At 38.9% G+C, this 71,437-nt stretch overlaps 6 protein-coding genes across 15 annotated transcripts in view; 4 read left to right on the top strand and 2 right to left on the bottom strand.

Annotated features, from left to right (window-relative positions):
* The first annotated feature begins 19,421 nt into the window (after positions 1-19,421).
* LOC129730938 (mitochondrial import inner membrane translocase subunit Tim29) lies at positions 19,422-20,271 on the top strand. Its single transcript, XM_055690604.1, has one exon. It carries the CDS (start codon positions 19,569-19,571, stop codon positions 20,187-20,189), a length of 621 nt encoding a protein of 206 aa, XP_055546579.1. The 5' UTR covers positions 19,422-19,568; the 3' UTR covers positions 20,190-20,271.
* On the bottom strand, positions 20,258-33,490 carry LOC129730915 (mucin-17-like). 5 transcript variants are annotated; one of them, XM_055690525.1, is made up of 9 exons: positions 33,381-33,490; positions 30,987-31,229; positions 30,852-30,928; positions 30,607-30,783; positions 30,182-30,556; positions 25,284-30,119; positions 23,485-23,598; positions 23,010-23,408; positions 20,258-21,366 (listed from the first exon to the last, which is right to left on the bottom strand). In XM_055690525.1, exons 2-9 carry the CDS (start codon positions 31,151-31,153, stop codon positions 21,332-21,334), a joined length of 6,180 nt encoding a protein of 2,059 aa, XP_055546500.1. In that variant the 5' UTR covers positions 31,154-31,229; positions 33,381-33,490; the 3' UTR covers positions 20,258-21,331. The 5 variants fall into 5 exon arrangements, with proteins under 5 accessions (XP_055546500.1, XP_055546497.1, XP_055546499.1 ...); XM_055690522.1 differs by having other exon boundaries at positions 21,228-21,366; positions 22,131-23,408; XM_055690524.1 differs by having other exon boundaries at positions 21,228-21,366; positions 22,131-23,408; positions 30,182-30,547.
* Positions 33,491-33,567: 77 nt separating this feature from the next.
* Positions 33,568-38,145, top strand: LOC129730916 (Fanconi anemia group D2 protein). 2 transcript variants are annotated; one of them, XM_055690527.1, is made up of 2 exons: positions 33,568-33,691; positions 33,749-38,145. In XM_055690527.1, exon 2 carries the CDS (start codon positions 33,752-33,754, stop codon positions 38,027-38,029), a length of 4,278 nt encoding a protein of 1,425 aa, XP_055546502.1. In that variant the 5' UTR covers positions 33,568-33,691; positions 33,749-33,751; the 3' UTR covers positions 38,030-38,145. The 2 variants fall into 2 exon arrangements, with proteins under 2 accessions (XP_055546502.1, XP_055546503.1); XM_055690528.1 differs by having other exon boundaries at positions 33,643-33,695.
* A 5,639-nt stretch (positions 38,146-43,784) lies between these two features.
* On the top strand, positions 43,785-45,231 carry LOC129730932 (NAD-dependent protein deacetylase Sirt6). Its single transcript, XM_055690585.1, has 3 exons — positions 43,785-44,056; positions 44,113-44,781; positions 44,835-45,231. Exons 1-3 carry the CDS (start codon positions 43,991-43,993, stop codon positions 45,180-45,182), a joined length of 1,083 nt encoding a protein of 360 aa, XP_055546560.1. The 5' UTR covers positions 43,785-43,990; the 3' UTR covers positions 45,183-45,231.
* A 359-nt stretch (positions 45,232-45,590) lies between these two features.
* LOC129730921 (RNA polymerase-associated protein CTR9 homolog) lies at positions 45,591-49,774 on the top strand. 2 transcript variants are annotated; one of them, XM_055690565.1, is made up of 6 exons: positions 45,591-45,644; positions 45,709-45,801; positions 45,956-46,054; positions 46,130-46,638; positions 46,698-47,121; positions 47,181-49,774. In XM_055690565.1, exons 2-6 carry the CDS (start codon positions 45,760-45,762, stop codon positions 49,518-49,520), a joined length of 3,414 nt encoding a protein of 1,137 aa, XP_055546540.1. In that variant the 5' UTR covers positions 45,591-45,644; positions 45,709-45,759; the 3' UTR covers positions 49,521-49,774. The 2 variants fall into 2 exon arrangements, with proteins under 2 accessions (XP_055546540.1, XP_055546539.1); XM_055690564.1 differs by having other exon boundaries at positions 45,606-45,801.
* Positions 49,775-61,348: 11,574 nt separating this feature from the next.
* LOC129730925 (gonadotropin-releasing hormone receptor) overlaps positions 61,349-71,437 on the bottom strand; it is a 283,718-nt gene continuing 273,629 nt past the window's right edge. For all 4 annotated transcript variants that reach the window (XM_055690571.1, XM_055690572.1, XM_055690573.1 and 1 more), the window contains one exon: positions 61,349-62,404. In XM_055690571.1, the coding sequence (XP_055546546.1) occupies positions 62,077-62,404 (328 nt within the window). In that variant the 3' untranslated portion in view covers positions 61,349-62,076. The remainder of the gene's footprint in view (positions 62,405-71,437) is intronic.

The raw sequence follows: 71,437 nt of genomic DNA, 5'->3' as shown, positions 1-71,437 counted from the left end.
CTAGTTCATCTTAGTGAGCGGAACCGCTCTGATCCGCTCAACCATTTTTCCCTCCTCTACCTCAAGCACAAAACCAGCAACTAGACGGCGCACAATACCTCCAGAACCCGAAGATTACAAGCCCCTGTCCCAGCTCATGACATCGTGGCTCAGCAGAACATACCATACATACTGTATATACATGGCCATTCGAAGATCATCAGGCGCCTATTTAGGGACCATTCATTATTGATGTCACGCGTTTAGGGGGGAGGAGGGGGTTTCAATTATTGTGACATATGTAGGAGGGGGGGTTAGCTTGAGTGTGACATCACATTTCAACTCAAAAAAAACACATACCTAACCACAGAGATCAACTCAGAACTATTTATGATATTTGCATCATTCATTTATAGTTGTACGATCCCTTTTTTTGCTTAAGATTTGCTTTAGATGAATGACAATTAAATGAATTAAATAAATGACAACTTTTTTCTCGCAAAAAAAGCATTATGTTCGTTAATTCTGTTTTGCCGTGCATGAATGACAGCGCAATTTCATTAATTTTTAGTGTCTCTCAATCCAATCAATACAAAAAATGCGACAAAACGTAAATAAAAATGCTTGGCTATTGTAACATGTGGAGAAGATTTGGATTCCGAATTAATTGAAGAAGAGGAACTAAATATTGATGGTCTTTCAATAATCAGCAATGATACTGCAGTTACTGTCTCGGCTTTCTATGTCGTCGATATACGACTCTATCAGCAGCATCTTTGAACTAAGAACTAAACGCCTTTTTTATTTATCTTCTATAATCTTCTTTTCCTTTTAGTTTCAGTTTTTCTTTCAGTAAAATCGTTCTTATTAAGAAAAATGCATTCCTAACAAATTTCTCGATTTTCAATCAATTATTACCAAAGAAGGGGGAGGGGATATAAAAACGTGGCTAATCAAGGAAGTTGTGACAGCTTGTGACAAGGGGGAGGGGGGAGTTAATTTTTCCAAATTTTGCGTGACATCATTAATGGATCGTCCCTTAGTTTAAAGTTGAACTTAATTTCAGCTCGTAGTCGGCAGCGAGGATTAAAAATTTGCTTTTAGTTTTTAAGTCATCAGATATAATTGGTGCCGTTAAATACTAAATTGTATTTGGGCTGTGTCAATGATGTGTGAAAAAAAGGAATTCGAAACTTTGTTTAAAGAATAAACTTATGATTTACAAACAAATTTTTAGACCAGCAATGCTTCATGCTTTACTGATCTAGGAAGAAAACGCTTCAAAGGATTCAGAATAAAATGCTGAGAATGATTTTCAAACGTACTCCTTGGTTTGGTACACTCAATATACATAGACTTACTGGTGTTAAAACATTAGAAGCTATGTCAAAAAAAATTATTAACAATTTTCGACAAAAATCGTTGCAATCATCAACTGCTACGATAAGCTCTCTTTATAGCCAATAAGTTAGGAATTGAGTTACTTGTATGTTTAATTGTTTGTTTATTTGCGTCAATCATAGTAGACTACATCTTAGAAACTATTGCTAACATCACAAATATAGTTATGTAATTCTAGAGTTGCCTTTCTCCTAGAAAGGTATAGCAATCACTGCAAAAACTAAAGGTATAAAAGTGCTCAAAAGGGTCGAATGTAACATCAGGACCTTCGTAGTCTCGACTTAGGTTGCGAACACCAGTTTTTGCTTCTGGCAACCCTGGTCTAGTCAAAATGATATAAAAAATGTAAACAATATTCTTTGGCATTCCCTCCAAAACCGTTGAACAGACAGGATCGCGAAATAAAGCTGGATTGTGATATTTGACCGGGATAAAGAAGCCATTTTGTTTAATTTGAAAATTTGGATATTTATGAAGTGTTTGAACTAATATTCTGAATTCCGATAATATCGTATAAATTGATTAACTCGTAGTGTCTAACTCCATAAATTTGTTTCTTTCTTATATAACCTATTGTAGTACATAAGTCATAGAGGAAAACAATCGTATATAAGGTAAGAGGTGTTAATATTTAATGATAGTTGATGAAGCAGATGAAATAGGCAACGACCCCATTCCGTGGGGGACGGTGACCAATTCGAAGGAAAAAAGAAAAATTAACTTAAATATGAACGAAAGCGAATCGGACGACGACACCAATATGTCAAAACGAACTAAACGAGAGAAAAAAACACAAAGGACGGAACAGGACCATGACTCGAAACCTGATCAATCGACCCAGCACGATAATAATTCCAAACAAAAATCCACAAACAAAAAATCAGATAAAGAAAAGCAATCTACCGACAATGACTGGATCAAAAACACAACCTTTACCACGTTTGTTACTTTTTTTTTCTCGCTTGTTTACCGTCGGTCTAGTTCCGCCGCTGTTGTGGCCAATCACCGACGCCCAGGGAGGCGACTCCATACCCAGGACCCTAACTTACGACCCGTTTATTAACGGACCGGCGCCAACGGCTTTACTTCCTCATGCGATGGAAGGCGTGATCCCAGAGATTTTTCGCCTCAGAATATCTCCCGGTGTCGGCTAGGATTGAATCTAGACCAGTTGGGTTGGTTGTGAGTGGAAAGCTGTTGACTGCTAATAATCACGTTTATTATTGAAAAACAAAAACCACCAACAGACACACAAAATACACCAGGCCATGAAAAGATTAAATATCCACACCCAATGGAAGTTGCAAAAATGCTACTCAACATAGGGGTCAAGAATTACGGGGAATTAAAATCAGTGGGCAGAGGTCGTTTCCAAATCACATTTGTTAAGCCACGAGATGCGGAGCAATTGATTAATTCAAAACTTTTAAAAAATAATTTCGGATTTACAGTATACGTTCCTACTCGTTTTAAAGAAAGCATTGGTGTAGTACGCAACGTGCCGCCATCGTTTTCAGAGGAGGAAATACTAAACAACATAACCTGTGAAAACATAACCATAAACAAAATAGAAAGAATCCATAGAAGAACTACTGAAAACGCCTTCCAACCAACCTACTCCATAAAAATTTTTGTTAAAGGGCAACACTTGCCTCAATCTGTTAAAATATACGGTATTAATTCATTTTGTGAGCCATATATATTTCCACTAAAGATTTGTTATGACTGTTGGCGTTATGGCCATAGAGAGAAGTTCTGTAAAGCTAAAGAACCTCGATGCTGTAAGTGTGGTCTCAATCATTTAGAAAAAGACTGCAAATCGAACAATGATTCTTGTGTTAATTGTCAGGGGACACACAAAGCCTCTAATAAGGACTGTCCAGAAAAACATAGGCAAGAGTGCATCAGAGTAGACATCCCAACAAACAATTTTGTTGGATAACGGCTTGTTAAGCAATAGTTCAGCCGTAATCCACTGATTAATGGCTTATTAAGCTGTAAATCAACAAAATTGCTTGCTGGGATGGCAACAAATAAAACCTCATTCTTTGAAGCTTCGATTAAATTCCCATAAAATAAGACCAATAATATTCAAAACAGACTCAAATCTATCACCGAATATCCACCGCTCCCAACAAACCGTAACAATGAATCAACGGCCAGTTCTATTCAACGTCGCATTCAAAAAACAGTACCTCCCAGACAAACCATTTTCCCACAACCGGAACAAATTGCGAACCCACCACACCAATTCGAACCAAATCCTTACAAAACAACAGAAATAGAAAGAATAGCAAACTTAATAAAAGAAGACCTAATTCGACAATTCAATTTGAACAACATAATGAATAAAATCAAATCCATTCAAAATACAATATTAGAAAACCTTAATAAAACTGATTCAATTGATCAGGATATATTATTAATAAACATCAGTAATCAACTACAAGAGATTGTAGAGCCAGAAGTCCAGAAGTATCTGCCGATAATAACTTACAGTCACATTCTAACACTTTTTCTTTGATCATAACAAAAACCAAATTAAATCTTACTTACATCCAATATGCCAGTAAAACCACACAGTAATTTGAAAATCGTACAAAATAATGTAACAAGCATTAGACCAACAGATACTCGGGAATTAATTATAGAATACTTGAAAAGGGAAAAGGTAGACATTGCCATACTGAGTGAAATTTGGCGAAAACCTAAAGAAACATTTAAATTTCCGGGATACAAATTTATTACCGAAGTACGGCCTGCAGGGTACGGAGGAGTAGGCCTAATCATCAATAACTCAATAGACCACAAATTATTTAAACTGCCAAAGATTCATCCCATAGAAGCAATAGCAATAGAAACACTCAACAAACAACCCCAACTACTAATCATATCTATTTATATACCTCCCGCACCGGTACATAACAATGAAATCAGAGCACCGTTTTCAAAGATATTAGACATAATTGATAAATACAGTGGAGAAACCATTCTCGCAGGCGACTTCAATGCTCACAACCTACTATGGAACCCTTTACATCCAAATTGCCCAAGAGGGGAATTGATTGAGCAATTAATAGAAAATAGAGATTTAATTTTACTTAACGATGGAACCAACACCCTGATTAAACCACCAAACACCCTACCCTCAGCCATAGACTTAACATTCTACACTCCAAGATTAGCATCAAAAACTAACTGGTCGGTAATCAATGAGGACTTCAACAGTAACCATAGAATCATACAAATAGAAATACTTAATTCAGCGCCATTGCGCAACCAACCAACTAAACATTTGAACAAAAACCAAGTAATAGAAAAACTCAACAAACTCCAACCGCAAATGTTTCACACACCAGAAGACATTCCCCTAATCCTAGAAGAACAAATAGCATCATCTAAATACTTTCTGAAAAGAATCAACAAAACTATAACACCAAAAAAATGGTGGACATCTGAAATACAACAGCTACTAACAATTAAAAACGAAAAACTAAAAGACTTCTACAGAAATCAAACTATCGAAAATCTAAACAGCTTTAAAAAATTCCGAGCAAAGTTGAAAAGAGAAATAAGAACCCAAAAACGTAAATGCTGGAAAGAATTAATAGACTCGATTAATCCAAACATGGGACAGAAAGATCTTTGGAACACAGTCAGAATGATCAACGGCGGCAGACCTGCAAAAAACAATCAAACACTTCTCAATAATCGCACATTAGCAATAGAGTTTATGAATCAAAACTTCCCAACCATTAGCGAAGAAATAGAATACAACCCAAAGCCAGCAACTCATGTAATAAACATAAATTATCAGGAAACACTTAAAACAATTCATTCAAAAGCTGATCACACTACTCCAGGGGTAGATGGATTCTCATTTTACATTCTCAAAAGATTAAAAACTAACTTGCAAATAAGAATAATCGAATTATTGAATACCGTTCTAAACAGTTGTCAAATTCCAGATCAATGGCGAGAAACACGAATAGTACCGCTATTGAAACCAGGAAAAGACCAAACAGAACATAGTTCCTATAGACCGTTAGCAATGATGAACATATTGCTTAAAATAATCAATAGTGCAGTCAAAACCAAACTAACAAACCACCTCTCATTGGAAAACATTATCCCATTGAATTCATACGGTTTTAAAAAGAATACTTCGGCTGTCACATGCATCAATTCATTGATTTCTAAAATCCATCAATCAAAAAGAGAAAATCTAGTAGGAATTGCAACATTCCTTGGTTAAGCAAAGCTTTCGATAACGTGAACATAGATACACTACTACAAACCTTAGAAAAAGAAAAAATCCAGCCGGAAATAATTAACTGGATACACGCATATTTAAAAAATAGAAAAGTCATACTCACCTCTCTCTTTGATGGCGAACAGAGTAGTTCGTGTTATTTTGTGGTGATATTTAATCGTTATTTTTACGTGTGAAATAGTGAAGTGATTCACGGTAGATATATTCTAACGTGTTTCGATAGTGAATCTACACAAGGCTAAGTACAAGAACAGTTGCTTAAGCAGCTTGTTCGCATTAAAGTTTGTTTAAATAAAATCCCCCCAGCGCATTAGCTGCGGTGGTGATCATTTTTTTTTGCCTATCTCTTGTTTCCCTGCATGTCTGTTGGTATAGCGTCCCGTGTTAACGTGTGTTGTGTGCGATGATTTGTTCTGGCTGTGGAACGGCAATTGTCCTATCGGATTTGCCGTTGAAATGTGTGGGCTTCAACTGTGCACGTTTGTTTCACTACATGTGCACTGGACTCACCAAGGCAACGGCAAAGATTATAACAGATAACGATAATCTTTGCTTCAAGTGTGATGAATGTTTATCAAACCAGTGTTGTGGTGGGCAGCATTTGGTTTCGGACGTCAAGCGTATCGAAGAAGAGATGAAGAAATTATCTTCTCTCACTGATTCGGTCATTGCAATGCGAGACCAAATATCGGCCCAGATAAACAACGCGTTGAGTGCCGATGTTGAACAGTTGAGATTAAATGTTAATGAGTCTTTTGAAAAATTATTTTGTGAGCAATTTGAAAAATTGAATAACTCGGTTTTGGAATTAAATACGCGTCAGAATATAGCTGCGATGAACGATGCTCGCGCGCGGAATGGGCCGGTTCCTTCTGAATCGGACCAAATCCAAAATGATGAATCCAAATGACCAAAATGATGTTTTTGATTACGACGCAACATTTGCGGAAGTCGTTAAAAGACACAGTAAAAGTAAAAAACGAGTACAAGTCAAATGATTAGTAATAGTAATAATAATAATGGTTTTAAACCGGCCAAACCTAAGACTCGTCCGGTTATTGTGATTAAACCTAAAGAGTCCAAACAAGCTTGCGAGGAAACTCGGAAGTTTTTGAAAACTAACTTAGATCCAAAAACACACAAAGTTAGTAGTTTTAGGAACGGTAAAAATGGTTCCATTATTGTTGAATGCGCTATTGGCGAAAATGTTGAAAATGTGAAAAATGGCATTGAAAATAATCTGGGTGAAAATTACAGCGCTGTTGTACCCACATCGGTGCCAAGATTGAAAATAGTGGGCATGAGCGAGAATCTTTCTCCTGGTGTTTTCATTGACTATTTAAAGAGTCAAAATGAAGGCATCACAATAAATAATATAAAAGTAGTAAATACCTTTGAAAATCCACGCTTCACGCAAGTAAATGTAGAGTTTGATCGATGCTTAGTACTTCCCGCGATAAACGTGTTGAGATGCTTCAAATGTGGAGAATTTGGACACAAGAGCATGGATTGCAAAAATTGTGATATATGCTCTAGGTGTAGCCAAAAGCACAAGACATCTGAGTGCACGTCTACTGTATTGAAATGCGTTAACTGTTTATAAATGAATAGAGAGCGTAAAATGAACTTGGACGTCAACCATGCCGCATTCAGTTCAGAGTGCGTGATTTATAAAAGACTTTTTAATCAAAAGAAAAGCAGCTTGCGTTTCAATAAATAGCAAACAAGTTCCAAGAAGAGTGTGAATCACATTGATTTTCTGTATTTTAATATTGCAGGGTTGACAACAAACTACGTTGCATTACGTCAGGTTGTTGAAGATAAACTTTTAGTGTTCTTATCAGAGACACATATTGTCGAAATTGAAGCATTTGATCAATATAGTATTCCGGGATATAACGTTGCTGCTTGCTTATCACACTCTAGACAAACTGGCGGTGTTGCTATTTATGTCAGAGAATCGGTTCAGTTCGAGCTTTGCCGGAACGAAGCTAAGGATGTGACTGGTTCTTGGGCATTAGAGTAATTCGTGGCATGAAGTTGGGTAATTTTGGTGTTTTATATCATTCTCCTAATACCAGTGACCAGCGTTTCCTTGAAATATTGGAAAACTGGCTTGAGGAATTTCTTGATTTTAGTAAATTGAACATATTGGCTGGTGATTTCAATATTAACTGGCGAGATGATGCAAATTCGAATCATTTGAAGCGCTTAGTTGAATCTTTCAATTTAAAACAAAGTGTTAACGAATATACGCGCATTTCCCAGCGAAGTAGAACTTTTATTGATTATGTTTATTCCAATTTTGATTCTATTCGTTCAGTTACGAATTCCGATATGAAAATAACCGATCATGAGACATTGATGATTAATGTATTAGATATAATGAATGATTACAATGATTTAATAAAATTGAAATGCTGGAGAAAATATTCGAAACAGACTGTTTCGAATCTTGTTGAAAGAAGCTTGGATTTTCCAATCGCGGGCCGTAATTTAGATGATTCGGCAGCTGTTCTTACAAACATCTTGAAAACGTGTACGAATCAATTAGTTGAACACAAATTAGTTTCTCTGAAAAACTCGAACAGCTGGTACAATTTTGATCTTTTGCGCCTTAATCATTGGAAGGAGTACACGATCGCGCGTAATAAGTATTCACAAACGTTAAAAAAGACGCGTTGTGAATATATACAGAGAAAGATAATTCAGCATCAATACAACAGCAAAGAGTTATGGAAAATTTTGAAATCTTCATTAAAACCTAGTAATAATAAACCGCGGTCCATAACTTTTGATGGCACATTAGAACAAACAGAACAAGTAATTGCTAGTAAGTTCAATGATGAAATAAAACAGCCGACTAACGTTAATAGTAGATTTGATGGTTTTCACCCAATCACAATGGATGACCTTAAAAATATTTGTTTTTCATTAGGTAAAACCGGCTGGAGTAGACAATGTAAATGCTAGGGTCATTCAAGATTGCTTCAATGTTATTGGTCACACTCTGCTGAACCTTATTAATGAATCATTGCTAACTGGGCACGTGCCTAAAGTGTGGAAAGAATCGTTGGTTGTTCCGATTCAAAAGGTTGCTGGAACGATTAAAGCCGAAGAGTTTCGTCCCATCAACATGTTACACACGTTAGAAAAGATATTAGAACTTGTTGTTAAAGGTCAGCTGTTAGAATATTTAAATAGTAACTCGTTATTAATTCCGGAACAATCTGGCTACCGGGAAGGCCATTCGTGTGAAACCGTGTTGAACTTAGTACTAGCAAAATGGAGAGACAACTTAGAGAATAGAGACACAATATTTGCTGTTTTTTTTTGGATCTAAAACGCGCTTTTGAGACAATTTCTAGGCCCTTATTGTTGAACACAATCAAGCGCTTTGGAATTTCGAGTACTGCATTCAGATGGTTTGAGAGCTATTTGTCTGACAGAACTCAACGGACTGTTTTCAATGATTCGGTATCTAGTCCCGTGGAGAATGATCTTGGAGTTCCACAGAGAAGTGTATTAGGACCCCTTTTATTCATTATGTATATAAATGACATGCGACGAGTTTTACGTTTTTGTGATATCAATCTTTTTGCCGACGACACCGTATTATTCATTGCAGCTAAGAATGTAGAAGAAGCCGTTTCACACTCGAACGAAGATTTACGTTCTCTAAACAGATGGTTGAAGTATAAGCAATTGAAATTAAATATAGATAGAACTAAATATATGATTTTCTCGCGCCCCGTTGTAAATGACGATGTCTCTGTTTTGATTGATGATGAGGCAATTGGTCGCGTTCGGGAGATTGAATATCTTGGCGTGATTATTGATGACAACCTAAATTTCAACGCTCACATTGACAATGTCATCAAGAAAATTGCCAAAAAGTATGGAATTCTATGCCGTTTGAAAAACGAATCAACGATTAGTAGTAAAATACAGCTATACAAGTCAATCATCTCTCCACATTTGGATTTTTGCCCTACCCTTTTTGTTTTTGGCCAATAACACACAATTATTGAGGTTACAGCGTTTGCAGAATAGAATAATGCGTTTGATTTTAAATTGTGATAGATTAACTTCCTCTACCTTTATGTTGGACGCTTTGTAATGGTTATCCGTGAAGCAACGAATTGTTCATTTGTCTATGGTGTTCATTTTAAAAAATAATTAATGGTTTGCTACCTCAATATTTGTGTGATCGAATTGAAAGAGGGAGAGATTTTCATAGATATAACGCTAGAAACGCGGATGAAATAAGAACGCCTTTCTTTCTAACAAGAGCTTCACAAAATTCATTGTTTTATAAAGGTATAATTTTTTTCAATTCGATGCCAAGACATGTTAAACGTGCACCAACGCTTGCGGAGCTCAAGAGACAATGTATTTCACACGTGAAAGTTTCTGTTGTACAGAACGAAAATTAAAACTTTTATAAAATGACGAGAGTTTATCTGACGAAGTTTAAACAACGGATTTATTTTGGATGAACTATTTATTTGTGGAACCTATCTATTTATTTATCGTTTTATTGAAGCATGTAACCGACGAAGTTTTTACGAACGGATCTGATTGCGTTGTAAAATTTTATTCTTATTTTATATTAGATCTTTTTTAATATGTAATGTAATAACAAAAACTACTGTGTTCGTCACGGTGGTGATGATGGATTTTTTCCTTTATGTTGTTGTAGCTTTAAAAATAATAGAAAGTGACTACATAAATTTGAGCCTCGCGCGATCAGATCAGATCAGATCAGATATAAATGGATTCTTTAACAATGCTTAGAGAAAAATCATGAAGTAGTTGTGGTCAGTCTGGCTGAAGGTCATGAAAACCCTGTGCTAGGTTTGTGTAGCTCTATAGCTCTTCGCGTTTTTACCGATGTGAATCAAGTAAACAGTTTTTGAAGAAGTTTATATCAGGAGGTAAAATCAGTTCGTTTTTTTTGTATAACTGATTTAAATGTGACTACATTAATCATCTATAGATAAATCGTCCAGCTCAAACCTTTGTAGGGGTATGTGGCGGGACCATCATCATCATCATCATCATAAATGACAGAACAGAAATAAAACACGAAACTCACAAAGGTCTCCCTCAAGGATGCCCTCTCTCTCCGATCCTCTTCAATATATACACAAAAATCCTTCATACAGTTCCCAAAAACGGAGAGGAATTGATACAATTCGCGGACGACTTCACGGCACTCACAGTAGGAGTTAATATAACCTCAGCTGCTAGTAAAATGAATAATTTTCTCAATCGCCTAACAAACACGTTCGAGCAACTAGGTATGCAACTAAATCCCAATAAATCAGCATCCATAGCCAAGATTACCTAAACATTGAAACTGTCCAATCATAGAGAAATTAGGAAAAAAATTCTAGGTAATCTTTTGTAATTTTTACGAAAAATAGTTAGATTTTTGAAAATGAGCTTTTTAGATAATAATTCTTATTTTTTTCAATTTATTTTAAAAAATATATTATTTTTCAGAAGACAAAATTATTATCTACAACGTTGTTGAAAACGTCACACTGATCCAACAAACTGTTTTGGCACTCGAAATATTAGTAATAATCAATACCTCCCAATAACAGCATTTTTAAATAGCTTCTACAAAATAAGTCGTGTTCCTAAAAAAAAATACCAATAGCACAAAGTGGCATCTTTGGCCCATAGAAACGTCTATGCAAAGTTTCAGCCAAATCAAAAATGACAATAAAAATATTAAAACTGGGACTTTTTTTGTGGAACTACTTTGTGCAGCTGAAGGAGCATTTTTTAAATAATCGAGGTGATTTCACTACTGTGCATGATGGATTAGAGAACGTCTAATAATTAGGTAACACAAATAATGCAATTTTTTTCAGGACTTTGAAATTTTTTTGTATGGGTGGTAAGACTTTCCAAACCGTTCACCTTTCGTTCGTGCGTTACGTAATAATTAGATGTACCCTTACATGTTTGTTTGCAAATTTCAAATTACGGAAATCAATTTTGAGTTATAAAAAATATAAAAAAACCTTGCTTCGATTTTACGTACAATTCGATTTTACGCACATTTCAAAAACGAGCATGTGCGTAAAATCGAGGTATGCCTGTAACACCAATAGCAACATTACAGAGCTTTTGAACGACATAGCTGAATCAGATATTGACACCATTGCTATCCAATGGATTCCAGGACACATCAATATACTTGAAAATGATAGAGCCGATTATGCTGCAAAATTAGGGACAACAAAAAACACTACAGAAGACACTAACTACTCGTTGGGAGATTTACACAACATAATTAAAAATGAAATAGCACAAACTTGGCAAGACACTTACACACATTTATCACAAGAAAAAGGACGTTACCATTACGAACACTGTAGAACAATTTCCTTCAAACCCTGGTTCAAAGACTTAAAAGAAACACTAACGGCACACGTCATAATAACACTTACTCGAATCAGGACAGGACATACAGCAACAAAAGAAAGATTAGCAAAATGGAATTTAGTGCAAAACGACCTATGCGAATTCTGCGGAACAACAGAAGACCTAAACCACCTATTATACGATTGTCAAAACAATGATTCAATCAGGAACACTAGAAACTGTGTTATAAAGAGATACGCAAAGAGAAAAGCAGTAAATATGGCAACACTTTGCTAATATTTTATTTTAAACAATTCTGGCAACCACATTTATTTTCGCATGACTTTTCACACGCACTAGAAAGTGTAATGAAATTTCGAAACTTTGTAAGGATATATTACTGAGTTTCAGTGCTTGTTCATACAATTATAATAATTTCCAATGCATCACTCATAACATGAGCATGACGAACACATTTTTCGTTGAAACCATAATTGCACGTGATTCACAGAATTTAAACTGATCGCAACACACATTCTGTAGAAAAAGTAACACGCATGAGTTTGTTTACTTTGTACACTTGGAGCCTCGATTTGACGGTTCACTTGGAGTTTTCGACCTCACTCTTTGCGTATCTGTTCATAACACCGTCTGTAAGGAACACCATTCGCGTTGACGGTGTTGCTGATATTTGTTTGGTTTTTGCATGCGAAAAAGAAGGAAGAAAATATTTTTGCTTTTGTCATCACGCACATTTTGACAATTGCATATAGAGTTCACGTAGGTGCGAACAGCCTTCGAAATCTCTTTCAACGCAAATAACCCGAATACCGATACTCTAAGAAAAAAAAAACAATTGAAGACGTGTTGATAAAAAAATCACCAAAAGAATATAAATCTATAGTAGAATATCAAAGAAAGATTCAAAAACATGTTTGAGGACCCGGTAAAAATTAATTAAAAAATAACACACACGCAAAACACGATATTAAAAGAAAAATCGGAATATTAAATTAATAAACCAGAAAAGTCATAAATATCCAAGTTGTTAGTATTACGATTAAAGATTAAATTTTCAACATACCTAACTGTCACAATCCCTGGCTTTATGGACCGATAGAGCGAGAAGGTAAAGAAAATTAAAGTTGTTAAAATATATTGTCCTTTCACAAAAAAATTAGAATGCAGGGTATTTTTAAGAAAAAGAAGAAGCAACACCCGCAACTGACAGACATCTCAAACACTGGTAAAAAAGTGCTGTAAGGAATAGCACTCGATACACGTTCAACTGGAGATAGTGAAATGTTCGTAATTGAAATACAAAAACATCTGAATAAGTTTTATTCTCTACACCTCATTAGTTAATTAGAGTCTTTTTATTTGTTCCTTAGGTTTTCGTTTGTCTTGATCGAGCAAAGAATATCATAGTCATCATCAAAGGCATGTACGATTTATTGCCATCAGCGATGGGCACCATTTCGCCTGTTTTTAGATCAGTTAGTGAATATGATACGACAACATCGGGTACGGGTTTGTTAAAGTTCGCATGCTTTTGGCGATTTTATGTATTTATCACAACAATGCCATGATATATAAAATAAAAGTCGTGGGACAACTATGTCTATCCATAAAGCTCAATTTTGAAGATGCAGGAGACAGACAAAGAAACGATGCGCTGTACACTTTTGCGGTACTGGAAAACATTTATGTTTTCTCAGGAAACATATATTCAAAAATAAAAGACTTTCTGTAGCATAGAAATTCTCAAGCTGGAACCAACAGAAGCTATGGGGAAACTAGGCCTTCGAATTTCGTTTAGCGGTAGGGCTCAGAGGCTTCGGTTTTTCGGAAAATTTCCTCATGGGTAAAAATAAATTAAAGCTGAGAGAGTTTCCCAGTTGAAAAATATATAATTTTTTTTATCACAAAAGATTAAAAAAAACAAATCACAAAAAAACATTAGATTTTAACGTTTGTTGCATCTCTAAGGAATTTGGCATCACAATTTTTTTTTACCGAACATTTTTTCATTGGTAAAAAAAAGTGAAAGAGGTTTTTTATAAGACACGATCGCAGAGGTAACGTAGAATACGACAGCCTGTCTTATGTCAATGTCTTTCTTGGAATAGGTTTGGGAATACACTCAATTGGGGTTAATTAATTTAATAGTCTCTTTGCTCCAGATGACGTATACCTCTGTAACCGGTACCGCGGTTTCACTTGCTGCCGTATCCAAAACAAGAATGAAATTGAATTGTTTTGTAGCTGTCTTTTGTATCAAGTTGCACTAAGATATCTTAATTTAGGCAGTGGCTACGAAGAGGCTATAGACAACGGCAAATAGTGCATTCTCCATCTATTATATAACAGTTCAAATAACAATTTTCTGCATTTTACGATAGCGTAGATAATTTTACAACTGATTGCTGCAATTAGTAAGACTTGCGCGAAAAATTATGTGATCTTAAGATAAACTTTGAGGTTAATTGTGTTTGTCAATGCCATTTATTGACAAGTGAATATTTTTTCAACATGGCAAATTTTTTATTTAGTTTTGGATGATTTACAGTGATAATAAACTTCTACATGAGGTGATTTATTAGCAATTATATATATATATATATATATATATATATATATATATATATATATATATATATATATATATATATATATATATATATATATATATATATATATATATATATATATATATATATATATATATATATATATATATATATATATATATATATATATATATATATATATAAATTTCAATCGCTATACTGCTAGCCACACACGCTAATAGCAAGCCACACATGCTATAAACTATATAGCATATATAGCAAGCCACGCACGCTAGCCGCACGTTATATAGCAAGCCACACACACAATATAGCAAACCAAGTACGCTATGTAGCAAGCCACACAAGCTATTGACATGCACATACACGCTCCAAACATACACACATGCTATACAGCTAGCTACGCACTCTAGCCACACGCTCTATAGAAAGCCACACACGATTTATAGCAAGCCACGCACGCTAAATAGCGGTGGTGGTGCCACAGTCTCTTTCAGTTTCGGGTTGTATTCACCCAACGATATCTGAATCGGATTACCGCTGGTGGGGTCCAACTCAGATCGAAGGGAAGCCGAACTGAAAGAGGTAAGAACTACAGCTAACCACTACCACCGCCGCTGTTGCCCGATGCTAATCCACTTCGCCTACTGCCATCGGTGTTGATGTCCGCTGATGCTGCCTGCCGCTAGTAAACTGATTTGCTTGAGGAGAAACAGTCTCTTATATAGCCCGAAGAGTGCATTCCCGGCTAACTAGGTACTCCATTCCGTCGTCCTTTTTAGGGAAAGGCACCTGCGACCAATCAGAAGTCGACATTTGCGTTTCGACAATGTTCAACAATTTTCAATATTACAATAGTTTGAACAACTGAGCGGGGGCCTAGTGTGGTTGGTAACGTCTCCGCCAACCACGCTCGACGCCTGGGTTCGAATCCCACCGCCGACATAGGTGTCGATGGTTGTGAGGTGGCGTGATCCACTCACAACCAACCTAACTGGTCTAGATTCAATCCTAGCCGACACCGGGAGATTTTCTGAGGCGAAAAATCTTTGGGATCACGCCTTCCATCGCATGAGGAAGTAAAGCCGTTGGCGCCGGTCCGTTAATAAACGGGTCGTGAGTTAGGGTCCTGGGTGTGGAGTCGCCTCCCTGGGCTTCGGTGATTGGCCACAACAGTGGCGGAACTAGACCGACGGAAAATAAGCGAGAATAAAAAAAAAATAGTTTGAACAATCAGATTTCAATTTTCTGCATTTGGACGGGTGCTTAAATGATTTTCCAATCGATGCAAAAATGACAGAAATCGGTTGGATACTGACTGGGTTTAAAACGTTTGAAATTGGACAATTTTTGTGACGCTCTCGATGTTTTCGGTTTTGAAATTGGATCCCTGTATTGAAATTGGGCCCCTCTAATTGTTGCCGTAAGACGTATTCTACGTCAAAAGTATAATTTTACCACACGACTTCCCGAAGTCCGATTGTGCTGAAAATTAGATTAGTGACTTCTTTCGAGAAGACGAAACTCTTGAGGCGTACCTCCAAATCTCTGAACGAAATTCAGAGGTCTTTTTCCCATATATCTCATCGACAGAGTTGGCATTTCGCACAGGCGATCCACTGACGTGCAAGAATCGTACGAACAAAGAGGAGACAGAGCACAACTCACCACACCGAGAAAGAGACTCTTTTCTTTTAGTGACAAATATGTCGCACGAGAGTGTGCGCTAGTGCTTGATAGACAAAGTGCGATTGCGTTACATTCTCTTCCAAAAAGTTGCTCTCTTGCGCTCTCGTCTACATTCACCCGTGCGTGGCGCTGTAGCGTACACTGGTGCGAAGAAACATCAGTTGTTGGTCTCTATCTTGTACGTCATACAGATTTGACCAGATTGCAGCAATTTTTGTTTAACGCGTTCCAGCGCCAGTCAAAAAATGAACCGATGTGAAGAACACTTGTGTCATGACATGGGCGTAGGCAGGATTTGGATCATGGGGGCAAGCTTTTCAAAATTGTAAAATGGAAGTTATTATTTAAAAAATGAATGATCGATGTACTCAATTCGCTCTTCACGCGGAAGATACGTGACGCATAAAAACTTCGCGTACAAAAAACGCGTAAATCCAGAATAAATAAAGGGCCCAAATTTAAAATACCCGTGAACAAATCGACTAAAGTGTACTAGTACCTACTTAATGATTCAAAGCTTATTTTCTCTTTTGTTCGTAAGAGACGTGATAAGTCGTGTGGCCAAGGATATTTTTCGACGCCAATGACTCTGAATGCTAGTTTTATGTTCATTCTTGTTAATTTTACTGGTGGTTTGTGAAAATAACCGAGTACAGATTATACTTATGCTAGTGTTATTCATAAAAATTTTAATGTGGCATAAGTGGACATAAGTGGCATAAGTGGAATATGAAATATTTGATTCATTTTCTCACTCTTATCCAATCGCTAAAAAGTATATTTGTATGGCAGGTTCTACTAGATATTGATTCGATAGCCTGTTGATTACAACAACATAAAATTCGACTGCTTAAAAATGTTTGCAGAATGTTTTCCTCGTAGTGAAGTCTCTTTCTGAACATACTCATTCAGAGCACGAAAAAAGAATGGAAAAGCGGAAACGAAAACGAATTCAATCGGGAGAAGAAAAATGAACACTTTCTCAGAGCAAAATTGTCTTTAGTTACAAAATAGTGTGAAATCGAAAATAGTTTTTGCCAGCCAACGTTTATAAGTTATATCTCAATAACTATGTCAGTCGTGATTCGAGCATACGATGACTTGCTCGATTTCCGGTTTCTGGAATAGATTCAAAAATGGCTGAATACCAGGAAATTAATTTCACACGCCATTTTGAAATTCACGGTGGTAACTTCCGGGTCGTCTGATGTCGTTTTGAGGTCTCTGGACAGCATCCCGATTCCGACAGTATCTATATTACGTGATATTTGGTCGATTTTAGCTATTTGCCGGATACCGGAAGTGACCATATTAAATTTCAAATGGCGTCCGAGGTTGATTTCCGGTCTCTGGGCATCGTCCCGATTCCGGAAAAACTCATATTCGATGGTATTCGGCCAATTTTAGTTTCCTTCCAGATACCGCAAGCCGCCATTTTGGAATTCCAAAATGGCGTCGGGTGTCGTTATCCTGCCTCTAGATTTCACCCCGTTTCAAAAATACCCATATTGGATGGTATGTGACGTTGTATTTTTTAATTGTTTTTATGGCCACCAAAAGCCCCGGTGGAATCTGTTCCGTATGACTATTTTGAGAGCATATCTCCATAACACCCAAAACCATAAATATGTCCTGTGGATATAATTTTATGGATTTTGAACCAATAGTAGTAAGATTCCGTTCAAATATTTATAAAAATTTTCCGCTTCGGAACATATCCCCGAAAAACCGAATTTCGAGCAATGAGAATATTCTTCCAGAATAAAACTATGAAATTTTGTCTTGTGAAACCTAAAATGGTATTCGGGTACCCCGTCGAGCACATAACGCTTAAAGAAATATTTATATTTAAAAAAAATATAAAATACGAGGTTGGCTTTGCGAAAATAGTCTGCCAAAACATGTCTATTTTGTGATTTTAATTAAGTTAGACTAGGCTGTTTTTTTTTTCACGAATACATTGCTTATGTCTCATTTCTAGACTCTGTCAACGGTAATGTTCATTTGGACTCCTCCTGGTACATCCGAGAAAAGCATGTATTGGAAAAAAACACCATTTTAGTAAAAGCTGAAAATCAAGGAATTTCATTTTTGAAGTTGACAAGACACCAGGATTCATGTCATTTCATGTTCATTACGGCGCGTAAAATGCTAAATAAGAATGTTTTAGTAAAAAATTATCAACCGGCAATAATGAATTCATTAGTCTGAAATTTCCGTGCAGCTAGCTCTGCAACGCTAGAAATCTCACTGGAGCGCGCGCGTCGGTGAGTCTATCTTCATTCGCCTTGGTGAATTTGGGAGTAGTTTTCTACGCTGTAGCGCAGCCCAGCGTTGAGAGCTTTTTATTTGTTTTTTTTTTTTTTCCACGGGGATGGCACCGCTGTCAGCTCCCACACATTTGACACGTTACCAACATCACTGGCACTGGCACCCGAAAAATGGTCAGTTTACCCTTATCTTATGTTGATCCGGGCAAACCGACCAAATATTGACTGCAGTTATTGACAGCATATCAGATAATTTTGAGCAATTTCTCAAGATTTTTGTATGTAATGTGATATTCTAAGTTATATTTTGTACAATAATTGTGCCCCAAAATATATAGAAGCAAATTGTGACAGCATAAAAGGAAGTTTTGTGATGAACGGTACAGAAATAGATGTTCGTAACGCTTGAAGGCTACCATACCAATCCCTTGTTTTTTCACACTCATTGTCGCGCACGTACACAGAAAGCGTGGTAAGCACGGAAAAACAGAAGCGCTCTCGTTACAGTTCGAAGAGTGTGAGATGAAATTGGAAATTCTCTTTACCGCACAGAGGATACGGACAACTCTGCTCATCGACACATTTTTTGTTGAGGTTTTAACCTGCGGTCATTCACCAGTCAATGAAAACTATGTTATATTGCATACTGTTTAAGCAACATCAAATAATGGATTATAACTAGTTTATTCGTAGAACATTCTGATTGCAAACCATATCAATGCGGCTCTGCTGCATAGTCGAGGGCAAGGAATCAAGGCGGCTTCAATGCTATTCAATTTCAATTGAAGTAAATTAAGAGTGCATACGCTTTGACAAACAAGTTCATGAGTCGCATTTTTATCGGTGCTGTCTGAGATTGTCATTTTCGGTTGTCAGTTGCGGTTGTCAGTTAGAGCGCAAAATTCTAATTTTGCTCTGAAATCACAATATTCAAAAGCACAAATATATCGGTTAGGTTGTTCAGTTATCGAATTGTAAATAACCATAATGAATTTTCGCAACACTCGCCTATTATCGTCGCTAGTTAGAAACAACCTAGAAGCTTGGAAACAGAAGCAAGCCGACATCCAAAGTAGAATCAATTCCATTACGTTTCCTGAGAAGTATAAAGGAACCATCTGGGAGAAATGGGCCATGTACTGGAAAAATCTACTGATGGACTACAAAGAAGTGATTCTTGACACCGGACGCACCATGCAGCAACGTCCGGTTCGTAGTGCTGTTTACGTAACTCTACTTGGTTCGACCTACTATTGCTGTGTCAACAACCCAAGTGAGACGGATTTCGCCGAACGGTTCCGTCAATGTAGAAACGAGCTAGCGTTGGTACACCCAACTTGCCAAAACCCGGAAACGACGTCGCACATTCTGTTTCTACAACAAGCTTACAACGAGGGCATCGTTCGTCGGATATCGCTCGGTGTAGTTTCGTTCATCTGGTTGGACAATTTCGATCGCGGTGTTGCTATCTACAAGGCAATCTGTCCTTATCTGAAGCCACGGTATATTACTTTCCATGAAAGAATTATCGATATAGGATTCAATAACGAATGGTGGCTGCTAAAGCGAAAGATGGTAGACTATGATATTAATGAGGAAAACTTGTAAAAATAAAGTTTTAACCAAAGCGAACGCTGGCGGAATGTGTTGTTCTTTTAGTGTAATAAAAATGTTGGTTTCGATTTTGTAATGTTGTATTTGCTAAACATTTATTACTTTGCAATCACTATTATAGTTTACTTATAAATACGTATCAGTAATAGTAAGTATGTGTATTTATCATTACGATAGTAGATGCGATCAGAGACATCAGTCCATACCTGTTTTTTTTTCAGCTGGCATTCCGAAAGCTCTACTAATTAAACACTTTTTCTAAACCAATGCTTCTAACGAATTTTTTCTTACTTTTAATTTCGGATGTTTCGATAAACCTCGCTACGAGCTCAACGAACTTTGTTTTTAATGTTCACGTTTTTGTCAGAGAAGTTCTGTCGGTACGACTGCGGAAGTAGAATATATAGTGTTGTGTTCGCATGAAAGCCTTTTTTTGTTACTTAGAGCAAAGCGTCCTACTAGAAACACTATTCTCCTACTATAGAGTAGATGAAGGGAACTACACAAAATACATACTAGGAGATTTACAATCTCTCATCTCTTGCACGGCGGTCTGTATAGAAACTTACTTTACAATTATCTTAAATTCTGTTTTCTGTATTATTAATTTTTTAATTCATCAACTGGTAAAACAAGGTCGCAAATTGTTTCAAAACTCCATCACTGAGCAACGTGGCATAGCATTCAAATAACTATGCAATACTTTGCACTGCGACATTATCCATGACTTTATTTACGACCACAAAACATCATGAAGGTCCAATCACACAATGGTTATTAAAATTCCTATGCTGAATAAGATATTATGATGCAATCTTAGGCAAATGATTTAAAACACTCCAAGTGATGGGAGAGAGATAACTGAATGATTTAGAACGTACATTCACAACAAAATTATTTATAGAAGGAAAGGATCATTGTTGCATCAACAGAATATATAAGTGTTTATGATAATATCATCTCTAACAAAACTAGCTGTTCCTTATCGTAATGCATGCCAGTAAATATTTACAAATTATCTTTACAAATTCTACGTCGAACCAGGATTATAGACGTCTCTCATGCTTCCAACAGGTAGAAAGTCATACTGAGGTCCCGGACGCCGGTTACTGTCCAAATGTGGCAAAAGACCTGTTTTAATCCCATATTGATTTGATTGATGTCAGAGGGTCTGCAAAAAAGTGAAAAGCATACAATTAGCTAGCATGAAAAAATCGTATTGCGGCTGATATTTTTTTTAGCAATTTAAAAATAAAGTATCATTACAAATTATGTTGACGAACTGGAAAACGACATTTGGCAAATAATTTTTCATATAAGAAGCTTTCACATCTACTTTAAAAAAGATTTGCGCGAATACCGGGCATTACGAAATTCATCTGTTAAGAAGTTCGGCTTGGTTTTTGAATATGAATGATAGTCGTCTTGAATACGTCGTTCGAATTGCAATCATACGAAGCTGCGATAAAAAATATTTAATAGAGGACTTAGAAGCTGATTACTATACAGAGAAAATGGGGCAATTCAAACCTAAGTGATCTGACCTAAGTATTTGAGAGTCTAACAACTAATTCTCCCAGGGACAGCGACGGTCTGAATTACCCCGCTTTTCTAAATTGCTTTTCACCAACTATGAAAATAAAAATACTATTTTGTTCAACAAACTGGGGAAGGAATTCTCTTAAACGTTGCTGTTATGACTAAAACAAATTTCTCTTCAAATAGTTCTTCGCAAGAATTGAGTTTCACACTAAAACTACACAAAGGAAAATTGTAACTACAGAAAATAATAGTGCTTAGATGGAATAGTTCACCTGAGTCCCCAGATTATTGCATGCATAAAGATTTCAAAATTAAGTTTTGTGATTGCAAAATAAATCATGCAAACACAGGAACCTAAACCAAGATAGAACGATTAGTTTCAATTGCTAATACCTATGGAAAGACTTCTCGCAATTGCGCAGATTTAGAAGAACAGATGCTCTGATGACGAGAAAATAGTGTTGTTGATGTTGTTGGTGAGGCTACTGGAGTCGCTTGTGTTGGTATTACCGCGGTCGGTCAACAAAATGGATGATGAGGATGAAAATGAACGCACCGCAGCAGCACTCCCGGCTGAGCTAGCAGCAGGTGGTGCCGGTTTAGATCGATATTGCCGAGCCGGGGCAGTGTTGCCGGATGGAATTGGCAGAATGTGCAGCTCTGCCGTTGGAATCGCACTGTAAGGACCACCTACCAGCTCAGCCTGTGCCACTGTGGTAAAATTTAGATACGTTCCACTTCCGCTCGCTAGATATTATCTTTCAACTACTGCACTATTGTTGGCACCGTCGAACACGTGCGTCTCCGGGGTTGACGGCAAACCCGGATTATTTTCCTCGTTTCCCGGATTAGTATCTTCTATATCCATGTCACTACTGTTATCGTTATTACTGATAAGTTCATTGTTCATGTTTCTCATAACTACTATGTTCGGCTGTATGGGAATGATTTCACTACAGTTCGAGGCAACATCTTCGTCGTCTTCGTCGACGTTTGGGATTGGGACTGGTGCTTCTGATTCATCATCACTGAACTGAGACGCTATCTCGGCATGACTGTTCATTTGTGATTCCGGGGTATTAGGAATAATTTCATCTAAATCATTTTCACGTTCGGCCTTACAATTCTCGTCATCTTCGTCAGTACTTTTACCGTTAGTCTCTGTCATATGTCCAGACTCATCAGCAGTACCGATTGTTTGCTGATCTGAATCACAATTTTTGTCGTTACTAGAGTTAGTCTCGAGTGTTCCAACGTGCGAACTATCAATACCTGCTTGTACTACCGTTGGAAGCTCGATTACTGTCGCTGCCACGGCTGCTGGATCTATGCCAATCGCTGAAACGGCCGTCGTCGAAGGATAGATCGGATTGATCTTGCTGGTCGTCGTTTTGGCAATAACCGGATTTGTGACAGTGATTGGCAGTTCCAGTGATGTGGGTACGTGCGAATTTGCGGATACTCCAATAACGGCAGCTAAGCTTTCGTCGAGATTCGTCGCAGCAGTGTCCAGGACTTTCTGCTCCGGCGAATGGGCAGAAGTTTCTGTTCCGTTACCATTTTTAGTAGGAACTTCCACCGTTGACATAATCGGTGGCTTTGTCAGAACAGCATTTGTTTCCACCGTTGTATTCGGATTCACCTGGATAATTTCCCCAGGAAGTGGTGCATCTAAATTGTTATGCAAAAAAAAAAAAAAATTGTTAAGCTCTATGAGCGCGAAATTACTACGGCTTTTTCTACGAACCTTGCAGATCGATCAACGAGTCCGGTGCAACAATTATCTGGGTACCCTCGGCAGCCACTATTCCGAGGCCGGATTGACTAACCGCAAGTGCTGCCAGCAGCTCTTGGGCAGATCCTGCAAAAGAGAAAAGATTTTTCTTTGAGATACCAATGTTTGAGTCCTTATTCATTTATTCAATTCGTCAATCAGGCAGTGAAATTACCTTTTTTGAATACATGCCATAAAATGGTTAATGTGACGGGTTTGGTGATCCTTTCTGTTATTATAAATTGATAATTCTTTCTGAATTTGCTTCAACATTCATCGCCACGCATTTTGAAGTTTTTTTGAGTTTTGTCCTTCGTATTCTACCACCCTATTCTGCTTATTAAACTTTTTCAATTTTATTAATCTCTGTTAGTAACATTTCGTTAGAGTCGCCCCGTGAAAAAGGAAAAAGAAAAATGCGACAAGAAAATTCTAGTTTGATAGTCACAAACGACAATCAAACTTATTTATGGGAACTAGAAATGTCAATAATTTATCATTCCTCGGCATAACTACGAAAGATTTTTCAGATTATTTTTGAGCAACATTTCTGCGTCGTTATCAAAACTTGAATTTCTGCATTCTATGACTTGAGAAGGAAATTTCGTAACGGTTGTTATATAAATTCCGTATAGGATGACGTCCAGTAATATGTAATTTTTGCATGAAATGGCATTTAGACACTTTTAATATTTCCTATGAATATGCAATAAATATGCAACAATCGACTTTATAAATAGTGATAAAACTGATTCTGTCGAGAGCATTTTAATCTGCAATGGAGTATTCCATGACATACACGCTGTCGATGCCACTATTACAGGGCAACTTTGATAAATTTAACATCTAATTTGTTGAGAAGGATGATACCTGAGCGACTAGTGAAGGACAATTTGACCAGCATTAAAAGTTAGTTATTACTGGTTTAGGCTCCAGTTTTATTTTATACCTATGAATTGTTTATATGACAAAATGTTACATGCACAAACAATCTTTTCGTGAAGTTAGATGAACCGAAACAGAAGAATGTCTTAATGATTCCAGAAATAACAGACATTATTAAAAGTTATGCCTTTTAACAGCAACACGTCTGATATAAACTTACATTAATTATTTTATTTATTGAAGTATAGTACAACACTCGTTTATTAGCTATTAATTACGGAGAGATAACAGCTGAAGCATGTTCTCGAAACTTTTGTCAACCTTTACTCTAACAGTACTAAGCGGGTTATAAAATTATATAAAAATATATATGTATATAAATAAACATGATAATAAGCCTCCATACACCAGATAAGAGATAATTTTAAGGTCAATTTTAGTGCAACAATCACCAACAATGCAGAAAGCACAATACCAAAGCAGATTTAAAGTCACGGACGGTGTATTGATGGTTGATTACTATCGTATGGCTTTTCTCTTTCGAACTCGTATATAAGCATAGTACATCCGAACAATGAAGGTGAATACGACAGGACAATACAGAATGTGCCTGCTTGGTATTTTACTGAGCCGTTTCCGGATAAATTTCATCAACCAAATCAGAAGTAGTGGCGAATATGCTACCTATAATGAACGAAAGAACACAAAACAGAAAGAGAGAAAGAAAAACAAACGTTTGTCTCAGAAAGTTTGCTCTGAAAGCGGTGATGAATTAATAGCGATACTACAAAAGCAAAAGGGTAATGTTCAACTCTCACACACGTGCAAATAGTTTAAACTAACCTTTTAGCATGCATGGCTGAGTTGTGCCAGAATATTGTACCAACCTTGTAAAAGAATCTGCTGTCCATCGGGTGTTAGAAGCTGTGACGTGTCCCCTCCGGCTGCCAGCGCCATTAGACTCTGCTGGTCTAGAATAATCTGCTGCCCGTCTTGAGTGTTGAGCAGAATGTTTTGTTGCCCCTCAACCGCACCTTCTAAATCTGCAACTGTGGCTGCAGCTATCGCGGCCTGTTCACTTCCAGCAGGAATCTCGAGCACCTCGGCCTGACTGACGATGTCTTCTACTGATGCATTTTCCGGCAGAGCGACCAGTTGATTAGACGAATCGAGGTAAAGCAGTTCGTTGTTCACGGGAACAAATCCCTCCTCTCGTACCGAGCACAGGTAGAAGAGATTGGCAGGACCGCCGAAATTTTCCGCTGGAACGGCTATTAGTTGGGAGGATTCCTGAACGTTTGACCCGGATTCAGTTGCTTCGGCTGACGGCGTTTCTGCGGATGATTCTCTGGTTTCGGTTGGCTGTTGAACTGGTTTATTATGAGAGGTTTGTACCGAGTTACTCTCGGCCAGCGACTCTAGATTTGAAATTGTCGCGTCAGCTTCATTTTCTTCATTTGGCGACTCAGTATTTGATTCTATGGATGTTGTTGCAGCGGGTGAAGCTGATTTTGCAGGGGAGTGAGTAGAGGAGGCAACCGGTGTAATTTCCGGCGAATCATCTGTTTCTAGTGCAATTGTCGGAATTTCTTTTACCGAGGAATCTGCTGCTGCTGCAACAACTACCTCAGCAGTAGCGCAGTTCGACGGGGGTGGCGTAGGAGTCGATGTCGATGGTTCTTCGTCAACAGAAGCAGTACGCGGTGCTTTTTCCTGTTTTCCTGAAGAAATCGAAGGTTGATGTTGTTGTTGTTGTAGAAGCAGTTGCTCCTGTCGAAACTTTTTCATTCCGCTAGCTGTCAGTACCTTGCCTTGACCTTTGTCTTCTACCATTCCAAGACGTGTGAATTCCTTAAGCTTTTGTGGAGAAATTTTGATCACTCGATGGCCCTTTTTTCCTGGATTTACGGCCGATGTAGTTGCCTTTGTGGGTGTAATAGGCGCACCTTTTGACGTTGAAAATAGCGGCTTTTCAGTCGTCGCACTTCCTTCCGATAACTTTTTAGCAAGAACTTTCTTTGGTGGGCTTGTTGCAGACTTTTTAATCTGTGGCATCTCCATTTGTTTAGCGATATGAGACGCTTCATTAGATTTCTGTGCGGATCGTGATTTTGCTGGCATATGAATAATTTCTTGTGACTGTACGCAAATCTTAATAGGAGTTTTCACATTGCTCGTACCTGATGCGAGAAGAGACTTGCTGGAAGTGGAGCTACTGATAGCACTGACGCTGCATACAGACGAAACTGATGCTGTAGTTTTCGAGCTGGCGTGGGCTAGCTGTGTTTTTGGTGTGATGGCCACATGACTTTTGGCGGTTGAAGTGGTTGGCGATTGCGTCGTCAGAACGGTCCCCTTACTAGTGATAACAATCTGGCCTCCACTGCTAGCTTGAATTAGTTGAGCCGATCGGAGCGGAGGGGATTGAGCGGATGATCGCGTAGATTGTGGTGATAGCTGATCTGAGGGCGGCTTTATCGTAATGGTCGTTGTCTTGATGCTAACATTTTTAGGAGAAATTGGTGATGTAGCATCACGAGGTTTTTCCCTGGCGGGAATAATTTTCGCCGAGCCATTACTGTTTTTCACGATAACGATCTTCTTTGTAGTTGGTTTCGAAGTGGAAATTAATTTGACATCATCGTCTTCTTCATCCACGGTAATCGAACCTGGAGCACTTCCCACTAATTGCAACTTGTTTGTCGTAGTTGAAATAGTTGTATCTTCTAACAATTCGCTTTCGTCCATAACGATGGGAATGTTAACGATATCAAATTTATCCTCATCGAGAGACTGATGAGCCGTTGTCGGCATGGCTACGACTGACCTATCGATGTCAACGACAGATGCGGGTGCCACACTAACCACTTCGATCATGTCTCGCTTCTTTTTGTCTGGAATGATTACGCTTTCTACTAAACCAGTCTGATTAGTTGATTCGACGGTGCTCAGCAGATGAGTTTGCAGGTGTCGTTTTCGTGGGTTTATACTCTTCGACGGAACTGGTGCCGATGAAATGCTGTTTAGTTTCGATTCTACTTCTTGATCTAGAACACCTACTTTTGGAGGAGCAGATTCCGGAAGATGTATCAGCGCTTCAGCAATCTGAAGATCCGTCGCACTGGGCCCAATCAGTTCTTTATCGTGCAAAATTTCGTCTGGAGTTCGGGTGGCTTCATTTCTAAACTTAGGACGCTTGAGTTTTAATGACTTAATCGGGGTTGTATCCTGTACTTCCGAGCTTTCCAAATCAAACTGTGGAATATGTTCAACTTCCTCAAGTGGATGTTTTTTCCTTTTAGAACTTTTTGGCGATCTTGGAAGTTTTTCCTTAATCTCTTCAATGATTGGCTCAGGGGATACAACCACTGGTCCATAAACGAGCTCCGAATTAGATTTTCTACCCTTAGATTTGATGATCATTTTGATAGGCTGCTGCTTGACGACAGCTACAGACTCTTCTGGCTGTTCCTTTGCTGCAATATCAACATCGACTACCTCATTATGTCTGTCTGCCGTCGAATCAGCTGTATGCTGTTGTAATTGTCTAGACCGCTTCGACCGCGTAGTTTTAGAGAACTGATTACGCTCTTCAAGAGGTGATGGAGATTCCATTGAAGATAATTCATGTTTATTTTTTTCTGTTTCTGTTTCAGAAGGCTTGTGCGGTTTAGTATCGTTTTCGGCCACGATCGACACAATCGTTTCTACTTTTGATTCAACTGCTACAGGATCATCAACTGGCTTTGTAGCCTTACTTCTACGCGAACGCGGAGCATCGAATGTAGCCATATACAGATTTTGCAGTTCTCCGCTTCTCTTTTTCCTCGTTTTCGGGGTGGGTTCTACAGCAGGACTCACGGAACTAGAATTAGGAATCGATGATTCCATGTCTTTTTCGATTTCCACAAGAGGTGTAGCGGATTTTCGCAACTTTCCTTTACGGCCCTTACTTGCCAGTGGCGAGAGAGAATCCAAAGCAAGTTGTTCTTTTTTGATCGAAACGGGTAACGTTTCAGATTCAGAAGCTTTTGTTTCAATACTAGAACTGACCGCTGACTCTTGAGAAGTATCTTTGTCGATCACTGGAACAGCTTTGAATTTATCCACCTGCTGAAGTTTTGTTCGTTTTGCTTTTATAGCAACGAACTCCGAGTTTTCAAATCGTTTAGGATCAGTAAAGGTGGCCGATTCTTGGGAATCATCATTGGTTGTGGTAGGTGATTCTGAATTTAATTTAGATTCAGCTTGCTGCTGCTTATGCAACTCGGCCAGCTCTTGCTCATGCGATTGTTTCACGAAATCTTGCAGGATAGCTTTAGACTGTTCCAAGGCAATGGCTTCATTTTCTATAATTTTGTTGCGGGTTTTGAAGATGCGCTTACCGCGTTCTTTCGGAGGAAGTGTGCGATCTTCCTTTGTCGGCAATACCGGTTCTGGTGGTGACGATGATGGGCCTGGTGACGGTAGCCTGGAAATTTTCGGTAATTCTGGTAGTGTCGGTACAATGGTATCGCACAAGAGCGAATCGATTTCATTTTTCAACTCAGTGTCTTTTTTCGCACGCTCTTTTTCAATTTCCTCATCCAAGGCACCAGCATTCAACTCCAAAGAGGCGTCACGTTTGTTGGAAAGTGACCTTCTTGGGGATTTACTGAGAACTACTTCCTCTTCTTCTTCCTCCTTGAAATCGAAACAAGAAGTTTCCTTTTGTGTCTCTCCCTCAGCAGCGGATTGAGATTCTGTGACTGCCGCTTTTTGTGGGGAATCTGGTTTCAATTCATCGCTGCTTACGGATTTACTAGACCCGCGAGTTGCGCGATCTAAAATTCGCTGCTTAGCACTGAGAGGTTTTTCCGATAATGCACTTTCACTGCCAGTCGGTGTTTTATCAGGAGCGCTAAGCGTTTCACCACATGTTGCTGCTGTACTGATACTACTCTCACTAGAGGACTTCTCAATCTGACAGCTAGCGGGTGCTGCTGATAACTGATCATTTGTTACCTCTACGAATTCACGTTTCTGCTTCTTCGGTATATTTCTGTACTTGATCGTGGTTGCCGATGAAACAGGTGAAAAAACTTGTGGCGATGACTCAGTCGATTTGTCCAAGCTAGAGTCCATCAAATTTGCCAGCGATATATTCCTTTCTTCGTTTGCCGACCGACTCGAGTCAGCTTCGGGTGTAACGTTTTTTGAACTTTTTTCGTCCTTAACCGGTTCACCATCGGGTTCGTCCTGTTCATCTTCACTCCAATCTGCGAGAAGTTCATTCTTCAGTTCAACATCCGGTTTTATTTTTTCTGATTTGTCACCGGAAGAGTTTAATGACTCTTTAGCTTGCTCTTCGGAACGTCCTTCCGTCAGTGGTGTTTCACCGGCTTCCATTGCGACCTCCCTGTCGATATCTAGAGTGGGTGAGACAACAGCGGCGACGGCTGAGTTCTTTCCTTTGCCTCTAGTTTTGCGACGATCACTCAATTTTGGTGTTACTGTCAGCGGAACAGCACCTCTCGAAGTACTCCTGGCTCGACCACGCGCAGGTTCTACGACTTGAATAACTTCTACCAACTCTTCTTGCTCCGGACCTTTTTCCTCGCACGCTTCCAACACGGGTGATTTGATTTTACGACTCGATACTTGATCCAACGGAGTTGGAGTCTTAACTGGACTTAGGTCTGCCGGTTTTGGCTCTCGAGGTGATACGACCGATTTAGGGAAAACTGCAAATAATTAAGGATTTAGTACGACGAATTTAGAAAAATGAATGACATCGAAAAATTACCTTTGGTCGAGGACACAGCAGAAGACATCATCGGGACTGCTCGACAGTACTTGACGTGAACTAGAATCACATTTTGCCGTCCGCTTTCCATGCCACACTTATGGCAGTTGTAGGTTTGCGTAGATGACGAATCGGAAGTTGTGGAAACTGATGAACTTCCGAGATCGACCGAAGCATTTGCCAGTCTTGGTGTAGTATTCACAGACAAGAGCGGGCTTGCTGAGTGTTTAACACTTCGGCCACCGACATTGATGCCGGAAGATGAGGACGCTTGCGCCAGAATCCGAACCTCATGTTTACGCACTGGGATAACAGGAATTACTTTGCTGGGCGAGTGGATTTTCTGGCCAGAGCGCGCTGTAGTTGCTATGGACACTAGAACTTTTGATTAGCGTTGGACTACACTGATGGCGAAAAACTATTACCTGTTTTACCCTTCCCCTTGGGTTTATCCTGTTGAAATAGGGCAGCATAGCTTTCCCGTTTGTGTGGCAAATAATCGGTTGAGTTAACAATGTTCGGATCACCTCCCGTTGCACGTTCGGCACGCATTACATCGGCCGGAAATTTTTCCATGTGTTTATTTTTGGTTCGGTATTGCTCTGGCGGTGACGGATATAACCAAATAAACGATGAAACCAAAAATAACAAAATTAAGTGATCAACTTACCCAATCCTTTACGCAAAAATTCATGTTTCCGGGCACAGTTGTATTTGTAGATAAAATTGGTATTTTTTACAAATTCACTGTAAAGATTTTTTGTCTTTATTGACTGAATATGAACCATAACGTAGAACTACTCACTATGAATCTTCCTCGAAAAATTTTACCACGGCAAGCGGTTTTCGCTTGAGCGTCGACAGAAACTCCTCTGTCAATCGCTCCCCGCCGAAGACTTCTCCTGGCCACCAGCAATAGCTTAGTTTGACCCAAACTATTTCACCATCCTGGTAGTCTCCGTCGTCGTCCATTGCAGTGGTGATTTCGGGAATCGGCTTTAGAAAACAATACACCGCGAGTGATTACAGAACCTTCGGGATTCTCAAGCTATTGGTAAGAAAAATTAAGTTTTAAGTGATCGTTTGTCAGTAGATGTATACTCTTTATGTAACTGGTTGCGTTCAGTGCCTACTTCGGTTGAAACAAGTTGCATTCATAGAATGTTGTTCCTTTCGCGAACCACAATGTTTGCATCAACAGTTGTAGAACTAAAAAAAGTTGTTTTTGAAATGTTGCTCTGTTCATATCACTGTCACCGCTATATTTTTATATTAAATCAGGTTTTAGGTGCTTTTACTTTTCCATGGATAGATCTAGCAATCGACTTTTCATAAAGCCCAATATTAGTAGTAGAGACGATTAACATCTGCTGAATTGCTAAGTGAGCACAATTTCCAAATCTGTTTCCAAATCGTTTCAATTACTCGATACTGTTTTATCGACAAGTCACTATGCCTAGCAATGGAAACTAAACTTAAACATGTTATAGCTTCTAAATGGTTTAGGTTAAGAAAATCCTTTCAAAAAAGTTGATAAATCGGTAGAAACGATAAATTGTAATATCTTACTATTTTTCTCTAAGTTCACCAATCAAAAAGATCTTATCTATTCATGCAATTTTTTGGTATGTTGCTTGTACTGAAGAACCATCTTTTGATTTTGAATGACTACTAGCTGTATTTAATCTTTAATTATGCGCTAGATGATGTTAATTTTCATCACGTTTGTCATCATCGTTCAAAGAGCAGCTTTATATTAGAATTTAGTCATGATCTAGCTTCTATAAATGCGGTGTTGTTTTATTCGAAGATAGCCGTGTAGAACCTGGAAACTCTTCTGTACTCTTGTTCACAATATCTGACTATACTGCGCGTTATATAGAATCATGCAATTTGCAAACTCCCCTAATTCGCTGAATCAAACTTTTTAAGCGAATGATAGATAACATCGTTTCAGTAAACTAACTTTGATGTACTTCTGCGAACTATTTCAAGTTTCTTTGGATGATTCTACCGTTTCACAGAACTGGTTATGGAAGCAGTAGTTCATATAATATAGTGTCTGTCTGTCTAACGATTCCGTTAGTGTACACGATTTTGAATCAATGATAACTATAATCCTGTTCAATATAGGATAACAAATTAACATAAGACTGAAGGAATAAAGTCGAAACCCAAAAACATTGCAAATATTTGTGAGATGATTAAAACAGAGATTAGTGGAATTATTAAAAAAGTGTCTTTATCGTTTGTTTACCGTAAAGTATTTTCTAGTTGCAATAAAACCAGAAAAAACTCTAGTTAGAATATTTTATTCTATCGTGACTTGGGTTGCCCACTAGAAAGATTTGTGAAAACTTATTTGAAAGAGAATAAATAGAATAGAATAAAAAAGAGATACAAAAACATCAATTTTGTTAATGATCGTGTTTTGTTTGTGACGTGTTATGTTTGATGTGATAACCTACCGGATAAGCTTAGACATTAGAATAGAGTCTGGTTGGCTAGCTACTATAAAACATTAAGATGTTCAGCATGTTACATGTATCATAAGTTTACGCTATAACTAGCAAACTAAATTACCTGGAACAGTAAGCATACTTGAAAAGTAAAACTTCCTTCCATTTTTTTATATTATTGACAGCTCTAGGCTAAATATTTCTATATCACTGATCTGCACCTGTAAACTGTAGTACATACTGTGCCAGGTCAAACTTTTGTAAAAACGACATCCGTAGAAACGTCAAACGCAAAAATCATCGGAACCCCTTCACTCTCTGGCGTCGTAACAAAGAAAATTAAAAACAGCATTTTCACTTCGACCGACGACTGTTCTGTAATCATCTCGTTACTAAAATCCTACTTAAATTTCTACTTACGATCCAACATCAATGACCGCAGAGATAGAAACCAAAGTACTTTCACCAGTAAATATTTCGCTGTCGTCGTCGTTGCCCAAACGCAGTGTCCCTCAGTTGCCTTTTTCTTATAGGATATTAATTTGATGGCTAGCTTCACAGGCTGAATGGCAATCAAAATTTGTCGCCTGCTCGTTGTTGCTCAGGGACGCGGTGTATTTCTACGCAAAATTACGCCTCGAGCCTAGTCGTGGTAGGCCAATTTTTACCTGCTATCGGCGCCCGGGAAGACACTGAACAAATTGTACATATTTTAGGGCTTTCTAGCAGCGGTTTTGTACCTTTTTCCGACGAATATTTTTGTTGACGACTATCAACCCGAACAGAATTTTTCAACTTGCACTGCCATTTTGACGGCGACGAACGAGACGACAAGGCGGTTGTTCGGTTGGGTCGACTGCAAAGTTAAGCCCACCCGGTGGGGGTGCGGAGAACAATGACGTTGTCGTTTCGTAAAGCCCGATATAGTTCAGCTGTGTGTACATTTTTTTTTGCGTCGAACGGTTTTGCGCGGTTTGTTCGTTTCTGTCTGGTTATTTATTTACTGCACCTAACATGTTTTGTCCTGGCTTTGTTTTGTTTCCATCTAACCGTTGGTATTTCTTTTATGTGTGTTAGCTTTAATTTTTAAAATACAGTTTCGCTTTAGAAAATGTTTAAAAATCGGAAATCGGCGCTAGTGGCAAAAAAGCCGTCGGAATTGTCGACGATTCGCGAAACGGAATCGGTGACTAGCATTGGTGCGAGTGGGCAACCGGCGAAGCAACGACGATTGAACGAGCCAACGGAGAATGAAGACGAGAACGATCCCTTCATGAGCAGTCAGTTTTCCGTTCCAGCCAGTCAGATGAATAGTCAGCGCCGTTATTTGTCCCAACGAAGTAATCTGCAAAAGTCTCAAAGCGCGCGGACTTCTCGCCGCGTTCCGACCAATTACTACGAAACAATCCTGCTCAAATGTGCCATTGATTTAGATGACCCAGTATCGGTGGTGCTGCGTTGTGAACCGCTGGCGTTTGTGCGCCAGCTGAGGACGATGCTACGCAGTAGTCCGGAATATCCTAGAAACGTGAAGGACTTCGTTAATGGTGTTGAACAAGCTAGTCGCAATCGGGATGCATTTCGTAAGCTATTGGAATGCTGTCAGATGCAGAATCAAACCACACAAGAGGTGAAGCAGGTCCAAGAGAGCCTGATGAAGTTGCTGCTATGTGTAGATTTTATGCAGCTAGAGTTGATAGGTTTACTGTTTGATTATGTAGAGCGATCAGCATCAGAATCGACGGATGGAGCCGGATTAGCAGGTTTAGTGTTATCGCAAATCAAATTTATCGATCACACGTCTCACGGAACGTTTGTATTCAACCGATACTTTGAAATGCTTGAACGAACCGGCCGCAATAAGCAGCTGTTGGAAGCGGCTATAATTTCGTTGGAAGATGTAATTGATGTTACTAAACACGATGTGGCATTTCGTCGTATATTGGATTTATTTTCCCGATCTGGCGACTTGTTTACGATCTCGAATGTATCGGTGTTTTGCGAAATGTGTTTGAGCAACAGCACTTTACGAATAACGCGGCAAAAAATCCTCGATTACGTGGAGGGTGGTTGTAACGTTGAGAGTTACCCAACATTGATAAGATTCCTACTAAAATTTAACACCGTCGAATTGGATGGACTGCACGATAATATTCAATTGACTCGGCAAGTTATTGAACGGTTGATACTGCTGCACGAAAATTCCGGGGTCAATGACAGGTGTCTTACAGAAATTTTCCAATTCATTCTTCAAGCGCTGACCGTGTCATCGTTGTTGTACGAATCATGGATTAAATATTGCCGTCTGTTGACTGATGAGGAGTCGCATATGTCTTTAGATTTACTGACTATGCTAATGATGCTGACGGTGAATGAGATTCGAAGTGGCACAATTCAAAAGATGCTTATCAACAAAATAAGAAAAGGTCATATAACTATTTCCCACATGAAGGATCTTACAGTGAATTTTGGTTGCGTGCTCAAGACACATCTCGATGGAGCACTGGACTTTGTAGAGTCCTGCTTGAAGGAGAAGCAAAGTGAGGTGTGTGAATTTGGCATAAAGTCGATGGGATATCTTTTCTCGGCGGACAGCATGAACAACCGGATGGTCTTAAACAAATTGATTGGGTTTATGTGTGAAATGGCATTGATTAACGGGGGCCGGCGAAACGATCACATGATTGCCGTATGTATGGATGCTTTGTCAACTATTTACGAAAACTACCCGACGGATATTCGAAACAACGCTCATGTGCTGCTAAAAATAATGGATATTTCATTGGACTTGAATCTGCAGCAATATCGAATGGCCGTTGAGTTAATTTGCGACGCTCTACGCATTCCCGATAGCCCGCTGGAAAGTAATGAAACATGGGATGATTTGAATATCGTCATCAAGAAGCAATTGTTGAGCGCAAATAAGGAGGTCAAGAAAAAGGGTGTCGTTGGTGTTGTTTGTCTGATTCATCATATGTTGAAACATTCGTCAACCAGTAATGCAGAGTTGAATTGCAGCTTCGACTCGGAAAAGACTATTGAAACGGCTAGCGAAATTCCAACCGCTGCTGGTCGTGAAATAGGCAACATGATCAATATGATGCTGACATCGTCGAACGAATCGCCGGATATTCTTGCCCTGTGCTACGACGAACTAGCTGAAATGTTACAAGCTTTTGAACGAGACGTTGGTAAACCAGAGAAAGGATTTTCCGTGTGGATGTGCGACGTTCTAACAAATGATTTTCAGAACTACTTCATCGCTGAAGAAATTCCATCCGGTGGTCCAGTCCAATACGCAAAGAAGCTGTGCATCAATGATACTGACGATGTAGAGAACACAAACGCGGAAGCATTTTCGATAGCCGTCAATATTGCTGAGAATATGCTAACCTTCAACAGCCGATATTCGTCGATGTGTTTCTTTTTGGCCATGTTCAAATTAATGAGAACCCTTCAGGGGATTCGATATGGTGGCAATCTTGAATCAATCAATGCACTTCTAGGATGCGCTGTAATTGTTCCAATTTTCTACCAAGAAGCTGATGAAAAAACCATGATTGAAACCTATGAAGAAGATGTTTGTCGGCAGCTATTGGATGCCTACTTCTATATAGCAAACTGGTTTCGCGAGTTAATTAATGCTTTTATTACACAAAAAGACTCACAAATGCACCGCAAAGTGCTACAAAGACTGACTGCTCTGGTCAGTCTGGAGCAACGTTTGGCGGCATTGCTGCGACATGTAGATTTTGATTACTACCCTCCTACATGTGATTTTTCCATTAAAGTTCAACTGAAACCATCAAAACAAGTTGCCAAAGAATCAACTTCCAAGCCAAATGTCACTCTTAATGTTACTAAAACACAGCTTCCGTCTTCTGGGAAATCTCGCGCAACAGACGACTCCTCCGAATTTGACACGGAAATCTCATTATTGCGGCATCGTAAGGGCTTCAGACCAATTGAAAGTAACATAGTACAACTGTTCCGTGAATCGCTGATATTGAGTCAAAATCTACCACATGCCAAAATCGGAACTAACATAGGTCTTTCTGAGTACCGCTTTTTACTCGATACAGTCACAAGCGCTGTTGAATCAATGGTCACCGCAAGGGCAAAGTCAACATGCAACTACCAATTTAAAGATCTTTTAAAAGTAGCTGAATATACCGCCAGCAATTTCGTAAAAATAAAAGCAAAACGACTTGAGTTGAAATCTGCAACGGACCCAGTTCTTCAGTCTGAGTTAAAAGCTCTCAACTGTTGCTTCAACTGGTCTCTGCGATTGTTCACCGCGATTCTGCAGCTCGCAAAACTCCAACATCAAGGCGACATAAACTTCATTATACAGAAACTTCACAAAATGATTGAACTCACCAGCCCTATGCTTCAGTCTGATGAAGATCAAATCGAAGCTATACTTACTGCCGAACTGAATCACAGAAATGCCTTCAAAGATTTGTATAGCGCGAGTTGTTTGTTTAAATTTGGCCTTGCCCTAGCCAGCATTTCTCCATCGCCAAGTGTTTCTAGTACCATTGCCACCTTTTGCCAGAAATTTATTTGCTCCAATTTTCGGCCAAAATCTGGAACCAGCAATCAGCTGTGTTTGCTACTGCAGGGTCTTACATCAACAGCAGATTTTCCTAAAATAAAACAACTTGGGCAGGCTCTCAACGACGATTTAGTAGCCGCGAAAGATGATGAACGGCACTTCGCCGGTCTGCAACGGAGCCACTATCCTGTACTTTTCAAAGAATTATCCAAAGCTTTCATAAAATGCGTCCAAAGTGGAATTCGTTCCAACAGAACTACGGTACAGAAATTCGTACTGTGGGAACAAACCTGCGAAATTCTCAAGCACTTTTCGGAAACAGCAAAGCAAGCAGACAGTTCGAAAATGTACGCATGCTACATGCGATACTCTCACACTTGCTTAAAATTATTCCAACAGACCGGTCTTAAAGTACTGGAAGATGTCCTTAAAGTCTCGGCCGATAAAGTGAGCCATTTGTTGAGTACCTTGCAGCACAGCACCCGCTATCTACATAACATCTGCTGTCACTCGAAAAATGTTAAGGACAACAGCCTGATAGCGCAGATACCGTTCATCCGGGAAACAGTGGAAACGTTGATTTATAGTGTGAAGGCTCTACTAGCTGCTACTGGATGTGCATCGGTTTTCTGGATGGGTAATTTGAAAAACAAGGACCTGAAAGGTGAACTCGTCTTATCCCAGGGTTCAGAGATTGAGCTTGCAGAGGAAAGTGCTAGTTCAGATATCGGTGACTTTCTGAGTGACGATGAGAGCGCTGATGATCCCCAGCTTGGAGTGCTGCGACGAACCGAATCGAAAGAGAAATCATCACAAAGCAAGTGTTTTTGAGCATTTTATTTGAAAACGCTGTGCTTGTGGCTGCATATTTGATTATTTTTACTATTTTAAAACTAACATCATAAAAGTTATTTAAGTGATAATAAATGCTGACTATATCAAGAAAAGTTTTGTATCGATGTTTTAAACCTGCATATTTCCACGATCCGAAAACTCCCTGCGACAAAACTGAACCTTGACGTGGTGCATGGGCTTATAGACAAATCAGTAAATGAACAGCGGTCACATTCACTTCTGAAAGTGGGTCTAAACAAAAGTATGCATAAAAGTTTTAAAATTTCAGGTGGGAAAAAGGGGAACAATTTCAGAGAATGCGACTCTTGCGTTGTTAAGAAAGTGTTTTACTTTTCTCTAAAGTAAAGCCATAATAAAAGAATTGCATCTTGCTGCAATGAGTGAACAAGGTTATTTCTGTTATCCTGAAAAGTCATGTATACATGTATACATAACATGCACATGTGCAATTCATTTCTACGACTTAGTCGTTATATGTTACATTGATATAAAGGTAATGGAAATATTAGGGGTCTTCACATCGAGCTTGTATACGAATACCGAGCCGTAAACTGCGTATCTTCCATTACTCGTCAATGGAGGTGAATATTTTTCCGGCTGGGTATTTGTTTACGAGCTCGACATGAATCCCCTTACTAACTGGGTCCTAGTAAGTGACTCAAGAAGGATTGCTGGTAACGGCTAAGTATATTTTATTTTCAACAAACATTTTTTTTATATAGGCTGAGTTTTACAGATCATCAAGCTTGTGCAATAATAAAAGGATTCTTGTGGCTAGGCCAAATAAATAAAACCCAAAATGAAAAGTAAACCCAAACCACAATCATACAAATCAAATCAATCCAAAACTTCCCATCTACATTAAACATAACTCTATTTATACTAATCCACATTATTTACCATTTCCGCCATTCTTATCAATCTCTCATATGTACCGCCGAGCTGTCTCGTCGACCCAAGGGGCCTGGAGAGGAACATTTTGAGCAAAATAAAACATCTGCGAACTTACAAAGAAGAAGATGAGATGATTAGCGCTGGTTGTCGACATGGGCGTAGCCAGAATTTCAAATAGGGGGGGGGGGGGGGCAAGCTCTTCAAAATTATAGAAGTAAAAAAATGGTACACTAAGGTCGCTTTTTACGCGGCTTTTTTTACGTGTATTCTGGAATTTACGCGGTTTTTACGCGGATTTCGAAATTTACGCGTTTTTTCTACGCGGATTCCGGAATTTACGCGTTTTTTTACGCGCACGTATTTCCCGCGTAAAAGCGACTGTAGTGTTTTTTGAAAAATAGAAATAAATACTAGTCTTTAGTGATTGTTACATCAAGGCAACCAGTTGTCCTTGACATCAGAGTGGAGAATTTGATTATTCTTTGTCCAACCGTGAATATAAATAGATGTTCTTTACTAAAAACTCTTAAGTTCATTCAAACCTTCGGACATATTATTTTTTTTTTTTTTTATTCTCACTTATTTTCCGTCGGTCTAGTTCCGCCACTGTTGTGGTCAATCACCGACGCCCAGGGAGGCGACTCCACACCCAGGACCCTAACTCACGACCCGTTTATTAACGGACCGGCGCCAACGGCTTTACTTCCTCATGCGATGGAAGGCGTGATCCCAGAGATTTTTCGCCTCAGAAAATCTCCCGGTGTCGGCTAGGATCGAATCTAGACCAGTTGGGTTGGTTGTGAGTGGATCACGCCACCTCACAACCATCGACACCTATGTCGGCGGTGGGATTCGAACCCAGGCGTCGAGCGTGGTTGGCGGAGACGTTACCAACCACACTAGGCCCCCGCTGACATATTATTTTGGTGACGAGGATCTCAAGAATCCACGAACATGGCAGAAGATAGAGTTGATCAGCAGCTGCAACCGGGAATTCAAGATATGATTCACAAGATGACCCAAATTTTACAGTGGATAGCGGTCCAGCAGCAGCAGCGTCAGTATCAAACCCCGGAGCAGATTTTGGAGTCCCTCTTTTCGAACATCATCGAGTTTGTCTTCGACGTAGAAAACGAAGTTACGTTCGGACGTTGTTGTTTAACCGCTACCAGGACCTCTTCGAGAACGATGCAGGCCAGCTGAATGATGCGGCGAAGGTACGTTTACTTCTCCAGAAGCTGGACACCCATTCGCACAGCCGCTATCTCAACTACATCCTGTGAAAGCTTCCCAAGGACGTGAAGATTGAAGACACAGTCAAGATTCTCAATAAAATCTTCGGGCATCAAACGTCAAACGTCCCGGAAGCGGTTCATGTGTCTTTTCAAGATTGTTGTTGACCATCTGCCGATGAACACTCAGCAAGCAGAGAGCACTCAACCGCTGTTCAAATATTGTTGACCTCAGCCAGGTTTTCACCCGACGTAATGTGCTGAACGAGCGTTCAATCGTGCATGTTTCCATGGTAGAGCAAGTGCAATTTTAACTGCTTTCTCAGTCGCAGGGAAGAAAGAACGGGTTTTAGCTAGCAGATCTATAAGATCCAACTCTTCCAAGTTCTTACGGTCTGCTCTCATACTGCTGCAATGTTAATACAAAACTTCCACCTCTCCAACAAAATTGTCAACATCATAAAAAACTACGAAATTTTCGATTTTGCGCTTGAACTCTTCCAATGACATGCGTATTACGTTAGCGAGATGCAGCAAGGACAACGCTCAGGCAGGTGCACTATCTTCATCGAACCGTGTTTCCAGTGAGGTTACAAGAGAATCAAGGTAAGGAATTGTCACAGCTCGGTTCCAATACTCCAAGCCAGTTGATGCAGGTGGATTTGCCCGGTAATTTTGCCGCTGCAATTTCCTTGGTGGATCAACTGAAAAACCTGTGCAATTACACGCAACATAGCGCAAGCATTTCAATCAATTGATTTGTATCTGGCTGATACTTTCCACAGATGTTTCTATGGGCTAAAAATGTCGTTTTGTGCTATTAGAGTTATTGAAAAAAAAATTTTGCACCAATGTCAACATTTAAGGGGGGGGGGGGCAACGGCCCCCCCTGCCCCCTTCTGGCAACGCCTATGGCTGTCGACGAGGTTTCTACTGAGGAACTGAAGAGGCTGATCAGAGATAAGTACCGTTTTTCATGTTTACATATATTGTTTTTCTTATGTTGCGTTTGCGCTCAACACCAATTGCCCGTCGACCTTTGGTCAGGAAGCCTCCGGAACCAATTCGCTACTGTGTCTTTCAAAGCCGGCATAGGCATGTTTCGTCAGGCAGAAATGATTTTTGGAAACTCTCTGATTTGATGACTCGAGCCTGGTGTAGAGCTTCGAGCGCTTGACGCGTCCAGCCAGTAACCCCACAAAAGAACAAAAGAACATATTTTCACTAACGAAAACTTTTTCGAAGTTTTCCAAACACTGATCCTGCAGATCTGCACCGCTCTCTACCAATTACCGTGTATTTAGTTTTCGAAGTTTATTATGTCCAAATATTGCAGAAGACGAAGCGAGCAACTCGCCTCGCCCGCGGTCTCTGCCGAGGCAAGCAAAATATGTATCGTAACTCGCCGCTCACCTCGTCTTCTGTAATAGGCCAATGATTCTTGCATAGTTACGGGTTATACCAATGATGCCGATGTTATCTGCGAATCAATGCAGTACCACTAAACTACATCGGTTACAATTACAACCAAGCCGCCAAGTCTACCCATGTTAACTTGTTTGGCTTTACTAAATCGTACCCTTCCTTCAAATTTTAAGAATGGCGCGCGATTAATCTTTGTGTCTAGAAACTAACAAAATTCAGGATGCATCCTAGAAATTAAATTTAATTTTAAATTTTTTATGAATTTAACCTACTTAAAAAAACTCGCGGACGGAGTATTGCTTCACCAGGCACGAGAAGCTTCTATTAATTTTAATGACAGAGAGGGGAACCTGATTACCGATAAATCACAGGTGGCCAGGCGTTGGAAGCAACATTTTGAAGTGGTGTTGAACGGTGAGGAAGGTAGGAAAGTCGTCGAGGGGAACGGGATAGAAATTGAAGAGAACGGACAAGCTGTGGACCCACCGACATTGGACGAGGTAAAGATTGCTTGCTAAGAGCTAAGGCGTCATCCAAATTACGTAAAAGACGCGAATGACTCTTAAGGTTAAAGCGTCTATAATAAAAAAAATTAAGTAAGGACTATTTTCGAAATTTTAGACCACCCCTCCCTCCATTATAACGCTTGGTAAGATTTTGATTTACCCCCTCTCCCCCCATAAATCGTATGTAAGATTTTGTTTTCCAGAAAAAAATGTTAATTTAAAAGTTTTACTGAGACTTTTCTATATACGACGTGTTTGTGAAAACATGAAAAACAATTTAACCAATTCAGGCAATATCATGTTAAAGTTAATGAAACTGAAAATTAAGTGAACGAAGTAAAGTACATAATCATTCAGCAAAGGTGATCTCGCGCTTTCCCAAGGTTCAACTGTTAAGATTTCAGCGAGAAATAGTTCAACTAATTTTATTTCTTTTAGTTTGTAAGTTTTTGTTTGTATTTTAGTTAATTAAATCTTACGTAAGATTCTCTCGAACCCCCCTCTCCCCCTCGTAAGCATTCGTAAGAAATTTGGGAACCCCCCTCTCCCCCTAAACCCTTACATAATTTGTGGATGAATCCTAAAAAAACACAAAACCGCTGGGAAGAACGGCTTACCGGCCGAACTTTTCAAGGTCGGGAGCGAGCGGCTGTGTAGTGCAATTCATCGGATTATTCTAAGGGTATGGTCTGAGGAACAACAACCTATGGGCTGGTTGGAAGAACTCATATGCCCTATTTACAATCGAGGCATAACCCTCCTCAATTCCGCTTTTAAAATTCAGGCTTTGCAGGAAGCCTTTGTTAGAGAATACCAATGCAGTTTTTGAGTGCAACGAACTAGAACGGACCAGATGTTTACCTTGAGACAAATCCTCGACAAGTTTTGAGAAGACAATTTGCAGATACATCATCTGTTTCATGACTTTAACCCTTTCTTTACCATGGTTACTCTAGAGAACCATAGGATTGGATGCAAAAAGTTTTCAGAAATGTTTACCAATCCTACTCAAAATGCATAAATATGTTCTTGAACAATCAGTGTATTGTTAAAGAAAATATTCATGCATTTTGAGTGGTATTGGTAAACATTTCGAAGGACTTTTCGCATCTGAGCCCATGGTGCTCTACAGTAACCATGGTAAAAAGAGGGTTGAGGCGGCACAGTGAAACGAAATGAGTTGTGGCAAATAATGTGACTTGAACATGGTGTTCTAACAAAACTAATAATACTGTTACATGCAACGCTTGACGGCATCATCTTCACGAAATCCCACATGTCTCTAGGCTTCGCGAACGACATTGATATAATTGGTGTTAACCGTAGAGCTTTACGGCGTTTACGGCTGTCAGAAGGGAAGCTGCGAGAAGTGGACTCACCATAAACGCCGCCGCAGCACCAACTCCCGCAGAACGTTGTTAAAATATTTTAAATAAACTTTACAACCGTGACTAAATGCCGAACTAGTTGTTGTTGTGATTTCAACCAATCAGCGAGTAATTCCCAAAGTGGATGCAAATCAGTTGTCTCCCCTCAGCTATTCGGTTGCTCGTGGATAGACAATTACGCCCATTTCAATCATGACCAGTGGAACATATTAGTAGGCCCAATTCATAGAGGTGACTAATTGTTCGAACCCACCGCTCTATTTTGGCCTTTTGACAGTTCGATGCGACGCCCACTTTATTTTGTAAACACAGTCCAATTGTAATGCAAGTTTGTTTCTTATCCCATGCTATTGCAAGTAACTACTTTTTCGGATTGAAGCCACTCGTCTGCATAGTTTCTATGCGATTTATTCCATTCATATGATTGTGGGGTTCTAGAAAATTGTAATGAAATAAGTGTTGTAATTGAGTTCGCATAGCGCAGAATTCAACATGTCCTGTAATTACGCGGATGGTTTATCAGATTACCAGAATAAAGGAGTGCTCGGAGTACCAGAGGTATATTTTTCTGTAGTACATGTTTGCTAAAAAATAACAACGTATACATATCTTAGGTTTTTGACGATGCAGAAACCGTAGAACAAAAGTGCGAACAACTAGCAAAATTGATCAAGCAATCCAAACACGTAGTGGTACATACTGGAGCAGGTATAAGTACCAGCGCAGGTATACCCGACTTTCGGGGTCCAAAGGGTGTTTGGACGTTAGAGCAAAAAGGTGAGAAACCCTCTGTGAACATTGCATTTGATGAAGCAGTTCCGACGAAAACTCATATGGGTCTCAAAGCCCTGGCAGATGCTGGATTAGTTAAATATATAGTAAGTCAAAATATCGATGGACTTCACATGCGTTCCGGATTGGAGCGAAAGTTTTTAGCAGAGCTTCATGGAAATATGTTCGTGGAGCAATGCCTCAAATGCCGTCGTCAGTATATCCGAAATAAACCCGCTCCTACCGTGGGCAAGAAACTAACGGGGGACTTTTGCAAAGGAACAAAAAATTCCCGGGCCTGTCGAGGGGGTAATTTAATTGATAATATTTTAGACTGGGAACATGATTTGCCTGAAAGAGATTTAGATTTGGCGTTCATGCATTCAGCGATGGCTGATCTGAACATTTGTCTGGGATCGACTCTGCAGATTGTGCCAAGCGGAAATTTACCTCTTAGGAACAAGCGATACAGTGGAAATTTGGTTATTTGTAATCTACAGCCAACGAAGCATGTATGTATATTCCACATCATTGAAATAATAATACATATTGATTGTTTCTACAGGACAAAAAAGCAGACTTGAAAATATCGATGTACGTTGACGTCGTTATAGAGAAGGTGGCAAAGCGACTTGGTGTAGAAATTCCTGAATACACAACGGAACATGACCCCACTAAGAGCAATCCATGTACGGCCGAGTGGACTATACCGTCCGACCAGGTGAAAGCCTTAGATAAACAGTATTCCAAAGTTATTCGTGAATTATCGAAAAATCGACAAAAATGTCCGAATAGTGGAATAGAAGATGCGGATAACATTTTAAAATCTAAGAAACTAAAAAAAGAAGAAGAACCATCAACATTCGATACTGCCGAAACTAATGTAGCTGTTAAGTCCGAAAATATTGATTAACGTTGAATGTGTTTTTTGGTATGGAAGAATAAAACATCACTGTATTCAATCCCGAATGGTAATTATTTACTGTTTACTCTCATGTCCAGACAGTAAGGGGCCATCCACATACCACGTGGATAGATTTTTAACGATTTTGAATGTATCGATCATGTATTTCAAATGAGACGAGTTGCTCGTCGAAACTTCCTAATAAAAAGTAGATGAATTTTTACCTTTTTCATCATTGCATAGAATAGAGTGCAGTTTATTTTTTGTATCTGAAGTTGAAGTGGAAATTTGATGATGAGGTCGTAACTACTTCAGCCCATTGTGGGTAGGTAAAAGATAATCTGTCACATCCCCTAGGAAGGAATAGAGGGTAATAATAGCGCGAGATATTGAATAGAAACTGGCAGCCCTGCTAGCGGCTGTCATCCGCATTTCTGTCGTTTCGTCGTCGCGTTGTTTGCTAGTCGCAAGGTTTTTTTTCTGCAACGCGTTAAAAAGCAAGTTCATTTATATAATTCTCTTTTTATTTGAAAAGGTGTTCGCGATTGGCCAAAAGTAGCGAAAGTGTTAGGAATTGAGCCTTACAATGGCGGCACCAATAGAAATACCGCTTCGGGACACTGATGAGGTAAGAAAATTGTACAAAACCAATCTGCAAATGACGCATCTAATATGTCAGCTCGGTTACGATATTCGAAGAAGTAGAAGTAGATTTATAACTCGACTCTTTGCGGTTTTCTAATACCTAACACTAAATTTTGTCTTCGTTTTTTCCATCAAAGGTGATTGAGCTGGATCCGGAACAACTTCCGGAAGGAGAAGAAGTCTTGGGGATATTACGACAGGAACGTTCGCAGCTGAATACCTGGGTTACGGTAGCGGTGAGTGTTAACTTTTTGCGAAGCCAGAAACCATGATAGAATGTAAAGTGATGTGTTCTTTTTTTTTCTTATCAGCTTGCTTACTACAAGCAAAACAAAACCGATGATTTCATCAAAATTTTGGAAGCGTCGCGAATTGACGCTAATATATCGTATCGCGATTTTGAAAAAGATCAAATGCGAGCTTATGATATGTTAGCGGCATATTATGTTCAGGAAGCGAACCGGGAGAAGTCGAAGGACAAGAAAAGGGAACTTTTCATGAAGGCTACCCATTTGTACACGACGGCTGATAAAATTATCATGTACGATCAGAACCATCTACTGGGTCGTGCATATTTTTGCCTCCTGGAGGGAGACAAAATGGAGCAAGCAGATGCACAATTCAATTTCGTGCTGAATCAATCCCCCTCCAATATCCCTTCTTTGCTGGGTAAGGCCTGCATTGCGTTCAACAAAAAAGATTATCGTGGTGCACTGGCTTTCTACAAAAAAGCGCTACGAACTAATCCGAACTGCCCGGCCGCAGTGCGGCTCGGTATGGGTCACTGCTTTTTGAAAATGAATAACCAGGAAAAAGCAAAGTGAGTATGGTGTTGTCCACCCTCCTGTTTGTTTACTAAATAATTTCTTTTTTTTACAGGCTGGCTTTTCAAAGGGCTTTGGATTTGGATCCCCAGTGTGTTGGGGCTCTCGTAGGTTTAGCCATTTTAAAGTTGAATCTTCATGAGCCGGAATCTAATCGACTCGGAGTACAAATGCTCTCGAAAGCTTACACGATTGATTCGACAAATCCGATGGTTTTGAATCATCTGGCGAATCACTTTTTCTTCAAGAAGGATTATCAGAAGGTGCAGCACTTGGCGCTGCATGCATTCCACAACACGGAAAACGAAGCGATGCGAGCGGAAAGTTGTTATCAGCTTGCTAGAGCGTTTCATGTTCAACAGGATTACGACCAGGCTTTCCAGTATTATTATCAGTCGACGCAGTTTGCACCGGTTAATTTTGTTCTACCACATTTCGGACTGGGACAGATGTACATCTACAGAGGCGATTCGGAAAACGTAATACATTATGATTAGCTAGTTTGGAAGTTATTCATAAAAAACTTTTTCGTTTACAGGCCGCGCAATGTTTCGAGAAGGTACTGAAGGCGCAACCCGGTAACTACGAAACAATGAAAATTCTTGGTTCGCTTTATGCCAGCTCTTCCTCTCAGTCAAAGCGCGATATAGCTAAAAGTCATCTGAAGAAAGTTACCGAACAGTTTCCAGACGATGTTGAAGCTTGGATTGAACTGGCACAAATTCTCGAGCAAAATGATTTGCAGGGATCGTTGCAAGCTTATGCCACTGCAACTAATATCTTGACGGAAAAGGTAAAGGCGGACATTCCACCTGAAATTTTGAATAATGTTGCAGCCTTGCACTACCGGCTGGGTAATTTGAACGAAGCAATGTCGAAACTGGAACTGGCGATCGATCGCGCAAAGTTTGAAGCTCAGCACGATTCACAATACTACGATTCGATTTCGGTCACAATGACGTACAATTTGGCCCGGTTGAACGAGGCGATGGCATCGTTCGATAAAGCCGATAAGTTGTACAAGGATATTTTGAAGGAACATCCGAATTATATCGACTGCTATCTTCGGCTGGGCTGTATGGCTCGCGATAAGGGTTTGATTTTTGTGGCATCCGATTTCTTCAAGGATGCGTTGAAGATTAACATGGAGAATCCGGATACACGTTCTCTACTGGGTAATTTGCATTTAGCTAAAATGCAGTGGACTCTTGGGCAGAAAAATTTCGAAACCATTCTGAAGAATTCTGCAACATCAAGCGACGCGTACTCGCTGATTGCATTGGGCAACTTTTGGCTGCAGAGCTTGCATCAGCCTAGCAAGGATAAGGAGAAGGAGAAAAAGCACCAGGAGAAAGCGTTGGCTATCTACAAGCAGGTGCTTAGAAATGACCCAAAAAATATTTGGGCAGCTAACGGCATTGGTGCGGTTTTGGCGCATAAGGGTTGCATTATTGAAGCCCGAGATATTTTCGCACAAGTTCGCGAAGCCACGGCCGATTTCTGCGATGTTTGGTTGAACATCGCTCATATCTACGTTGAACAAAAGCAGTACATCAGTGCGATTCAAATGTACGAGAACTGTCTAAAGAAGTTTTACAAGCACAACAACGTTGACGTAATGCAGTATTTGGCACGAGCATATTTCCGAGCTGGTAAGCTAAAGGAAGCCAAGATGACTTTACTAAAGGCGCGTCGGGTCGCTCCTCAAGATACTGTACTGTTGTTCAACATTGCTCTAGTACTGCAACGTTTAGCGATGGTGGTTCTTCGCGATGAAAAATCGGTGCTGAGCATTGTGCTTCAAGCGGTACATGAGTTGGGATTGGCTCACAAGTATTTCAATTATTTATCAATTCATGGTGACAAAACACGATATAATATTGCATTGGCGGCGGCCGAAGCTAGCCAGTGTCAGGATTTGCTGCAGCAAGCTCAATATCATGTATCAAGAGCTCGGAAAATCGACGAGGAAGAACGTGTTTTGCGTCAGAAGCAAGAACAGGAGCGCGAAGAGTTCAAACGTCGTCAGCTGGAGGAACGTATGCGAATGGAAGAGATGCGCCGCAAGGCTCACGAGGAGATGTTAGTGAAACGACAGGAGTACAAAGAGAAGACCAAGAATGCATTATTCTTCGTGGAGTCTGGTCCCGAGCCGAAAAAGAAGAGCGGCAGAGGTCGAAAGGATTACATTTCTGATTCTGATGGTTCAGGTCCAGCGGGAAGTGGTGGAGAAGAAGGACCATCGAAGGAACGCAAACGCAAGGAACCGGGTGAGAAGAAAAAACGCAAGCCAGGTGGTGGGCGTAAGAAGAAGGAAAAGCTTCCCAGAGGATCCGGTTCTGACAGTGAGGAAGATTCGGCTCCGAAGAAGCGCGGTCGTAAGAAGGGATCGTTGGGAGCTAAGAAAGCAAAGCACATGGAAGATGGTCTATCGCAACGGCAGAAATCTCGAATTGTTTCTAAAGCAACCGTATCTACAAGCGAGTCTGACAGCGATAGAAGCCGGTTGAAAATTGCTAGCGGTGCAAGTGATTCCGGGTCGGGTAATAATAGCCCTGCTACTAAGCGTAAGCGCGTGATAGCCTCCGGGTCGGAGAGTGGTTCGGACAGATCCCGCTCACGTTCTAAATCTGGCAGCCGTAGTCGCAGTGGATCCCGTTCTGTCTCTCGATCCCGATCTAAATCTCGCTCCCAATCGGGAAGTCGTTCGCGTTCCGGTTCTCGTTCTAGCCGTTCTCGATCGGGCTCGCGAAAATCTGGCAGTCGTTCGCGATCCGGAAGTCGTTCGCCGTCTCGGTCGCGATCTCGTTCCGGTTCCGGCAGTCGGCAAGCATCTCCTATATCTCGTAAATCGGTATCTGGATCCGGATCAGATTAATTTTAATTAATTAATGATTAATGTTCTATGCATATGTTTTTTTAAATTTTAATTAAATTTTGCTTAGGAATTGTGATCTTCTCAGTCTGTCTAACAAACGCATTATCGTGCTGTACCAAGCCCTGCATATTCGGACACTTTGGTGAAATAATAGTCTGAGTAAGGAGGATAGCAACAATAACCTTTTCAAAAAAATGACTTCAATGTTGTATCTAGAATATTACAAATACACTTCAATAAACTCTTATCAAACATTTCTTTGTTTTTATTTAGATGACATAGGCCTATTTGAAATTCAGTTCGAATCTGTTAGAGTTACTTACTTATGTGTCCATGGCCGCTGGTAGGGAGGCACAAAGGGATGGAGTAAGATTTTTTCATTATCGACGATCGCGTGCCATTACTTGTCGCCATGACAGATTCTCGTCAGCAGCCTGGATGTCGCTGGCCACGCTTCGCCGCTATGACCCCCTAGGTCTGCCTCTCCTACGATGTCCCTGTGGGTTCCAGTCGAGAGATGCCTTGCAGATTTCGCCCGTTCCTTTCCTCAAGGTGTGGCCGATCCATCCCCAGTTTCGTTCCCGTATCTCTATTGTTATCGGTTGTTGGCGACATCGACGGTGGAGTTCCGAATTGTGAGGCCACCAGGCACGAATAATATAACGCAGGCAACGATTGACGAAAACCTGCAGATTTTGCGTTACATCCGCCGAGACGCATCACGTTTCACAGGTGTACGGGTTTCACGTTAGAATTGAAGATATGGATTTTCGTATGCAGGGTGATCTGGTTTGAGCACCAAATGTTGTGTAAACCTGCAAAAACACCCCGACCCTTCCGTATGTGCATTGCAACATCTTCCTTGATCCCGCCATCCGGCGTAGTTTGGCTACCAAGATATCGGAAGTTTTCGACCTCCTCAACCTGTTCTACCGCTACTATGAAGTTGGAGGAAATGTGATCGTTTATATTTATCGATTTGGTCTTGGCGACATTCACTGTGAGACCTGCTTCCTTGGAGCTATTGCAGAGGTCATCAAACTTGCTTTGCATGTCCGCACTTTGAATCTATTAGAGTGTTTTCTGAATTAAATTCGTGCATTTCTTACAACTATAGAACTTATTCTTAACCTTGTTAAGGGGTTTTCTGGAAATCATTTTGAATTTTTAAAAAGAATTGCGAATGTTATCTGCGAAAGCATAAAGACAAAATAAAACTGTACTAAAGATTCTATTGATATATTGAACAGTGCAGGAAATAAGACAATTGCATTTGTCACATTGCATACAACATTGCAACGAGCCAAAAAACTCTGGGAAATCGTTGCAATGAACATTTTTTTTCAAGTATTAACTTAAAGCTTATAAAACTGACTCTCCGAATCTTTTTATATATGAAAGTTGCTGACCAATAAAAAATTTTGTCGTGTGTAATTTGTGGATGTCGCTCCATCAATGCTGCTTTTTTAGAAATTTGCTATGAAGAAAGCTTTAATTAACACTCAGAATGAAACTCAGTCATCAAAAGTTTTCCAAATAATAATTTCCCACAGTTTTAACGTTTCAACAACAATTGTTTTTAGTTATCGGTTGACGCTAATAGAATTTTTTTTTTAGCTCAGATATAAGAATCATTTCCCAGCTCAGAAGCATCAAACATCTGATGATTTCATTAGGTTTTCCGCTTCCGAAAATTCCAACAATTTATATGGTGCGTACCCAACCGCAAAACCTCAATATTCATCGTTACACCAAACCATTCGTAATACAAAAGTTGCTGTGCTCTTAACCATTTATGCTAATATGCTTTGAAGAAGATTGTTAGCAGTAATCTATTTGCGTATAAAAACTGCAGTCAGGTTTATTTACTTTTCAAACAGCAGAATTATTTATTTCTTATCTGAAAACGAAACTTGTTTAAAATTTACATAATGTTGACATTAGTTTAATCCGATTTTTAAAGCTATCTGTTTGGTTTTATCAATAATTTGATATAATTTCCAATTGCATGTTATGGATACTGAAGTTAACACTTATTTTGATTGTTTTTTTTAGAACGGGTTTTAGCCCATAACACCAACCAATGCTGCTTTAAACATAACATTTTAATAGCCACATGGCCAGGAAGGTAAGGAGAAATAACACTTCAAAACTTAGGATACATCAATTAATTGATATACTAAATCGAATCGTCGCTTATACCGCAAACGACATCAATTTAAAAAAAAATGTTGAAGCAAGGGCTGCGGAAGCCAAATTTTCACAAATCCCAAGTTTTTTTTTAGATGTTGAAGGGCGTTTTTACACATTTTTTTGTATTTTATTTTCACTCACTTGTTTTAGAGGTGTCGTTCCTTATTTTTAATTTCGTCATTCATGAATAGGAGAGGTTCTAGGGTCGCGATACCTACATCCTGCTGATGGGGCTGCCAACTTAGGTGTAGTTGGCGGAATACAGCATTTCGATAATTCAGTCGCTCGCTCCGGGTCAGACGCTATTGTACGCTGCCCCTAACACCGGTACACCGCCGCATACGATTCCCCTCCCACGCCAGTCAGCATACGACCGAAGTTTTCACCGGGGGTTGGTCACCCAATCTCCGCTAAGGTTACTTGTATCCCGGTCGGCACCTCGTGAGGGTAGGATAGGAGTTGCTGGACAGAAGTGAATGATCACATGAGAGTCTCAGGTTACACGTGTACAGCCATTTACTAACCGTAGGGATTCGAATTTACTTGCCAAGCAGAAGGAGTGTATCGAAAAGTAGGAGGTTACACACAAAAACGATGCATTTTTATCGTGTTTCCAAAGAGTAAAAAAAAGCAAAGCCTTGGTGCTACATTCCGATTCGGAACTCGACCTTGTGTTTTATTTACACAGACTTCGCAGCCAACTGTTTTAGTGTACAGGACAGTTGCGAGGCTAGCGCTACGATCCTACTGACACTAACAATCTCTCCCGAGACGAGACTCGAACCTACGACCACTGGTTTGTTAGGCCACCATCGTACCTCGAGACCAGCTGGAAGGAGCCAAAGCAATTGAATATAGAAAGGTACGGAGATGGTTTGAGTCTCGGGTTTAAAGGGCTTCTTTTTTGTTAACAGTGATGATGTAGAAGTCAAAAAACAATGTCCAAAAATCAATGTTCGGTACATTTTTTTCAAGAAATTTTCACAAGTTATGACAATTTACGGCTGAAAACGCCTACCTGTGACGTTAAACAATGCGGATCACAATTCTAAATGGCATCCCAACAAACATTTGGGCTGAATAAAACAGCTAATAATTTAAAATAGCTGAATAAAGTCTGCATACAGGTGAAACGGATTGCCACAACGCTCAGGTTGATTTATCAGCTGAACAAGCAATAAATTCAGGTTTAAAAAATAACTTGCGAAATACTCCACGCCATTATTCAATTGTTGGCTGGTTAAGCGCTATTTCGATTTAAAAAATAGCTATAAGACAACATTAATCAAACACTAAACGAACTGGTTGAATAAACGCTTCTTGATACTTGCCAAGTAAAATTTTTTTGCTAAATAAGCGCTTTTATAACTAATCTTATTCAGCTGACGGCTGAACATAGGTCGAATAATGTATTTCTAAGTGTTTAATCAGCTTTTACTCAGTCGGTTTTGGAGAACTAAATCAGCTACCTGTTACATTTGGCTTCCTAAATAGCCGAACACGAGCTTAATAAGAAATAACTCAGCAATTTGAACAACTTTTATGCATGCTGATCGATTCTGTAGAAGCGATTATTCATTCTTTGTACAGCTTGTAGAAAAACTCTTTTACAGCCAACAGTAGCTGGCTTTTAATATAAATAAGCGCCTATATGACAATTCCATGGCTAAAATTGTACATTCTGTTTTTCTGAAAACGTGCTTTTTCAGCTTTATTACAGCTACGATTAATATGATTCAAAATATATATTCGTCTAAATTAGACAATTTTTTTATTGTATAGGCGAATCGAAAATATCTAAATCTTTCGATTTTTTGCACTTCTGTGTGTATTTTTCATCGCTTATTTTTCTATTATTGTTAGTGAAAATTACTTGTTTTAGTATCCAATTCTCCAATTCTAATTAAAAAAAAAAAAATACTCGAATCTCGAACTCATGCTCATGAGGTTCCTGGTAGAACACGTTGCCGATTCGTCTATCTTGACATACATGCATAGGTATCGATTTAACCCGTACATATATTTCCAGTTTATTTCATAAACAGTTTTACAGTGGCTGTATATATACTGAATTGTTGCTGAACAAGCGCTTCAGCATTTGTATCCCTAACTGTAGAAATTGTAGAAATCATTGCTAGAGTATCCATTCCGTAAACAGAAACAAACAGTTCAAACGAAAAATAATGATGGTTTTAGCAGCACGGCTAGCCGTACCCACTAATACTAAAATTCTACAGTGCCTTGTATTAAATCGATCAATTACAGAGAACAGTCACTTTGACAAAACGTGTTCTATCGTGTTCAAGGGATATGATACAAATGCTGAAGCGCTTGTTCAGCTACAATTCAGTATATGTACAGCCAATGTAAAATTGTTTATGAAATAAACTGGAAATATATACATACGGGTTAAATAGATACGTATGCATGTATGTCAAGATAGACGAATCGGTACCGCGCTCTACCAGGAACCTCATGAGCATGAGTTCGAGATTCGAGACTGGCAGTAAATTAATTGGATACTGAAAAGGTAATTTTTACTAACAATAATATATAAATAAGCGATGAAAAATACACACAAAAGTGCAAAACATCGAAAGATTTAGATGTGTTCGAGTCGCCTAAGTAAAAAAAACATGTCTAATTAAGACTATTATATATTTTGAATCATAGCTGTAAAAAAGCTGAAAAAGCACTTATATAGACTATAAGCCAGCTACTGTTGGCTGTTAAAGAGCTTTTCTACAAGCTTTACAAAGTATAAATAATCGCTTCTACAGAACCGATCAGCATGTATAAAAGATGTTCAAATGGCTGAGTTACTTCTTATTAAGCCCGTGTTCGGCTATTTAGGAAGCCGAATGTAACATGCAGCTGTTTTAGTTCTCCAAAACCGACTGATTAAAAGCTGATTTGACACTTAGAAATACATTATTCGACCTATATTCAGCCGTCAGCTGAATAAGATTAGTTATAAAAGCGCTTATTTAGTCAAAATACTACAACTATACAGCCCTAGGGGTTGTATGAAATGGTGACGTAGGACTAAATATATAATATATGCTAAACTAAATATTATTATATGCTGCGCTAAACTGTTCATAGGTAACACTACCGTTTATTTCTGATAGTCGTTATTTTAAAACTAACGATGCATGAATACATGAAAATTTTACACTAGTAGTAGTTGCGAAAATTCTCATAACTTTCTTCTTCAAGCATCTATAGTTCTGAAAAGAACCGATTCCATAATATTCAGTTAGTAATTCGTGCTACAGAACGCTGATAATCGCACCATGAATATTTTGTTGGCCGCGCATAACATTTGCTCTCCGCTGTGCCCTCCAGTAGCTGTGCCAGCAAAATATCCTGCAGCGAACGATGGTAACTGTTGCTGCCGTAGGTATGCGAAATAAAGGTGTAACATGTTCCGCAGTGCCTGGAAGTTGACTCGTATGCAGCTTTCGTTTCTCAATGTCGCGTACCTTTAACAGCTGCACTGCTCTCGCTTATGTGTAACAAACTAAACTGAAGCTGAATTTTCCACACGCAGTCTTTTGTATCGAGTTCAGCGTAGATTTTTACCATTAAGGCGTGGCCACATAGCTTATAGAAAGAAAGAGAAACAAACCAAAACATATTCAATACTACTGAGTGATTTTCATAACCATCAAAAGAATGTTTTTGCTTTCCCGATGCGAGAATCACTCTGGTTCTTAGATTAACTAATTTTCGTTGCTAATATTTAACTGATAACGGTGTTTGAGTGAACACAAACAAACAATTAAACCGGAAAATCACTCAATTTAGCAGTGTAAATTCTTGAAATGAGGGTTATATCTTGTTGTGATAAACTATTCATAGGCAACATTACCGTTTATCTCTGGTGCGCCCTGGTCGTTATTGTAAAAATGTTCATTTTGAAATAGATAATCATTTCACACTAGTAGTAGTTGTGAAAATTCTCATAACTCTTATCTTCATCATCTTATAGTTCTGAAAAGAACCGATTTCATAATCTTCAGCTCGAAATGTAGCTACAGAATGCTGATGATCACACCACCACCGGTAGCATCGATTATTTTGTTGGCCGCGTATAAAATTTGCTCTCCGCTGTGCCCTCCAGCAGCTGTGCCAGCAAAATATCCTGCAGCGTACGATGGTTATTGTTGCTGCCGTGTGCAGAATACAGGTAACATGCTCCGCGGTGCCTGGAAGTTGACTCGTATGCAGCTCTCGTTTCTCAATGTCGCGAACCTTTAACAGCCGCACCGCACTCGCTATTGTGGAACAAACTAAGCTGAAGCTAAATTTTCCACACGCAGTCTTTTGTATCGAGTTCAGCGTAGATTTTTACCATTAAGGCGTGGCCACGCAGCTTAGACAAAGACAAACAAACCAAAACACTTTGATGAGTCAAAATATGTAGGCAGTGGAATTTATTTCGTCCATGTTATTGTTATCTGTGCTTGGGAAGCAAGCCAATAACGAGGAAAATATATGGGAAAGCTTGACCTTGGAACTTTTCACCTTTTTCCACCATTAAGCAGTAAATCAACAATGTTGAACATAATATCAAAAAATTGTTACACATTTTATCTATCCACCGACATATAAATGACTAAGATGCATTAAGTCGTTCGCTTGCTATAACCGTTTGAAATCTGACGCAACATTTGCCAGTTTCATTTTCATTTTCACAAAGTGTAATCTAGTATAGAAAACAAAGACGTAGTCCTACGTCAAAATGTTTCTTGGGATGTCAAGTTTCTACGTTAATTTCACAAGGTTTTTTCCAGAAGGTCTCTAAATAAATCAAAAACACTACCGGGGCTTTAGTTATACCACAGAGAACAGACATTCATGTTTATATGAAGCAATTTGAAAATCGTGTGCAAAAATTTGAAATAAAATACGTTCATACACAAACGATATTTGTCTTGTAGAGCCCCAGTTGAACTGCATAAATGAGCCGTTAAAAGCAGAAGTGGTACATGTGCCATTAAGTAAAATTTTCAGCAAACGCGATAAACGAAAACACTCAAATAGTAAATTATTTTCAACATTTTTTGCAACATAACTGCACTAAATCATTGCTGGACCTGATATCCCATACAATCGAGCTGTCAACGGATATCACCTCGGCTACATGCTATCGCGGATATCATGTTCGAAAATCAATAATAACCACATTCCAAGCAGTTGGCAACACGGCCAAGACATTTGACGAAACCCTACAAATTTCGCACTTCGCGTTGCATGCGAGAAAAAAGGAAGGTAATATTTTTGTCATTTTCATCCCGCACATGTTGACAATTTCATATGAGAGTTCGCGTTGGTGCGAGCCAACTCGCTGACATCTCTATCCTAATCCCATTGCTCTTGTTGTTTTGTTTTAGCTTTGACCTGTTTTTGTTTTTTTCTCTTTTCAATTACCAAAGCAAATGTCAAATCATATCAGCTCACTCTAATGTGGACGCTCGAGGTGATATCCGATATCATCTGGCGATATCAGGTGATATCAGGCGTAGTCTGAACAAGGCATAACATGCACAGACTGGACATGTACCACTTTTGCTCTCAACGAAATGGTGATTATGTTAATTACCAAAAATTGTGTTGGCTATAACTTTGGTTTAGGTTATCAGATCTCGGTTTTTCTTGGGTATTCTAGTACATTATTGCGTTCTACATCAATTTATGCAAAAAACCCAAAAAGTGTAAAAATGGCACATGTACCACTTTTGTTCTCAACGGCTCATAACTATCTGTGTGCAAAGAAAGCGTGCCGTCTACAGCTGTATCTAGTTCAGGTTCACTTTCATGAGCATCAGTCTGATTGCGATCAGTAGGAACAGGGACATTCTCAATATTGTTTTTATCTTCAAGTTGTTCCTTAGCACCTGAATGACCGATTCTTCCAAGTTTCGTCCGTTCAACATCTGCCATGAAACTCACCGAGGTCTTTTTTAAAATGTCCTCGTTTATCACAGCCATGGCATTTCCCATTGAATTTTGGCAGCTTTTTCTGCTTTTGCCCTGGAATCGATTCTTTTTTTCGATTTTTTTCTACTTATTCTTCTTGTCGATCTGTGCGTTTCAGCTTCTCTGCCAATACCCTATGCTTTACAAGCGTTTGATTCTTTTCAGTCACATTTTTCAGAACAATTATAAATGGGTTATATGTGCCTGGCAGAGTTAAGAAGAGTTGTGCTTTCAAATCTGCCTCGGCCACACCAGCAGTTCTCAACTTTCTTACGAGCCTATCGAATTCCAGAAAGTGAGTTTTTATATCGGATACATTCTCCATGCGTAGCCGCTCCAGCTGTCATTGTCTTTTTCCGGATGACCTTTAGACAGTCATTCACCAGCCAGCTTATCAACAGTGCTTTTATTTTCCGATTCTTTTCCAAAAAAATGGATCTCTCAGCTGCTGTTTTCGAAATAGCCTTCGTCAACACTTCTGCATGGTGCCCATAATCTACTGAGAAATCTTGGAGTTGCTTTGGAAGAGATACGACTTTCAAGTAACGAACAGATTATATATTTAGGCTTGTCGTGTGTGATCCAGGTACCAGTTGGAATTGTTTGTTAAGCAACAACTAGACAATGCGGCGTAGGTGGTAGAATGAAAGAATTCGAAAAAGGGGACAAACTGTGCTGCACACACTTTGTCGGCATGCAGACGAATGTTGTGCGTTAAGTAACTAAGTCTTTCACAACAAGCATATCGTTAGGATGTCACCGAAGACAAGTGGCAAAGCAGCCAAGTTAGGATTTTTGTTCGTACGCTGTTGCCTGAAGAAATACATTAGCTCGAAGTAAATTGTTTCTTTCTCCTGCCAAGTACGAATTACAATCGGCCCTACTCAGGGCATGTTTAGAAGCAATGTTGAATTTTCATATCTTGCAAAGTATGAAATTTGTAACAACAGTGCTACATATATTCCAAGGGAATAGAAAAAAGTAACGCTGAAAGTCCTCGACATAGAACTGTTTCTCGTTAAATGCGATCGTATTTTGATGATTGAACTAGTATAAATTATGTCAATTAGTTAAGTAAAGGAGTTCGTATCCTCAAGGATACAGAGTTCACTTTGACATGCGACTGGTCATGAGTTCGAATCATAGTAGTAATCTAATTAATCAGATCTTGTCAGAAAGGCTTTTACGCATAAGATTATTTTAAATTTCCTACCACCCCACTACTTGACCCTTCTCTCTCGATAAATTCCAGAGAAAAAAAGTCACACAGTTTGAATTAATACTTCTCCAGGCAGTTTTAATTGCCGATATTTGGCACGGTAATTAACGAGGCTTAATAGAGAAGAGGAGTATAGTATAGATATAAGCGTGTAGAGTAAAAGTATAAAAATCCGTCACTTATCACGGTGACTAAGTAATCATACTTGCCGTTAATGTTCTTAAAGATGCAGAGTTAAACTCAGTCTCTGGCAACAACGATTGTGACACTTCCTTCTTTCTTTCCATAACCCGACCGTAAGGACGTAACCGGTGCCGTTACCGATCTATACGAAGCGAAAGCTACTGAATTGTTGTACATTGAAGTTGGTAAACTCATCCCAAATTAGCCATCCCACGGTGGTTCCGTGTGCAACTTCGATCCATCACGGAGGAGCAACGACGAAACGTGCGGTCGTTCAAGCTCAAGCTCAAACTTTACATGGCAAACTACTGTTTTTTTTTAATGTAAGATTTGGACCACTGCGACCATTGTTTTGATCTTTTGTGGTATAAAACTATTGTTAAGTTTCATTGTAAAAAACTAGGGATACCATCTGGTCGGGGGGAGAAATCAATCGCCGCATAGTCATCTGATATCGCCAGATAATATCGGATATTACCTCGTTAACACTACAGTGAGATGATATTTGCTTTGGTAATTGAACATTTGCTTTGGTAATTGAAAAAAAGGAGAAAACAAAAACAGGTCCAAGCAGAAACAAGACAACAAGAGCAATGCAATTAGGATAGAGATGTCAGCTAGTTAGCTCGCACCAACGCGAACTCTCATATACAATTGTCAAAATGTGCGGGAATTATAAATCCAGAATTATAAGTAGGAGTGCATTTTCGGCTCAAATCAAAAATTCTTCATAAAGTTGAAATAAGGTTTAAACTTGTCCTCATAATTGGTGCATAATAGGCCCAAAAATGTTCACTGTTTCGGCAATTGGTAGAAGAATAATAACTACTTCAGTATAATAATTTTGAGGTGCTTGAAAGTACCAAGTAAACGATTCTCATGTTGCAGTAATCGATTACACAATGAAGATTCAATTTCTGTTTGCTAGCTTTTATTCGTGACTACTGAGAGTTACACTTCCGCTGGGCGTGTCGTTTTGCACTCGAGTGAGCAAAGCAACAACAACAACAACAAAAATCAAATCGTTTGTATACTTCAGTATCGACTGTGCTGGGGAAGAAAGTTAGTGATTGGTGGATTTAGACTGAGACTCAGAGTTTATCCAAATATTTGTTTTTGCAAATATGCGCTTAACAAAGGTTCTATATTTTTGAAATAGCACAATAGTTAGTGTTTCCATATCACAATTTCCTGCATTTTGGAGGATGCACAGTTAACCTCCAATTGATTAACGGGTGACAACTAAAAATTTGGATTTTTCAGAGGCTTTCTTTTTTCACAACAAACACGCTCAGAGAGAAATGAGAATATGTATATAAAAGTTGCTTCTGATGATTTAAACAAAAAGAAAAAAGTCCTTTCTGTCCACTACTCTGGCCGGTCTTCATCTACCTTCTTGACGGATTATAGTTGAGGTTTGCAAGAAAATATACGGAATAGAAACCGAAAGATTTTTGCTTTCAAAATGGTTCACCGTGAACTTTATGTCAAAATTATTGCGCAGTTCATAGCGAACTGTAGCTATGCTCAGTAATTCTCTGAATGCAATTTAAATCTCATTGCTGGTTGACCTTCCAAAATAACGTTGACTGATGAGGCGTTCTTGGTGTCGCGAGGCGAAAAATTTGGTTTGTTGGTGTGGCTTCGACCGATGTGAAATTCTTTAAATTCTTCTGCAAAATATACCCCTAAGGCTTAACATTCATTTTATATTGAGAACAAGTTATGTTTCCATTTAATTCTACTACAAAGTAGTAGAATTAAATGGAAACATAACCAGTTTTCAATATTCAATTCCATTCTACTAAGACGGTTAAAAAAGAAACTTATTTGATTTATTTTATCATATTTTATAGCAGGAAGAGTCCAATCCGATAAGAAATTGTGATATTTCACTTTGTTTGTAGTGATTTTATTTACGTTTAACAGCCGTTAATCGTTAATTAGTGCCTTCGTTGATTAATACCTCATACATATTTCTTCCAACCATCTGCAGATTAACTAAATTTATCGTGTTACTTATCCTCAGTTTTTAATCTCACGAAGATGGAAGCGGCATATTTCAATCCAGTATCGTCTGGTCTGTTGATGCTGCTATTTAGGGGTTAACAATGTGCTCGCGGGATATTAAACAATTTGATTCAGCGACCGATAAGCAGATATTTATTCCCGAAGCTGTGCGAGCACGTGCCAGAAACTGTTCCGTCCGTAATCAAGGTGTTGTGAAAAGAATAAAAAACACTTACGATTGTAGCAAAATATTAGACTTTTTAACTTTAAACCATTCATTTAATTTCAATATTTATTACGTTGTATTGCAACTGGCATCGCGCACATTATATCACTATAAAATACTAAACACGTTGAAACAACCGTCTCATTCGATATTTTCTTTGTTTTAACAAGTGGATTTCGCCTTACTGAACACACGCATGCAGTGCTGCCATTCTCACGCCTCTCCTCTATCTATACTTATTATCAGTAACTGTTTACTTATATTTCTGATCGAAACGCTAATTGCAGAGCTGCCTAAGTGGTAAATAATTTCTCGTTTCTCACGATTTTTTCATCGCTGCACGCTTCTGGTATGATCACTCATAGACCCATATAAATACATCCATATTTTGTACAGTCAAACACTGCTTTACTACTTCTTTCGTAAAGCTTTTTTTAATTGATAACTTCATCGCATTAGAATTTCAACACTTTGGTAAAAAATAAAATATTTTTACTGTTATTATCTCTTGTTTGGAACGATTCTTAAGAATCATTTTGAATGGAATAGTATGAAAAACGAGTCAACATATCTGAATTTCAGATGATATTTAAGATAAACTCTATATCTTGTCAATGGAAGCGTCAGTAGCGAATCGCCTATGAGTTGAGAAGCATGGCAAAATAACGACATACTTGTTTAACTAAGTCAGTTGAAGCGAACCTTTCTACCGCTTCGAATAATACCACGATGACTCATTTCTACAGCTTCGTGGGTCTGGTCCGCTGTATCAGCAAAGTCAGCGAGTAGAACTTCTGGGCCAAGCTGCGCTTGCCGGTCGCGTTGCTCTTCAAGTGAATTTGGTTGACATTTTCGTCTAAACTTTTGAGATCCTTTTCGAGCGACATGAGAGAGATTTCCTCCGCCAGGTTCGAATGTGAATTGGACAGTTTGTTATTCACGGTAAGATTGGTACTCCTTGCCAATCGCTGCTGCTTTTGCTGGTGCTGCTGATGCTGCAGCTGCAGGTTCTGGTTGCCATTCTGGTTGTTGCAGGTAGACGATCGTTGAAAATAGGCCGAACCTTCCCTGTCGTAGAAAGAAAAATAACGTGAAATGCAACATTCATAGATAGAATTGGAAAATTGGTTTTTGGTGGTAAGCAATTGTAAGCGCCATTTTTTCGAATCGACATAGTTACAGCAGCACGAGTAGTTTCTTGCAGACAGTGATTTGAGTGAATTGTAAACCAATAGGTACAATGCAGATTTTTTTACAGGCAGGAGCCTAAACTTGACGAGATAAGCCAATTTGGAATACATTATATGTTACGTTACAATATATTACATCAGACCTGATAGAAAGTGTCACCTGAATTTATGAGCACTGGGAGCTAAAATCCATTTATAAATTCAAGAAGTCAGTTGAAAACCTTACAGTAGGGTAATCGCTTCTTTATTCATCTCAACACCTATATTTACCTCATCACTCTTAATTATCCGTTTATTTCACCACATTTTCTATTTAAAATTTTTGGCTACTCGAGTAAATCGAGAGGTAAAAACATTTACCTTGAGAATTTAGGAAAACTTAAAGTTGAAATTAATTAATCAGAGTGATGAGATGAATAAAGGTGTTTTTTTTTCAAAGGTGGCGGGGAAATCTGCAAACAGACACCTGAGAAGAGAACTCAGGGTGTGGGGATGAGACTAGGGGAGAGATGCTGGGGTAGTTACACTCCCCCAGACATCTACTGATCCCTGTCCCGACCCACTAAAACCCCTCCAGTCTGCAGCCCTGGTCTTCCCGGAACGACGGTTAAGTATTACGTCGGGAAGTGGCTTTTGTGCGTGATGCATCCTCTTTACTCTTATAACCTCCTAGCTAACTACCTGGAGACTGGTAGTTAGCTACCACTGGCGTGTTGGTGATTGACCCGCCACACACGTTGTAGCTCCAGGACAATTTGGGAGGCGGCCACACAGGCCGCGTTCCAGATGTCCGGGTCGTCGCACATCCTCCGAACAAGATTGTCCGGAGTAGTGCCAGGCCCGCTCACAGCCATCATGTTGCTCCTCGCTCTTACGAAACGGGGGCATGCGAAGAAGACATGCTCTGCAGACTCCTCCTCTTCCACGCACTCGGGACACATGGGGGACCCCGCGTGCCCGAACCTGTGCAGATATTGCCTGAAGCAACCATGGCCTGACAGGATCTGTGTCAGGTGGAAGTTCACCTCGCCATGTCGCCTCCCGACCCAGCCGGATATCTCCGGTATAAGTCGGTGCGTCCATCTGCCCTTTGTGGAATTAGACCATTCCCTCTGCCAACGGAGCATCGAGAATGACCTTCTGGTGCCTGGTATGCCCCTTGTGTCACGGTGGTCGAAACACTCTCTGTCCTCCTTGATGGCGATGCTGATAGGCATCATGTCGGACAAGACACAGATTGCATCGTATGACACCGTACGATACGCACTCACAACTCTCAGGCACATGAGCCTGTAGGTACTTTCCAGTTTACCGCGGTAACTGTTAGTACCTAGCGCTCTGGACCATACTGGCCCACCATACCTAAGTATGGACGAAACCACGCTGGCAAGAAGTCTTCGCTTGCTGCCATAGACCGCTGAGCTATTGGACATCATACGAGATAGTGCTGCAATAGCCGATGAGGCCCTCTTACAGGCATAGTCGACGTGGCTCCCGAACGTGAGCTTGTCGTCGACCATAACCCCCAAGTGCTTCAACGATCGCTTTGAGGTGATGGTACAGTCTCCGACTCTGACCACCGCCTGTTGCTCTGATTTACGGTTGTTCACAACCGTGACCTTCGTCTTATGGTGCGCGAGCTCCAGTTTCCTGGAGCGCATCCAGTCCTCGACCTTCCTTATGCAATGCGCAGCCGTCAACTCGATCTCTTCGATCGACTCGCCGTAAACCTCTAGCGTTATGTCATCTGCAAAGCTCTTTACTTTTTACTCTTTACTCTTTACTCTTTACTCTTTACTCTTTACTCTTTACTCTTTACTCTTTACTCTTTACTCTTTACTCTTTACTCTTTACTCTTTACTCTTTACTCTTTCCTCTTTACTCTTTACTTTTTACTCTTTACTCTTTACTCTTTACTCTTTACTCTTTACTCTTTACTCTTTACTCTTTACTCTTTACTCTTTACTCTTTACTCTTTACTCTTTACCCTTTACTCTTTACTCTTTACTCTTTACTCTTTACTCTTTAATCTTTACTCTTTACCCTTTACTCTTTATTCTTTACACTTTACTCTTTACTCTTTACTCTTTACTCTTTACTCTTTACTCTTTACTCTTTACTCTTTACTCTTTACTCTTTACTCTTTACTCTTTACTCTTTACTCTTTACTCTTTACTCTTTACACTTTACTCTTTACTCTTTACTCTTTACTCTTTACTCTTTACTCTTTACTCTTTACTCTTTACTCTTTACTCTTTACTCTTTACTCTTTACTCTTTACTCTTTACTCTTTACTCTTTACTCTTTACTCTTTACCTTTTACTCTTTACTCTTTACTCTTTACTCTTTACTCTTTACTCTTTACTCTTTACTCTTTACTCTTTACTCTTTACTCTTTACTCTTTACTCTTTACTCTTTACTCTTTACTCTTTACTCTTTACTCTTTACTCTTTACTCTTTACTCTTTACTCTTTACTCTTTACTCTTTACTCTTTACTCTTTACTCTTTACTCTTTACTCTTTACTCTTTACTCTTTACTCTTTACTCTTTACTCTTTACTCTTTACTCTTTACTCTTTACTCTTTACTCTTTACTCTTTACTCTTTACTCTTTACTCTTTACTCTTTACTCTTTACTCTTTACTCTTTACTCTTTAGTCTTTACTCTTTACTCTTTACTCTTTACTCTTTACTCTTTACTCTTTACTCTTTACTCTTTACTCTTTACTCTTTACTCTTTACTCTTTACTCTTTACTCTTTACTCTTTACTCTTTACTCTTTACTCTTTACTCTTTCCTCTTTACTCTTTACTCTTTACTCTTTACTCTTTACTCTTTACTCTTTACTCTTTACTCTTTACTCTTTACTCTTTACTCTTTACTCTTTACTTTTTACTTTTTACTCTTTACTCTTTACTCTTTACTCTTTACTCTTTACTCTTTACTCTTTCCTCTTTACTCTTTACTCTTTACTCTTTACTCTTTACTCTTTACTCTTTACTCTTTACTCTTTACTCTTTACTCTTTACTCTTTACTCTTTACTCTTTACTCTTTACTCTTTACTCTTTACACTTTACTCTTTACTCTTTACTCTTTACTCTTTACTCTTTACTCTTTACTCTTTACTCTTTACTCTTTACGCTTTACTCTTTACTTTTTACTCTTTACTCTTTACGCTTTACTCTTTACTTTTTACTCTTTACTCTTTACTCTTTACTCTTTACTCTTTATTCTTTACTCTTTACTCTTTACTCTTTACTCTTTACTCTTTACTCTTTACTCTTTACTCTTTACTCTTTACTATTTACTCTTTACTCTTTACTCTTTACTCTTTACTCTTTACTCTTTACTCTTTACTCTTTACTCTTTACTCTTTACTCTTTACTCTTTACTCTTTACTCTTTACTCTTTACTCTTTACTCTTTACTCTTTACTCTTTACTCTTTAATCTTTACTCTTTACCCTTTACTCTTTACTCTTTACACTTTACTCTTTACTCTTTACTCTTTACTCTTTACTCTTTACTCTTTACTCTTTACTCTTTACTCTTTACTCTTTACTCTTTCCTCTTTACTCTTTACTTTTTACTCTTTACTCTTTACTCTTTACTCTCTACTCTTTACTCTTTACTCTTTACTCTTTACTCTTTACTCTTTCCTCTTTACTCTTTACTTTTTACTCTTTACTCTTTACTCTTTACTCTTTACTCTTTACTCTTTACTCTTTACTCTTTACTTTTTACTCTTTACTCTTTACCCTTTACTCTTTACTCTTTACTCTTTACTCTTTAATCTTTACTCTTTACCCTTTACTATTTATTCTTTACACTTTACTCTTTACTCTTTACTCTTTACTCTTTACTCTTTACTCTTTACTCTTTACTCTTTACTCTTTACTCTTTACTCTTTACTCTTTACTCTTTACTCTTTACTCTTTACTCTTTACTCTTTACTCTTTACACTTTACTCTTTACTCTTTACTCTTTACTCTTTACTCTTTACTCTTTACTCTTTACTCTTTACTCTTTACTCTTTACTCTTTACTCTTTACTCTTTACTCTTTACTCTTTACTCTTTACTCTTTACTCTTTACTCTTTACTCTTTACTCTTTACCTTTTACTCTTTACTCTTTACTCTTTACTCTTTACTCTTTACTCTTTACTCTTTACTCTTTACTCTTTACTCTTTACTCTTTACTCTTTACTCTTTACTCTTTACTCTTTACTCTTTACTCTTTACTCTTTACTCTTTACTCTTTACTCTTTACTCTTTACTCTTTACTCTTTACTCTTTACTCTTTACTCTTTACTCTTTACTCTTTACTCTTTACTCTTTACTCTTTACTCTTTACTCTTTACTCTTTACTCTTTACTCTTTACTCTTTACTCTTTACTCTTTACTCTTTACTCTTTACTCTTTACTCTTTACTCTTTACTCTTTACTCTTTACTCTTTACTCTTTACTCTTTACTCTTTACTCTTTACTCTTTACTCTTTACTCTTTACTCTTTACTTTTTACTCTTTACTCTTTACTCTTTACTCTTTACTCTTTACTCTTTACTCTTTACTCTTTACTCTTTACTCTTTACTCTTTAGTCTTTACTCTTTACTCTTTACTCTTTACTCTTTACTCTTTACTCTTTACTCTTTACTCTTTACTCTTTACTCTTTACTCTTTACTCTTTACTCTTTACTCTTTACTCTTTACTCTTTACTCTTTACACTTTACTCTTTACTCTTTACTCTTTACTCTTTACTCTTTACTCTTTACTCTTTACTCTTTACGCTTCACTCTTTACTTTTTACTCTTTACTCTTTACGCTTTACTCTTTACTTTTTACTCTTTACTCTTTACTCTTTACTCTTTACTCTTTACTCTTTACTCGTTACTCTTTACTCTTTACTCTTTACTCTTTACTCTTTACTCTTTACTCTTTACTCTTTACTCTTTACTCTTTACTATTTACTATTTACTCTTTACTCTTTACTCTTTACTCTTTACTCTTTACTCTTTACTCTTTACTCTTTACTCTTTACTCTTTACTCTTTACTCTTTACTCTTTACTCTTTACTCTTTACTCTTTACTCTTTACTCTTTACTCTTTACTCTTTACTCTTTACTCTTTACTCTTTACTCTTTACTCTTTACTCTTTACTCTTTACTCTTTATTCTTTACTCTTTACTCTTTACTCTTTACTCTTTACTCTTTACTCTTTACTCTTTACTCTTTACTCTTTACTCTTTACTCTTTACTCTTTACTCTTTACTCTTTACTCTTTACTCTTTACTCTTTACTCTTTACTCTTTACTCTTTACTCTTTACTCTATACTCTTTACTCTTTACTCTTTACTCTTTACTCTTTACTCTTTACTCTTTACTCTTTACTCTTTACTCTTTACTCTTTACTCTTTACTCTTTACTCTTTACTCTTTACTCTTTACTCTTTACTCTTTACTCTTTACTCTTTACTCTTTACTCTTTACTCTTTACTCTTTACTCTTTACTCTTTACTCTTTACTCTTTACTCTTTACTCTTTACTCTTTACTCTTTACTCTTTACTCTTTACTCTTTACTCTTTACTCTTTACTCTTTACTCTTTACTCTTTACTCTTTACTCTTTACTCTTTACTCTTTACTCTTTACTCTTTACTCTTTACTCTTTACTCTTTACTCTTTACTCTTTACTCTTTACTCTTTACTCTTTACTCTTTGCTCTTTACTCTTTTCTCTTTACTCTTTACTCTTAACTCTTTACTCTTTACTCTTTACTCTTTACTCTTTACTCTTCACTCTTTACTCTTTACTCTTTACTCTTTACACTTTACTCTTTACTCTTTACTCTTTACTCTTTACTCTTTACTCTTTACTCTTTACTCTTTACTCTTTACTCTTTACTCTTTACTCTTTACTTTTTACTCTTTACTCTTTACTCTTTACTTTTCACTATTTTCTTTTTACTATTTACTGTTTACTTTTTACTCTTTATTCTTTTCTCTTTACCGCTAGGCCCGCTCACAGCAATCATGTTGCTCCTCGCTCTTACGAAACGGGGGCATACGAAGAAGACATGCTCTGCAGTCTCCTCCTCTTCCACGCACTCGGGACACATGGGGGACCCCGCGTGCCCGAACCTGTGCAGATATTGCCTGAAGCAACCATGGCCTGACAGGATCTGTGTCAGGTGGAAGTTCACCTCGCCATGTCGCCTCCCGACCCAGCCGGATATCTCCGGTATAAGTCGGTGCATCCATCTGCCCTTTGTGAAATTAGACCATTCCCTCTGCCAACGGAGCATCGAGAATGACCTTCTGGTGCCTGGTATGCCCCTTGTGTCACGGTGGTCGAAACACTCTCTGTCCTCCTTGATGGCGATGCTGATAGGCATCATGCCGGACAAGACACAGATTGCATCGTATGACACCGTACGATACGCACTCACAACTCTCAGGCACATGAGCCTGTAAGTACTTTCCAGTTTACCGCGGTAACTGTTAGTACCTAGCGCTCTGGACCATACTGGCCCACCATACCTAAGTATGGACGAAACCACGCTGGCAAGAAGTCTTCGCTTGCTGCCATAGACCGCTGAGCTATTGGACATCATACGAGATAGTGCTGCAATAGCCGATGAGGCCCTCTTACAGGCATAGTCGACGTGGCTCCCGAACGTGAGCTTGTCGTCGACCATAACCCCCAAGTGCTTCAACGATCGCTTTGAGGTGATGGTACAGTCTCCGACTCTGACCACCGCCTGTTGCTCTGATTTACGGTTGATCACAACCGTGACCTTCGTCTTATGGTGCGCGAGCTCCAGTTTCCTGGAGCGCATCCAGTCCTCGACCTTCCTTATGCAATGCGCAGCCGTCAACTCGATCTCTTCGATCGACTCGCCGTAAACCTCTAGCGTTATGTCGTCTGCAAAGCCGACGATCACAACCCCTACAGGAAACTTTAGTTTCAACACCCCGTCATACATGACGTTCCACAACACCGGACCCAGGATTGAACCTTGCGGAACCCCGGCGGTGATTGGGACGCACTTCTGACCCTCCTCTGTGTTGTAAACCAGTACTCGATTCTGGAAGTAATTTTCCAGAATCTTGTACAGCTCCTGAACGCGAGCGCTATGGAGTCCCAACTGGCGCTATTGAACGCATTCTTCACGTCAAGCGTGACGATTGCGCAATAGCGTATTCCCCTTCTCTTGCGCTGGAGTGCTATCTCCGCCGTCTTGGTGACGGAGGCGATGGCATCCAGCGTGAAATAAAGGTGTGAAGATGAACATAGGAGCGATTACCCTATGATCGATCTGACTTGAAAATTACATGACAAAATGAAAAAAATGCATTCCGAAAGCTCAAACCGGCAAAAAATAAAAGATTATAGGGTAGGGAACATATTCTAAGCAGCTTTAGGAACCGCCTGTGTGTTGAGACGAAATACTCGAAATGTGTTGAGTGAAATTCAAATAGAAGTATATCAATCTGTTCTCTATCTTTTTTCCTGTCAGAACTTGTTTTCGAATTATAAAACCAAATAAGCAAACTTTAACAATAATCAATTATAGTTACCGATCGAGGGACACTATTCCAATCACCTCGAACCTATTTTAAGGGGTTATATCTACCAAAATTTTTTTCTTGTCATTTTTTTTTATTGGCTTAAATCATGCTAAAACTATCCTAGAATAAAAATCTACATCGCTCAAGTACTGATCTAAACTCAAAATTCGTTTAAATCTATTTTTACCGAACAACTTTCATGCTCCAAAAAACATTTTTCGTTTATTTTGGCGATGCTCGTTTTGCCTTTCTCCTAGAAAGGTATAGCAATCACTGGAAAAACCAAAGGTATAAAAGTGGTCTCAATGGCCGAATGTCATATACCACTCGACCCCTTTCGACGAACTGAGCATTTTCTGTATGTATGTATGTGTGTATGTGTGTGTGTGTGTATGTGCAACTTTTTTTTCTCACTCACTTTTCTCAGAGATGGCTCGACCGATTTTGATAAAATAATTGCAAATGAAAGGTCTAGTTGCGCCGTAGGTTGCTATTGAATTTCATTGTAATCGGATTTTTAGTTTAGAGGTTATGTATCAAAATGTAAAAATCACGAAACATCAATATCTCAGAAACCACATAACCGATTTCATTAAAACTGGTTTCAAATAATTGGGCTGTCTGCAGAACCCTCAACTTTTGAATTTCGTTATGATTGAACATATGGTTCAAAAGTTATGTAAAGAAAAGTTACCCTGAGGTTGTTTAAACTCACTCATTTTTCTCAGAGGTGGCTCAACCGATTTTCACAAAATTAGTGTCAAATAAAAGGTCTAGTTGTCCCATAGGTTGCTATTGAATTTCATTGCAATCGGATTGTAACTTTGTCCGTTGTTCATAAAAATGTGAAATCACATAATGAAAGTAAACATATTGACTTTCTCCTAACGATCACTGGCTAATTAAAAGGTAGAAAAGTGATCCAAATGGCCGAATGTCATATACTACTCGACTCAGTTCGACGAATCGAGCATTTGCATGTATAGGTGTATATGTTTGTGTGTGGGTGTGTACGTGTGTATGTACACCTTATTTTCGCACTCACTTTTCTCAGAAATGGTCTGACCGATTCTTTCTATCTTGGTGTCTAATTAAGGGTCTATTTGCCGTTTAGGTTGCTATTGAATTTCATTGTAATCAAACTTTTAGTTTTGGCGCTGCGTAAGAATGTGAAAATCGCTCTTATATCTCAGAAGCTATGAACATAGTTGAATTCAAATTATTGGGCTTTTAAACCCTTAAACAATGAATTATATGATGTTTAAACATGTGGTTTGAAAGTTATAGAAAGAAACGTAACCCGCAGACTGTTTAAAACTATAGCTACAATCAAAATATGTGGCC

The sequence above is a fragment of the Wyeomyia smithii genome, chromosome 3 (assembly GCF_029784165.1).
Source record: "Wyeomyia smithii strain HCP4-BCI-WySm-NY-G18 chromosome 3, ASM2978416v1, whole genome shotgun sequence".
NCBI classification, from domain to species: Eukaryota; Metazoa; Arthropoda; class Insecta; order Diptera; family Culicidae; genus Wyeomyia; species Wyeomyia smithii.
Note: the sequence above shows the minus strand (reverse complement) of the source record. Positions and strands in the feature narration are given on the sequence as shown.

Excerpts from the sequence above, each read along its gene's own strand:
- LOC129730932 (XM_055690585.1), top strand. The coding sequence starts at position 43,991 with ATGTCCTGTAATTACGCGGATGGTTTATCAGATTACCAGAATAAAGGA. Across the intron at positions 44,057-44,112 it reads GAGTGCTCGGAGTACCAGAG|GTTTTTGACGATGCAGAAAC; the intron begins GTATATTTTTCT and ends TACATATCTTAG. Across the intron at positions 44,782-44,834 it reads ATCTACAGCCAACGAAGCAT|GACAAAAAAGCAGACTTGAA; the intron begins GTATGTATATTC and ends TTGTTTCTACAG.
- LOC129730916 (XM_055690527.1), top strand. The coding sequence starts at position 33,752 with ATGTTTAAAAATCGGAAATCGGCGCTAGTGGCAAAAAAGCCGTCGGAA.
- LOC129730938 (XM_055690604.1), top strand. The coding sequence starts at position 19,569 with ATGAATTTTCGCAACACTCGCCTATTATCGTCGCTAGTTAGAAACAAC.
- LOC129730921 (XM_055690565.1), top strand. The coding sequence starts at position 45,760 with ATGGCGGCACCAATAGAAATACCGCTTCGGGACACTGATGAG. Across the intron at positions 45,802-45,955 it reads CGCTTCGGGACACTGATGAG|GTGATTGAGCTGGATCCGGA; the intron begins GTAAGAAAATTG and ends TTTCCATCAAAG. Across the intron at positions 47,122-47,180 it reads ACAGAGGCGATTCGGAAAAC|GCCGCGCAATGTTTCGAGAA; the intron begins GTAATACATTAT and ends TTTCGTTTACAG.
- LOC129730915 (XM_055690522.1), bottom strand. The coding sequence starts at position 31,153 with ATGGACGACGACGGAGACTACCAGGATGGTGAAATAGTTTGGGTCAAA. Across the intron at positions 30,929-30,986 it reads TTTTTCGAGGAAGATTCATA|TGAATTTGTAAAAAATACCA; the intron begins GTGAGTAGTTCT and ends AAATCTTTACAG. Across the intron at positions 23,599-25,283 it reads ACAGCAGATTCTTTTACAAG|GATCTGCCCAAGAGCTGCTG; the intron begins GTTGGTACAATA and ends TCTCTTTTGCAG.